Genomic DNA, 72,089 nt, shown 5'->3' with positions numbered 1-72,089 from the left:
TGAATCCGAGAAATTCGTGACCAATTCATGAAACCGGGGGTACCTAAGGGCGCGGGAGGTCACGACAAATCTCTGGGTGGCGTCGGCGTCGAGCTCCGAGGCGCGGGCGAGGGAGAGCTACGGCGGCGGCTGCTAAAAACCGAGAGCAGAGGATGGGAGAGGGTGAAGGGTTGGCACGGGGCTTTATAGGCCGGTCGGTGAGCGCTAGAAGGAAAGAGAGCGGGAGGATTTGGGCGGGATTGGCCACCTGCCATATGTGGGCGACGGCGGTGAGATTCCATGTTGGGCAGCGCCATCGGCGGCTAGAGAAAGGAAAGTGCCAGGGGAAGAAAGGAAAGGGTCGGGCAGAGAAGAAAGGAAAGGAAGAGAAGGGCGCTGACATGCGGGGCCGGAGGCGCAGTGAGTGAAGGGAGAAAGAGAGCGGGCGAGCGAGCGCATGCGGGCCGCGGTGCCCAGCTAGGCCGCGCGCTAGCGTGCGGTGCGCTATAGAGGAAGGCGCGAGGCAGGCCAAGCAGTGGGCCGCGCGGGCGAGGCAGAAGGCCGGGTGCTGAAGAAAAGAAGAAAAGGGAGGAAGGGCGCGGCTGGGCTGCCAGCGTGCCAGTGCGGGAAGGGGGAGAAAAAATGACTGGGCCAGAACCTGGGGTTGGGCTAGAATGGAAGAAAGGTAATTTTTTTCAAAAACAAAACTTTTTTCAAATCTATTTTCAATTCTAAGCCAAATTCAAATAGAATTTGAATTCAACTTTAAATCATCTCGCCCTACACTCAACCAAAAACCATATGCTTCGGCATGAATGCAACAACCATTGTTTCTAATCCTTATAGTATATTTTATTTATCCAACATTTATTATTTAGCCTAAGTTAAAAATTCCTAGAAAATTTAATAAATGTTAAGAATTAATTGCTAATTTGTAGTAAGAATTTTGGGTGTTACAATGATGCTCATCTCTACAAATAGTTGCAACCAAAATAATTTATTAAAGTTTTATGAACTCGGATGAAGACAAATTTCATATCAAAATTAATGTCGTCGACTTGATCTACAACTTTGTAGTTGAAAAGTTTTTTATATAAAATTGTTTAGAGTCCTAAAACTATTGTTTTAAGTTCACAGATTTTGAAATTTAAAATTTAAAATTTTCAAACAACCTTGGATGTTGACATGGTCTATACCAAAGTTATAATTCTCAATACAATCTACAACTTTGTAGTTAAAAAGTTTTTATTTGAAGTCGTTAGAGTCCCAAAAATGTGTTCTAAATTCATAGATTTTAAAATTCAAAATTTAGAATTTCTAATGACCTTGAATGTTCACACGTTAATACCAATGTTGATCTACATTTTTTCTGTTGGTAAGTTTTTGAATTAAAGTTGTTTCGTGTCTCAAATATTTATTTAAACTCACGTATTTTGATATTCAAATTTTTTATTTTTCAAACAATCTCGGATAGAATTTCTCAAAATTTTTGAATTGAAGTTTTTGAATTTCTCAAAGTTGTTGTCCTTAACAATATTTAAAATTTTGTAGTTGAAACTTTTTTCATTTGAGTTTATTTAGTAGTCAAAATATTTAATACAAGATTACGAAATATCAATAAAAAATATAGAATCCTATGTATACTCACAAGTGATTATGTGGTATAGTGGTAAGGAGTTGTTAGTGTTAAGTTGTAGATCAGGGGTACAAGTAGCAATTAACATTAACCTTTGGTTAGAGGCGGACAATCTGTCCACCTCTAAAAATATTTTCCGTACTAGTGCCTCTTCACTAAGGGCATGTTTGATATGAGAATCTTCTTGATAGTGAATGTAGAGTTTGGATTCTGGATAAAAAATGAGAGGTGCTTAGATTTCATTCTCATAGAGCCCTAGTGATTATTGTCTTTGCATACTAATAATCTCTAAATAGCAGGTTTGTGGTAGATAGCTGAGTGACTCTGGAATCCAATTGTTTGGATCCCATTTTTGTTTCTTATCTCATTTTCATTTTTTTTTGAGAGATCCAAACATGATCTAAATAAGGCTAACTATTGGTTAGGGCCTGTTTGAAACACCGAACTAAAGTTTAGTCCGTCGTTGAATAATAGGCTAGACGTGAACTAATTAATTTTTTCTAATGAGTTCTATTCATCAATGCGAAAGGGCATCTAGCCTAATGGTTAGAGCTCCTAAGTAGCATCCAGCAAGCCTGGGTTCGACTCCCATGGGAGCGAATTAAAAGGTCTAAAATAAAAAATATAAAAAAATAGGAAGCTGGTTGGATCAAACTCACCTTAACAACGAAGGATTCCAATAAACGATGAGCCACCTTTTTAAATAATGGTGGCATTCATTCGTCTCCCTTTTGTAACAGGATCGGAAGCAGTTGTATATGCATGCAATGCAAAGTTCTCACATAGAGCTACCGTTTATAATGTCTCTCTCCATCTTTGGGACACTCAACCCGTTAATTAGCTCGCTAGTGCATGGAGTCATGGACATCGTCGAAGCTCCCCTCTCCTTGCTAAAAGAAAAAAGCTCTCTCTTTAATTTGTCGCCATCGTCGTCGCATCAACATCCATCTACCGATGTATGTTCAACACGGTGAGCAAAACTGCAGTTTGCAGCTGCCAGCTGGCAGCGCCGCGGAGGCTTATCGAGGGATTGCTAGCTTGCATTGACAGGTCACTATTCGGCTTAGCACACTCTATAAATAGTCGCGCATTATTGAGTGAGAACAGAACATGCATACTACATACTTTGACTCTTTAATTTGAGTGGATACATATACAATGTGACCTTGCTCGATCTATCGGTTAGGTTACATGTTAGCTTACATTTGTTATGCCAAAAGGCAGGTGTCCGTACATTCCCAGTGGGGGAAGCGATAAAAAGCGTTAGGCATGCGCACATAATCACATCAACAATCTTCCCCTGGTGTGCATGCAATCCTTTCCGCTCATAGAATCATAGATCATCATCAAATCAGTGCACAGCTAGCTGGCACGGAGGTTTTTCCTGACAGCTAGAAACGGTCAGGAAATCTTGGAAAACCATCAGGAATCATGTTCCTGTTGGGCAACCGTCAGGAAACTGCCGACAAGAACAGGTCGATAGGAAAGGTGGGTTACTCCTGACGGCCAGCCAACAGGAATGTTTTCCTGACGGCTAACTTTTGCGTCTAGGCTCATTACTGACGGCTAACGTGCGTCTGCGTCCAGGCTCATTCCTGCATGCACAAGAGTCTACGTGCTAGTCAACAACATGGATGTCTAGTCCCTCGTACACACATTATATTTGGACTTGCATGTCTACGTGTAGAAGCACATCGATCTGTCGCCTGTGCACACATACATGTATATATACGGCTAAAATTTCTCTAGAGGGACCGACTTTGGAGCATATTGGACCTTTATAGGATTTATTTAGGAGATTCATGTAAAATTCACAAGGTTAGGCAAATGGCTCTATCCTGAGACACACACACACACACACACACTATTGTAACCTACAAATCAGGTGCCAAAACTGTCCACCACTGCAAAAAGCTGTAAAGCTTATATACTCGCTTCACATAAAAGCTCTAATTTTTGGCCCAGTATGTCACAGTAGAAGACTTCAGAAGAAGAGAGTTTTTACGGCACTAGCTAGAAATGTACCGTACCCATATATGCTTAATTAGTATCAAAGGTAGCATATTTGGTACCAAAACCTCTACTTGAAATCGTGTGCCTATTGCTTGCTACCTACCTTTCCAAGGATATATACCAACAACTTTTTTTTTGTAAATTTATTCATATATTTACAACCCCCACAGCTCACACATGATCATGCACATATACATGATCATGCACATATATCAGCTAGCTGCCTCTAAACTTATTTGGGGGTCTCATAAAAATTGAAGCTTTTTATTATTCAACGATCTAGGTGGCCTAGGTGTATAGCTAATCCATATATAGAAACAAAAAGTACAAAACAATTCAACTACATCTCCTTCATTTTGTACTTTTTTACTCGTACGGAAGTTAGGTCATCAGAATCTCGTACATTAACGATGATCAGCACACATAGAGTAGAGAGTACTAATAATAATATATAGCTATATTTGCTAAGTCAGTGCCACTTCCACACATTCATCATTTTTTTAGCTGAGAGATCGATCGCACCCATGTTATATCATGCCACTCGTCGGATTATAAAATCCCAGCTGTTCAGTTAGGAGGAAAGGCCGGCATTGTCTAATCTCGCAATAAAGCATCAAGAGACTGCTAGTCTATTCATTAATTTCTTATATAAAAAGCAATAGTACACCAGAATGAATTACTACGCTTAATGCCTTGTGAATTTCACCATGGCAGTAAATATGTTTGTTTTTCACAATAACAGTTAACTGTCACTCAATTTGTAACTTAAATTGGAGTCATTTTGACCCCTGAAACAATTGTATTTTAGAAGCTTTACAACTTTAGTTCTCAAATGCTTGAGTTGTTATCGCTGATGGAAATGAATTGGAGGTCATGCATTAGTATGCTTGCATCGATTGTGAGAGCACCTAGTGATAATAATACATGGTCTAAGAGCAAATATGAAAGGATGTAAATCTCAGCAACACAAGTGTAGAAAAGAAAGTCTGGAGAAAAATATGTTTATTATCAAGAGAACCAAAGAGGTAGAAGGTAGAGAGGAGAGAAATGCAAGGAGCAAACAAAGATGCAAGTTTTGGGTTTATGATATTTAGAAAATGAACTGTGTATTTGTGTGATGTACAAAAGAAAAGTTTTTTCGTTCTGGTTAAATCAACTTGTGCTAATGTGATCTTTGTTAAACTTTTATGGATTTTTATTACTTATATTTGGCATCATAACCAGGTTATATCGCTTTCGATTCACCATAATAATTGTATTGCTTCTAGCATCTGTTTTTTGAAAAGAATTGCTTCTAGCATCTTGTACATGTCGTGTAAGGATTTATGCAACATCAAAGTTTATTATCCATTGTAACACCCTAAAATTTGCATGATTTTAAAATAGGAGAAAATGATTTAATTATACATTTTGTGAGCAATTAAATTTAGGAAAATAATAATTTTGTTAAAAATAAAATCACATATAGGTCTACATACATGTGTGTGCATCCATGCTGCTGCATATTTATTTTGTGATGCTTTCGTTTGATTGGAATTTGCAAAAGAATTTGAATTTGAGTTTAAATTGGATTTAAAATTGTATTAAGAAAATAGAAAAGGAGTTTTATTTTTCTTCTCTCCCTCCCTTGATTTTGGCCCGAGCAGCCCAGCTCCAGCCCGGCCCCCGCTCCCGCCACAGCCTAGCTTGGCTGGCTTCCCCGCATGGCCCAGTTTTCCCGCCACGCCTCGCTCTTCTCCCGTTTCGGCCCATTCAGTAGGCCGGCCTAGCAGCAGCCGCGGGCGCCGCTCTCTCTCTCTCTCCCCTGTGACGCTGACGGCCCGGCCCTAGCTGTCATACGCCTTCCCTCACCTCCAGCTCGAGTCTAGGCCAGACTCTTCGCCGCCGCCTAGTCGGAGTCCGCGCCACCCACGCCTCCTTCCTTGCCTTGCGCCCCACATTGCTTTCCGGCCATAAATACCGGATGCCCGCATCATGCCGCTCCCATCTCGAGCTTCGGAGCCGTAGCCGCCTCGTCAAGACATCGAGCCCTAGCGCCGCCGCCATCACCATCGCTGCCGTCGCCGAGCGTTGCTTTCTGTGTTGTCACCGACCATGTGAACTACTTGGGTGAGTTCGCCTTGCTCTCCTCTACCTCCCGGTGTTTTCGGTTCGTCCAGCCGTGGTCCATAGGTCATATCCCATGTGCGCCGCCCGCTTCGGCCATGGCGCCGCCATCGGGGCTCGCCGCCGACCTCGCCGGCATTTCTTTTCCCCTCCCATCTAATCTGAGCCATCCAGATTCAATCGTACCCCTTTGCCTGTCGTTTTGCAAAAAGACCCTTATAATTATTTGGATCTCAACCCGCAGTCCAATGTGCAAATCCAGAATACGCATTCTTCTTTTAAAAGTATAGTTTCTTTTGGTTTAGATCCAAAATATGTTTTCATCTATTTACAGTTTTGCCACTAATCTTGTTTTAGTCATAAAATTTTTATTTTAACTCTGATTTGATCCGTTCAAGTTGCATTAGGTTCGTAATTGAGTAATCTACATGTTCATACTACAGTTAAGTATGTTTTCAACTTTTAAAATTCTAGTTTAGATTTAATATATTATTTTAATAAAAGAAGTCTTGTTTAATACATAACTTCTTCGTTTTAGCTCCGATTTTCGTGATCTTTGTGTCTGTGTGTTCGTAGTGAGACGTAGATTCGTTTTACAAACTTTTCATCTTGACTTTATGTTGATTGGTGTATTGTTCTAATCTATAGCTTTTGTTTGCTATGCATGATTGCTTATGGATGCTTGTATGTTGCTGTGATTATCGAGTATAGATGGTAAGCAATTCGTGGGTGATCAAGAGTACTACTTTGACGAGTAGGATCAACAGAAGCACTTTGTTCAAGGCAAGTATAGCATAGGATCATCCTTGTTTCCTATCAACTTTAATACATTTAATTCATATTGCATGTGTCACCTTGATAGGGATTCCCTAGAATTGAACTTATACCTTGTCTCCTATGGGATATGCATTGGGTAGCTTCGCTAGTGCTTAACTAAACCATGATCTTGTAACTTGTCTAATGGTATATGCAATAAACCTTAAAACATGACTTTTAGCAACTTGGAAACAGAGGCTGGAGTGTTTAGCTACTTTCTAAATGCTTTAGATTCCTCTCCCTAAGCACTTATCTGTAAGTGATCATCCGGGACTTACAGTACAGCTATGAGGGCTTCATGGCTCTGGCTTTAGCTCAGTATGAGGACCTTTTCTAGCTTGTTAGTGGTTACCTTTATTAGCGTAAGAATGGCTTGACGAATCAGGTATAGGAAAGCCTCTACTCTTATGTGTATAGCCGTGATGGAATTGTGCCATTCGCCAGGGGGTTTCTATATCTGTTTACTGAGTGAATTTAATGGCCCTAATTTGTTAGATGAACCTTTGAAAGTCTTCATAGTGACTCCTATCTGCTCACCTTGGATGTGTTTTGGGAGTAATTAACCCGGGCATATGGGAATCACGACTCACAGTGAAAGTGTACAACCTCTGTAGAGTGTAAAACTGGTATATCAGTCGTGCTCACGGTCATGAGCGGCCTTGGAATATTTACGGAATAGATGATCACTAAGAATTATCCGTTTATGCTATTCATTATTCATGTTTACATTGATCATGTGTTTTACTTTGGGAATTGAAACAACTTGTTGCTACTCTTATGCTAAAATTATGACAACTAAAAGCTGAATGCTGTTAAACATGTGTCAAGCCTTTTGAGCCTCATGAACCCCATGTTACACTTATTGAGTACGACACGTACTTACACTTGTTTATTTTTATTATTTGGATTACTAGATGGGTAACAGATGGCTATGGTAATGATGACTTTCCCAAGGATTACTAGACTTATGGTCAACCAGTTGACATCCCTATGATATAGAGCTGCCGCGAGAGATTTTTCTTTATACTTCCGCTATATTTATGTGAAGACTATGTCTTATTATTCGTGATATAATAAACACATGTGATGATACTATTTATAATTTATCGGCTTACGTGTGTGACTGATCTCTGGGCTCACATAAGATTATGCATCCTATTTTATCTTTCAAATCGGGTGTGAAGATTGGTATCAGAGCCGTGTTGACTGTAGGACGCAAGCCTAGTTAGCAATTGTCATTTTAGCTTCTTTTGCTTCACTCATTTCATGCTTCCCATCTTACCCTTGTTATTTGCTAAATTTTATGCTTCTTTTGCCTCACTCTGTTATGAAAATTATTGCTTCTAATCTGACTAGATCTAATTCTGTAGATGCCTCATGCCAATAAGACCGCTCGCATCAGCACCGGAGGCTACTACCCGCCTCATGGCTTGTATGAGTCCATGGAGCCACGTGAGGAGTAGGAACCCTAGGAGCAAGAAGTTGACTCATCAGCACCTGCACCTACGCCTAAGCCATTCCAGGAAGAGCCTAAAGAAGAAGAATCAGAAGAAGTGGAGGTCATTGTATTGTCTGATGAGGAGGAGGACGACGTCGTTCAAGAAGATTAGCCTACCCTTGCCATGGGATGGACTACAAAGATCTGGTACAAGCTGGGGTGTGAATCCTCCGTCTCGCACCACCGACTTATGGGGATTCTTCAGACCTACTACGCTGATTGGGACGCAGCTGTTGAGTACGTCTACAACATGCATACGCACCCTCTGGAGGACACTTATTGGAAGACCAGGGTGTGCATCTCCATCCGGGATGGAGAGAAGAAAGCATACCAGCTGGACTCAAACTATGCGCACATAAGATTATGCATCCTATTTTATCCTTAAAACCAGGTGTGACATCCATGTTGCATAGATGGTATACATGGGCAATGCATGTGCTTATTTATGTATTTGTGCTATCAAAGTTTCTCTCACAAATTTTTGCACGATGTTTTGATGTATCGTTTCTCTCACAAGTTTTTCTCTCAGAGAATCACTTCTCATAGAGAAGTCAGAGGGAGGAGCTATACCAAACTGGCCATGCATTAATAGTATATATTTCCATTGTGCCACTCTGTTTCCTTAATGTATCATCGACATTAATACTTATCCCATAAGATTCTAGCTTGTGTAAAAGGAGAGACGGAAGGGGGGGGGCAAGCACCCCTAAATGTTAGGATTCGAATAGAGTATCTCTTCTAATCATTACGCTAATCAAAGGTGGTCTAAATCAGTTTAGATACCCTCTTGTGTATATTATAGTAATTCACACTACTACAAAATCGATTTTTAGGGGTGGCTCGTAACCATTTGTAGGGGCGGTTTGGCCAGCCGCCCCTACCTAACCGTCTCTACAAATCATGCATTTATAGGGGTGGTTCCCAGTTGTAGGGCAGCTCGTATTACCAGCCGCCCCTACAAATTGATTTATAGGGGTGGCTCGTATTACTAGCCACCCCTACAAATCAATTTGTAGGGGCGACTGTAGTACCAGCCGCCCCTACAAACAAGTATTTGTAGAGGCGGTTCAATCTAGAACCGCCCCTACAGTACGTTTTCTCGCCAAAAAAATTCAAATTTATAATTCAAAATCATGTTGCCGAACGTCCCACGACCAACGTTCCGAACCGCGTTTGCGTTGCCGAACGCCCCACGACCAACGTTCCGAACCGCCTTTGCGTTGCCGAACGCCCCATGACCAACGTTCCGAACCGCGTTCACGTTGCTGAACGCCCCACGATCAACGTTCTGAACCGTGTTTGCGTTGCCGAACGCCCCGCGACCGCGACTACAAGCACAAGAGTATTCTATAAACTACAATTATAAGTCCAATTCACAAGAATATATACAATCCATCATTAAATATACAAATTCCATACACATTCTTATCATCATCCTAGAGCTAGCCTTTCAGTCTCACGAAGGTGTTGGTACTGAGGATTTGTACCTAACTCAGACTCCCGGTCATGGTAGGCGCCTCTGACATGTACAATCTGGTCTAATATGAAGTTGCAAAGGTCGCTGACGAGCTCTAAGAGTTGGTCATCCTTGTATGGGTCTCTTTTCATTCCTTTCTCTTCTCTCCACTACAAGAGAATAAGTTTCGGTTTAGTATTTCATACCATGTACGAAGTTTTTATACTATAGGTGAAGAGGTTCAAACTTACCCTTAAGAGGTGTCTCCTGTAGGAACTGGTGTTACTCATCATAGAACATATATAGTATCCACAATGTACACTCCCAGGCCTCTGTTTGGGGCACTATGTGTTTTGCATATGAAAATGTTAAGTAATGCTTTTGACAGCCATGTAACGGAGTACTGAAGAAGTGAGTTACACTTACCGCACATAGTGTTTTATAGCCAGCTTTTCCTTCCTTGCTGGATCATGCCTTCCATGATGATTAGTGACAGAGAACCTAAATGCCTTGTTTGAATTATTTTAGCAAATACAACTTGTTAGTATCCAAAAGTGAATGTTACAAGTATGTATACAAACATATAAGCTAACGAGGATTGTCGATATGTATACATCTTGAGAATCGATATGAAGTCTTTGTATGTCACCGTGTCCCTATCTAATGAATCAAAGACCCATGCCATGCTCCTCCCAACATCGACGGCTATACAAATCCAGTGGTTGCTGCATGGATTTAATCATAGAACTAGATAAGCTCTTTTGCATTGAATAAAATATATCGAACAAAGCTTTAAGTATAGAGTTGAACTTACTCAAAGTTGTATGGTAGCCATATAGTAGAGTGTTGTTGGAGATTTTTGAAAGCCAGGGCAATGTATGCCGCAACCTTAAGGGACTCTTCCCTTAGTTTCACCGAATGGATGCGCTCTTTCTCCCGAAGAGTCTTTGCAGCAGCTAGCTCTTTGGCATCCAGTGTCCACCGTTTAGGGTAATTAAAATTTGTTTGGCCTATAGGTTGAGGGTCTACATACCCGGCTTTCACACTTGGCATTTGTTTGACAATGTGCACTTGCATTCTACAAATCACGACATGGGTTAGTTACAACAAAATTCAAAGATTACATTCATATCATATCGGGAGAACAAGGACTTACAGGCACCACGTGCGAATTAGATTCATCTCCATTTCTCCTAGGTGAAAGCATGTGTGCATGTCATTGAAGTCAAAGACAATTTTCTCAGCTGGGCTTCCAAATGTGCCAGTGGGGAAGCATGCTTGTATGATATCTATGCTCGTTGGGAGAACACGCAAGTACCAATCATGGAACCTTCTCATTCCAAGTGGTAGGCGCTGGATGTCCTGGTTTGGTAGGAAGGGCTTACCTATTTCATATGTTTTTGGGTAATCCTTTGACCATTTGATGGCATCAACATTTGGATACCGCTTTGCAATTTGGTGGAGTTTGCTAGTGATGGCCTCCTCAAAACCCCGTGATGGGATTTTTTAACTTGGTTCTCAGGCTTGAACTGGTCATGGGAATACCACTTGGACACCGACGAGATGTCTTTGATTGGAACATAAACTGGCCTTATGTTGATTGGAATCTTCCTTTGAAGTTCCCATTCAGGCACGTCCTCATCTTCTTGTGCATCACCTTCTTCAGGAGGCACTCATTGTTCATGTATCGGTTGTGCTTGTTGAGAAGACTGTGGCATCTCATCATGCACTTGCTCGATATGAGCTGAAGAAGGTTGTGGCATCTCATCAGGCACATGCTCGCTAAAAGGCGGGGAAGATTGTGGCATCTTAGGAATGTGGGGGTCATGAGACAGTGAAAATATCTCCCTAACCTCAACAACTCGCTCCAAATTTGGGAGAGGGGGAGGCAACGAAGAAGCAGTCAATATAATGTCCCATTTGTGCCAAATGATGAACTGCCCCATAACGTCTTCGAGTAACACCAGCCCCTCGGGAGTTGTGTAGTCTATCCTCCACTGCATGAACTCGGGCTTCACTATATGCACCTTGACCCTAGTGTAGTCTGATGGTATCTTATTATTGTGGTGTAAGCCACCAGGAGGATGTGCCACACCCGTTACCACCTCCATCACAGTGTTCTGTCGGCCGCTGAGAAACACCAAGGTGCAACTAGTTGGTTCCCATATGCGATCGACTAGGGTTGTGGCTGTAGTGGAACCTTGGCTGCTAGAAACTTTCAGAGGGCTGCCAACTAATGCCAGTTCTCCCGACGACATCACTAATATCCATGGCTCCGTAGACAGTCCTTGCTCCTCCAGCGCCTTCGTAACTAGAGCCTTCACTTGGAGCTCAAGACTAGTCTCCTAGTCTCGGCCATGTTTCTTGTACATGTGCATGTCCTCTTCGAATCTATGCTTCTAGGTCATCCTTTTCCTTAGCCTCTTGGTGCGGCCTATGTGCTCCTTGTTTCCCAAGCCAAGGCTAAGCTTGTCCCTCTCTCTGGAAGGATTGAATGAGCCCTTCTCCTTGTCTTCACCATATTTTAGTATCCTTGATACCACCTCTTGGGTCTCCGACTTATCAAACTTAAGATTACTGCCGAATGATTCTATACTCCTTGCATATATCTAGTTCCTTGAGCGTACCTTCAAATTCATCACATCGATATTCTCAGCAGCTGCGGCCTCTTCGTCCATCTTCCTAAACTATTCTTCCTTGGCATAGTAGCCACCGGGGTCTAGATGATGGTGGTGTTTGTTCCTCTTCGCTAGCTCGGTGTTACGGGCACTGAGCTCCAATGCCTCCGGTGAAGCCTTCTGAGCCACGAGCTCCTCCCATTGACTAGGAGTTATTTTGCCGAACTCGTTGAAGGGAGTTAACCCCTTTTGGATATACTTCGTGTTGAGCTCCGACCTCCAATGTCGAAATGACTCCCATTATCCTGATAGCATTTTTTTACCAATTCGTGCTTACCCTTTGGAAATCTAAAATTGACCTTCAGCTGCCTATCCCATAGTGCATTTTTTGTGTTCTCCGGTACCACTTTCCAGTTAGGGATTTCTAGGTTCAATTTATCTCTTACTAGGGCCCCGATCGCATTACGGAATCGTCCTCTTAATCCCTTTGGCTCAAGGATCTCCCCTGCTGGCCCGACCTCCGTTATCACATAGCAAGCCCTATCTGGATATAGATTTCCTTTTCTATCCCCTCGTTTCCTCTTAGGCTTGGTAGTCATGGTTGTGTCTTGAGGTTGTGGAGCAGAGGCATCGTGATCCGTCTCTGTGGCTATTGCCTCTGTTCTCCTTTCCTCTACTCCGTCTTATCCAGCGAGATGTCGCGGACGTCGATGTCGTCTTTTCTGAGTTTCAGGAGGGACCTGTATATACGATAGGTTAAAGTGTTTGCAGAGGTAACACAGCCAAAGCTTTAGCAAAATTTATAAGCTAAGGCTTTTTCCCTACCTCCTCATTCGGGTCAAAATCCTTGTCCAAATCTTCTTTCGTTGGCCTCCTTCTGGCTTCACGTGGGAAAGGATCCTCGAGACTTTCATATCCCTCTTCTGAGTCATCATCATCATCATCCTCTTCTTCTTCGCCTTCAGCAGCCTCTCCTACTCCCCCTTCCTCCTCGTCACACTGCTCCTGAGTAAGCATCACTTCTAGATCCTTTTCTACCTTGTTATCGAACTGTTCCTGAGTAAGCTGGTCCTCTAGTGCTTGCTCCTCATAGGTTGGCTGCTCATTATGCTCGGGGCATCAGGCTGCACTATCTGGTGTCCGCGACATTATTTTGCGCTTTGTTCTAATAGATGGAAGAAAGTGTGCTTTAGGTACGCGAGAAGGTATAAGAAATAAAAAAGATCTATAAACCAAAGTAGTCCTATAAAACAACAATATATCAAAAAAATGAGTAGTAGCAGTAGTAGAGGCCTCAGAAACATATCAATCATCATTTGATCATGAACTTGGAGCATCAAGGCATTATAACAGAGAAGAGAGGAGAAGGTAATGTAGGGGTGGCTGCTAATGATGCCAAGTTCCTCACAAGTTCTTGATCATCAGCTCATATTTCATATAATGTATGGACTTGGATAATTTCATCATCGGCAAAACAAAGGAGAGGAGAGGAGAGGGGAGATTTGGCAAAAAAAAGTAGGTGCTGCTTCTAAAACATAGAGGATAGGAAATGTGACAACAAATAGAGGAGAGGGGAGATTTGGCAAAAAAAACAGGTGTTGCTTCCTAGAAAAAGCAACAGCTGCCATACTGACTTTGCTCGATCACACATGAACATCATATGCTTAATATCTTCCGAACCTGATAAGCAGATCGGACAATCAAAGTAGTAGACAGTAGTAGTAGAGAAGTAGTAGAAGTAGCAAAAAAAGCAACGGCTGCTTAGGAGAGGAGAGGAGTAGAGTGGAGTAGAGGAGAGTAGTAGTAGAAGAGGAGTACAGAGAAGACAGCAAGTACAGAGAAGATTAGTAGCCACCAGCCACAATAGTGTATTTTTAATTTTTACTAAAACTTGAGGATCATCATAATACTGACAAATGACAATGTAAGAAGAATATATATCATCAACTGTATGATATTATTTGCCAAAATAATAATATAAATGCAAGGATTATTTTTACTCAGCAGATATTTATTTCCAAAAAATAAAACTGGATGAATCGAAGTCCCACTAATTAAACAAACAAGTGCAAGGCTGCAAGCATACAATGAAAGAAGAGCATAAGAGTGTAAACTGACCGATAAAAATGAACTATAATGGATTAACATATCTATAATCATTATTGCCACTTATTTTTCAAACATTTCAGTATGTAAGAGCATTGCCCAACACCAAAAAAAAGTCACTGAACATGGTCATAGTGTAATCATCAACTGTACAAGCCACACTAAAACCCAAAAGGACAAATCATGACAAAAGGCGATATTGTTAGAACAGGCACTCACATTCAAAACCACATTCTGCTGAATACCAGTGACATAAGTTTTTTTTAGGAAAGAATGCATAGTACCAACATAATAGGAACCCCAAACATTGCATTGACTCTCACAGAAATTTCAGAGGAAGCTTGGCTATTGGGCATGGCTGCGGCTAAGGCACTAGAGGAGTCTAGGGCATCTATTTAGGCAGCTTTGGGTCTTTTTTCTCTTCTAAATGTAACAGAGAACCAACCAGGGTCGGCTTATATTGGGAGCTAAATTCTTTTTCTTAATAAGAAGATGTGTGGCTCCTGCATATTTGTGGAAAAAAAGCATAACAGGGAACAAATAGATTGTAGTGATTTAGCCATTTAAAGGACGCCTAATATGCAGTTCATGATTTCTAAATGCATCGTAGCTCTTCGCAAACTGGTGATCACTACATTCGAGATAATAATCAGCTATTAAGGCAAACCGAACCTAGAAGAGACCATTGAAATTTGGGAGCCTAAAAAATATTAAAAAATCATTTTTTACGTAGTATCATACGTTGCACTGCTCTTGGAGGTTGATCATTTTTACATGTATTTTATCTTTATATCACAAAACTTATGTTTGTGTAATGGTTGTATTTTATCTTTATATCACAAATGACAATGGCAGCCTCCCCAGTATCAAATCCTTGCTCCCCCGTATGTGTAGAAGAACGAGTTAATGGGCTGGACTTTTCAAATATGATTGATCACCCTTGTGGTCTTGTCTTGTCTTATCACTTACCTTTATTGAATCTTATTTATCAGTTTGCACTTCCTTTAATTTTCTCCAAAAACGGACTAAGAACAGCCGTATTAGGGGGTGTTTGGTTCGAGCTACTAAACTTTAGTAGCTACTAAACAGTTTAGTCACTTTTAGTAACTCCAGAGTCACTAGAGAGAACTAAAGCCCTTTTAGTAGCTTTTAGTCATAGCGTTTGGCTAAAAAGTTACTAAAATAACTAAAAGCTACTAAATTTAGTAGCTATTAGGCGAACCAAACAGACCCTTGGTCCATGCGGGAATGGCGCCCTATGCTGTCGGCAACCGAGTGGTATGCAAAAAGAAGATTCCTCGTCACATCAAATTTGTGGTATATGCATGGAGTACTAAATGTTGACGAAATCAAAACATAATTGCACAGTTTGGTTGTACTTTACGAGACAAACGTTTTGAGTCTAATTAGTCAATGTTTGGACAATTATTACCAAATAAAAACGAAAAGCTACTGTAACTACAGTACCTCCATGAAATCCGGCGGCGCCGAATTGGGGACCAACTAAACGTGGCCAAGGTTGGCAACCAATATTCTATCATCCTCCAATCCTCCATCATGTTTAATTACACAGTGTGCTACAGTGCGAGACACTAGCCCTGCGCGTGCGAAGATCTTGCGCGGTATCTTTGCCATTACATACAAGAAACACGAGTTGCGCGCGACGCCCTTTTGGTGCCATCTGTCCCACCCAGAACTGATGATCCACACTTTCTATATATACTACTAGTAACAGTGGTGTGGTGTTCGCACGCACCGAGTGAGCCCTAGTGCACATCGATGATGCAAAAGTGCAGACATAGCCAGATACATATCTATTTATTATTTTCCCGTTAATAATGGAACTCGTGAATGGTTATTACTGTTAGAAACCAGCTTCGCGTATATATACTTTCACCTGCAGAAAGCTACCGTAGTAGTACTATAAGCTGATGTAGCTAGTGCTCTCTAGCCTGACAATTAGCTTTGCAGTAGTTTTTGAAACATCTTAGGCCGCGTTTAGAAGCCAAAAATTTTTGGTTTTGGGTACTGTAGCCCGTTTGTTTGTATTTTGCAATTAGTGTCTAATTATGGACTAATTAGGTTTAAAAGTTTCGTCTCGCGATTTCTCACCCAACTGTGTAATTAGTTTTTTTTCGTCTATATTTAGTACTCTATGCATGTACCGCAAGATTCGATGTGACGGGTACTATTCAAAAAATTTTGGGAACTAAACAGGGCCTTAGCTTTGCAGTAGTAGAAGTAGAGATGGATGCATATGCTTTGAGCAGCCTGCACGGCTGACCGAGCCACCGGATAGGCTATCCATCTCTTGTACCCTAGTGATCGATCTACTGACATCTGGATATGGGCAAAGATAGGAGATTGATGCCAAGCTAGGAGTAAATTAATGAAGCTACGGCCTTACTTCATTCCATTCCTCCACATGGTGATGACGCTACTTTAGTTGCTTACGACGAGATAACACGTGTTATTAATTTGACCAGCCAATGCCCGGAGCTTCTCATGCATGCTAAAGTGTCCGAGGTCACTATACGGCCCGGCAACCTTAGCTATTGATCATGCTCACAAATATCTGATATACTACTATACATATATAAGCTACTTTTAGTTTAGTATTCAAAGACGAGGTTTTGATTGTCTCAATAAATGTCACAAATAAATTTCTTTCTTTCACACAACCGCGGAGAGCCACTATCGAGCCATGCATATGGTATATATATTGTAACATACTTCATCAGATCGACAATATTCAATCCTCTATATCTAGTTAAAGCGAATTAAGAAAGCCCAACTCTGACGTCTAGCTAGAGAATTGTACTGCAGAAGATTGAGAAAGCCTCGTCTCCTTAAAAAAAACGAACTCTAAGATATACTACATCCGTCTTGAAATATAGTGCATTGCGACTAACAAAATTTGTACTGAAACAAAGTGCATTCTATATATACGTAATAACTATACCTAAATTTGACAAAGTTTGTTAAGATGGAAACCATATTTTAAGGAATAAACTCCTTAATTGGATATAATCTATAGGTACATGCATCATTTGAGTGTTCCCTTGAGTTGTCTTAAAAATTTTAGAATGCACGCACTATGGGCCTGTTTGGTTGGAGGTCTAGATGATTTGCGGCAAAAAGTGTTGCCTGAGAGCTGCCTGGAAATTTGATAGAATCTGCCTGGTGAGGCAAATAGATGATAGTTTGTTTGGTTGGAAGCGTGTGCTTGAACACTGATGTAGATAAAAATAAAACATTATTCTGTTTACTATTGTCGTGTATGATTAGCTAAACACTAACTATTTATATATTTCTTTCTCATCTTATAAGATTTTTCAAAAAAATATTTATATATTGAAAAATAAATATTTATAATGATTATTATTATTATTATACAAGTGTACTTAAATTATACTAATGAGAGAAATAAAATAGAAACATGTTTAACCTTCTAATTATGAGTAGTCATTTCCTTATTTGACGTGAATAGAGAAACTTTAGGCCCGGTTTAGTTCCATCAAATTCCCAACTTTAACACTATGTGAAAAGAAGATTCCCCGTCACATCAAACTTGCGGTACATGCATGGAATACTAAATGTTGACGAAATCAAAAACTAATTGCACAGTTTGGTTGTACTTTGCGAGACGAACGTTTTGAGCCTAATTAGTCAACGATTGGACAATTATTATCAAATAAAAACAAAAACGATACTGTAGCTGCTACAGTGATTCGGGCGGCGCTGATTCGGCCGAACAAAACGTGGCCTTAGAAAGACTTGCAACGGCTATACATATATTACTTAGCGTTTCATGATGGCCTAGCCTAGGCAAGCAGCGCACTGGAGCCAGGCATCGCCTGGGTGGGTCGCTCTTGCAGGTTGAGACACTTTCCAGGGCAGTAAGGCCTTGTTTAGATTGAAGATTTTTTCAACCCGATGAATAGTAGCACTTTCGTCTTATTTGGTAAATATTGTCCAATCGTGGACCAACTAAGCTCAAAAGATTCATCTCGTGATTTCCAACTAAACTGTGTAATTAGTTATTTTTTTTATCTATATTTAATACTCCATGCAAGCGTCCAAAAATTGATGTGATGGAGAGAGAGTGAAAAAACTTGGAATTTTGATGTAAACTAAACAAGGCCTAAGCAAACATCATGCAGGCAAAGCTCCAGGCAACTGTGTAGCCAGGCAAGTTCAGCCCAGGGCTATAACCCCAAAATAGACCCTATATTACAGGACGGAGGGAGTACGACCTAAGTACACTGTAGCGTATATGGTGTAGCGATTGCAATTACTGCGATGGCGGGTGTACAAGAAGGAAAGGGGATTGAGAAGGCCCCCTTTCTTTATGGAAATTGAGGGAAAGAACACATTTTTGGCTATTCAATCCCCTATGTATCACTCTTTTTGGGCCGCAAAAGGAATTGATATAGTTAATCTAATAGAGTTGCACTTATCAAAGAAAACGCATGACACACATGGGAGATAACCAAACACTATGGAGATTCTCAAATTTTGCCTACCTCCCATGGTGTGATGTGCAGCTCCGATCCTAATTTCGCCATTTGGAAACTAAATAGCTTATTTCTTATGCCAAACAGTACCTATACATGTTGTATTCTGAAATTAGGGCTGCTTGTGATAATCTCGAGCTCCAGGGGGTATTCTGAAAATTGTCATTATAAAGCTTCTTCCCCAACTCGTGAATACAGAGAATGTCCTGTTCTTCTCTTTAGGAGAGAGCTTGGGTTAGGGAGTAGCGAGGAGAGGCCTTGATCTGCCAGATCCACCACTAAAAGAGATATTTGAGAGGGATTTGGAGCCTCCCCACATTTGTTGGCTCCCACCTCTTATATTTGCTTCATCTCATAGTGGAATTGTCTCACCGGCACCCTTGGTTTTTTCCCGCAAAGGATTTTCGCGTAAATCTTGGTGTCCTCTCTTGATTCGGTATTTTCCTTATCATATGTGTTAATTAACTCACCATCTTGCTTGCTATTGGTTCATATATACACTACAACACAACACCAAATTGTTGTCTGACGTTGGCCACTAAAGTCAATAATAATTACCATTAACGGCCGGTCGCTAAAGATTTGCTTCAAACCTTCGGTCGCTAATTCTATGTATTTCGATAGCTTGTCCGTCGCTATATCTATTTCAATTCACCGTTGGATAGTCCGTCGCTATATGCTAGTAGTTGGGTCGAATCGTCCGTCGGTGAACAAGGGTCTGCGCTTATAGCTGTTGGTCGGTATAAGTAGCACCGCAAACCATCGGTCACTAAAGATCATGTCCGTCGCTATTTACTTATAGCGACACCTTTTGTAGCAACAACAAGGGTCTGTCGCTATAACGATTTAGCAACTGACTGTCCGTCGCTGAACAAACCTTTTGGCAACTCCAAAGCAAACGATGTTTTAAGGTTGTGGTGTAGTGATATGTGAAGTAATTGTTTGTATGGATGAGTTGACATGAAAGGGATTTGTGTGTTCTTTGATATAAGTACGAGATGTTGGGGGCTGATGCATTAGTAAGCTAATTGATGCTAGTATATTGTAGCTAGAAGATGGAATAACTTGCGGTTTGTTGGATTCAAGTTTAGGTGTTGTTTTGAATCATAGTGACTGGATATCTTAACGGAACCGTTCATAGAAATGTTAGATGTTCGACGCTATAATCGGTTTATCTTTACAATCAATGGTGTCACTTTTTTGAACCGGCCAGTGAAAATCATTTTTAGCCATTAGTAAAAATCATTCATGTACTAGTGCATGGCAACAAATTGTCGTTAGGCCCTGGACAGCCAGCTCGCCGGGCACGCACGCACGTCTACGGCGGGGATCTCGCCTCAATCATACTATAGGCTGCGCAAGTGGACGGTCCTGATCGCGTCGCGGCCTAACGACGTGTGTGTGTAGCTTTTAACCTACTCATCCGTCGGTGCTGTGCTAGCTGCTCTCCCTTGCTTATCGCGCTAGACGTACTTTTTGACGCGCCCGGCCGAGACCGCGTAGCAAGTGCATGCAGCGTGGTCGTACGTCGCGGTGGTCCAAAGTAATAACCGTGCCACTAAGGGTACACGGTAGTTGCTGGTAAGGATTTTTCACAGCACCTACCTTTATTTTTCTCTATAGATTTTTCACAGCAGTTACTTTAATTTGGTAAAAAAAAAAGTTGATGTATTAGTATTTTACTTGCATGATTGCAACTTTGCCCGGTTATGCTGCATGCCCCCAAAGGCCCAAACAACTATTATTTGCCTAGGACTTATGCCCCGGCCGCTTTCTAAACGGATTACACTACTGGAGGCCGCGGCTTTGTCGAGTGTTTTTACACTCGGCAAAGAGCCCTTTGCACTTGGCAAAGGCTTTGCCAAGTGTAGCACTCGGCAAAGTCCGCTCGCCAAAATTTTTCTCGGCAAAGAGTTTTTGCCGAGTGCTTTTTATTCGGGCACTCGGCAAAATAAAAAAAATTTGCCGAGTGCTTGGGCGGCACTCGGCAAAATATTTTTGGCCGTTGTGGCGTCGGCCGTTAACGGTTACTTTGCCGAGTGCCCCAGCCCAGGCACTCGGCAAAGTTTTTTTTATTTTTTAAAAAAAGTACTTTACCGAGTGCCCCTGCCCAGGCACTCGGCAAAGTATTTTTTTATTTTTAAAAAAAATACTTTGCCGAGTGCCCCTGCCTAGGCACTCGGCAAAGTTTTTTTTTTTTTAAATAATTTCTTTGTCGAGTGCCCCTGTTTAGGCACTCGGCAAAGAATTTCTGAATTTTTTTTAATAAAATACTTTGCCGAGTGCCGCGGCAAGGCACCGAGTGCCCCAGCCCAGGCACTCGGCAAAGTTTTTTTTATTTTTTAAAAAAAGTACTTTGCCGAGTGCCCCTGTCCAGGCACTCGGCAAAGTTTTTTTTATTTTTTAAAAAAAATACTTTGCCGAGTGCCCCTGCCTAGGCACTCGGCGGCAAAGTTTTTTTTTATTTTTTAAAAAAAATACTTTGCCGAGTGCCCCTGCCTAGGCACTCGGCAAAGTTTTTTTTTATTTTTTTTAAATAATTTCTTTGTCGAGTGCCCCTGTTTAGGCACTCGACAAAGAATTTCTGAATTTTTTTTAATAAAATACTTTGCCGAGTGCCGCGGCAAGGCACTCGGCAAAAAAATTATATATATATATATATATATATATATATATATATATATATATATATATATATATATTGAAAAATCTTTGCCGAGTGCCTTGCCCATGGCACTCGGCAAAGACCCCGAGAATTGCAAAAAAAATCTACATTCCATTGTAACAGACAATATATATATATATATATATATATATATATATATATATACACACACACACATCAATCATCACATCTATATCACCAACATGCATTATATATCACAAGCACACGCATATTTAATAAATCCATCGAAAATCCATCACAAATGCACCAAAGTTCAACATCACAAGTTTATTATTACAAGTTCAACATCACAAAGTTCAACATCCCTACTGCGGCGACGGAGACTGCAGGTGTGGCCCCCCGGACTGCGGTGAAGGACCGAACTGCGGCGAAGGGTTAACGCGATCAGCCGCCGATGACACGGTAGCGGGATTGTTTGAACCCGCCGACGGAGGCTGCACAAAAGAGAAGAGATTGCATGTTTTAGACTCAAAATTGAAAATTTCGGCAGCACCTCCCCTGCACGGGGAGGTTTCCAACCTGCAAGAAACAACGGCACGAAGGCCGACAATCACAACGGCACGAAGGCCGAAAATCACAACGGCACGAAGGCCGACAATCCCAACGGCACGAACGCATTAAACTTTCATACTCACAGGAGTGAAGTGTCAAACCAGAGCTGGAGCTAGCAACTACACTTGGACACCCGATGCTTGCCCGATGGTTTGCATGATCTAATACATGTCCGCCATCTGCTTCTTCGTGGCCTCCAGCTCTACGGTCAGGTGCGCTTGCGTCTCCCTTGTCTCTGCTAGCTCAGCCTACAGTGTTTCAATCACATGTTTCAGTATTGCAAATCTGATCAATGTGTGTAACGTTCAATGTACGACGAGTGAAACCAGAATTACCTGAAGTTCGTCGACCCGCGACAGTGTTGGAGTAGGCCGTGCACGTATGGGAAGGCTTCTGGCCGTGCTCCATGCCCTCACGTCGGAGAGAGAGGGTGCAGAGCTCGAGGAGTCGGCACCGTCTGCAATCCACAACCGCCCGTGCTTCCTGCCTTACCCTAGCCTCACGATCACCTCTGTCTCAAGGGGCTCAGTGCTCAGATTGTGATCTAAGCCACGGAGCGCCCTAACCGCCTCCGCATAGTCTCTGACCTTAGCGTGGACGCTCGGGTCAGAGTAAGCCTGGGCAGTGGCATCCGGGTTGAAGACGACACCGGATTTCATCGGGCCCATGTGGGACACAGCCCATGCCCCAAACTCCGACATCGGCACGACCGGGTGTGCCACCTCCTGTGAGAAAGACGGCAAGATGATTACAAATCAGGCAAAATTGAGCGTTAGAATAGATAAATGACATCTCGTACAAGTGCCCGCTTGAATGCGGGGAGGTTGCGGCTGCCTTGGTGGTGAGTTGGACCGGTCCTCAGTGCCCGCTTCCGCTTGCCTTGCTCGTGCTTTGCGATGTACGCCGGGTCAAGGTACCTGTCCACGATCCTCGACCATGCTGATCTATGCGACATGCACCATGAGGCCGGCACCTACACATCATCAAGTGTTTGACATATAAGAAGATCAATTCTGGACCTACTAAATCTCAAAATGAATCAATATTATTTACCTACCTAAAGGTACTACTCCTTGGTCAGCGCCACCTTTCTTGCGCCAGTTTTGTTGAGGGGCTCTTTCTTGATGGACCTGTAGTAGTCGACGTGGGCCTGGAGTCACGCCTCATGAATCATGTCGTCGACGTACTTCTTACAGGCTCTGTGTGCCGTCTGATCCGCCAGGGTCTCTCGACCTTCTTCGGCCTTGAAGCACCTCTGCATACAAACACGATGTATTCATTCATTATTTCAATAAAAGACTTAACCAATGGAGGAGATGTATTGAGCTATGTTGTGAGACACTTACCCAAAAGTCCACCAAAACCTGCTCCTGCTTGTTGTCCTGCTCGTCATCTGAGCTGAGCTTGTACCTGTCCCACGACTAGGCCGGCTCCCACCTCCCCTCTTTTAAGTCCACAAGGCTGGGGAAGTGTTTCCTGCATAGACATCCTAGGACGGTAGTGGGGTGCGTGGGGGGTCAAGAGCACCCGCCAGAACTAGCCAGCCCCTGCATAAGTGATTAAGAACGGAAGGTGTCGTAGGACTCTCATGGGGATCTTAAGCTGCCTCTTCTGGCCATCGCCTGAGTCTACCTCCACGTACTTGGAGGATTTACACTTCGGGCAGTACTTTGCATCCGCATGTTCTTTCCTAAATAGGACGCACCCCTTCGGACACACATGTATCTTGTCATGCGGCATCTTAAGTGCAAGAAGGAGCTTCTCTGACTCATACAAGTTCTTCGGCATAATGTGTGTCTTCGGTAGCATATCGCTCCACATGACCACCATCTTATCGAAGCCTTCTCGACTTAGGTTTAACTCGGCCTTCAACTCCATTACGCGACCAATGGCATCCAGCTGAGAAACATTAGTATGATTGTGAAGGGGTCTCTATGCTGAGTCCAACATCAGGTAGAAGGCATCTGCGACAGCCTCCATCTCCTCCTTGTCACGTCCTTCAATGAACTAAGCTTGGTGCGTGTCATCCAGCATGTCTGCTACCCCGGCATCATCATTGAAAGCCTCGAGCCGTGGTCTCACCACCTCCTCCCTGATACAATCGACTTCACCATGGTGGATCCACCGGTGGTAGCCCGGAGTAAATCCAAACTTCACAATATGTTTACCCATGGTTAACCTATCTTTCCTTCTACTGTTGTCACAACCGCTGCACGGACAAACCACTAGAGAATGGCCTCCAGCACTCTCGCCAAATGCATGCTGTAAGAATTCTTCGACCTTGACTATAAACAGCAAGTCGTAATCGTGCTCGTCTCTCCGGAGCGTGTACATCCACTCATAGTCCTCCATCCTTTAATAGCCGTATCAACACATATGAGTCACCATCAATTGCATCTACACGGTGTTCCTACTCTCTAATAGGTGAGGATAGGTCCTAATCCCACCCGTGGATCCGTAGATGAGGTTAGTTTCCATGCTCTGCTCCTATCCGAGATGGAATTTCGGCAGCACCTCCCTGTTGTTCTCCCAATACACGTCCTGCAAGGGAGAGTGTGTATCCAGAGAACAACAGGAGGGTGATGCCGAAACATCGTCTTGGACCAGAGCGGACCATGGAAACTAACCCATCTACGCATCCACAGGCTGTCCAAAAAACGTGGGCAATCCGAAACAGAAACGCTCGCAGATATGCAAAGACTTGTATAACTCCGACCGTATCTCTTTTCGGATGGGAGACGCCTAACTAGGATCAGCGACCTAAGACCATGATACGGATAGAGGGGTTATACCTAGGGTGCCGGTGAGGTCAGGCTAGCGGGGCTATGGTGAGTCGGTGTAATGGCGCCGCGACGCGGTGCAGGCAGACCCGCAACGCTGATGAAGACAATCAGGGTCACCGAGGTCCCTCCGCCGGGGCCTCCTCCTGCATAAAAAGGCAATACATTAGTGACAATTGAAAATTTTGGCAGAACCTCCCCTACACGGGGAGGTTTCAAAAACCTGCAAAAAAGATCGGCACGAAGGCCAACATCCACAAACAACAGCGCGATGGCCGAAAACCACATACAACAGCTATTACTACTAACAAGGGCTCGATGGCCGACATCCATTGCACGATTTGAATAGAAAGGGAAGGGCGAACCTAGTGTGCTCGTCGACGGTGGGCGGAGTTGGGAGCGGGGCGCCGAGGGCACGGCACCGCCGCTAACGAGGCGTGGACAGCGGCTGGGGCTCCTCCTCCCTTCTTCCTCCTCCCTTCTCCTCTCCACCTCCCTTCTCCTTCGTCCTCCTCCCTTCTCCTCTCCTCCCTCACTTCTTCCTTCTTCCTTCTTCCTCCTCCCTTCTCCATTCTTCCTCCTCTTCTCCTCTTCCCTTCTCTCCCTCCTCCCCTGCTCCTCCTACCTCCCCTGCTCCTACGGGCGGCGCGACCAGGGAAGGGACGCCCGGGACACGGCCGCCGCTGCCGAAAATGGCCTGCCGGCACCAACCAGCCACCTCTGGGCGGCCGAGGCGAGGGGGGCCGGGCCGTGGGGAGCTGCCGGGGCGGGGCGCGGCCGGTGGCTGGGGGCGGGGCACAGCCGGCGACGGGGGTGGGCGCGGCGGGCGCTGCCGGTGTCGGGCGCGGTCGCGGGCGAGGCCAGTGGAGGGCGCGGGCGCACGCGGGCGCGAGGGCAGGGCCCGGCGGCGGCGGCGATTCGCCGGCGAGGGGCGCGGCAGCGGCGGGGGTGGGCGCGGCGGCGGCTGGGGTGGGCGCGGGGGAGCGGGCGGGTGGCTGGGGGGTTGGGCCACACGGGGGTTGGGCCGGTGGGCTTTTTGGGCAATTTTTTTTTTGAAAATCAACTTTGCCGAGTGCCCCCCATGGCACTCGGCAAAATATTTTTTTTATTTTGGGCCCAAATTTTTTTCTGGGGCCTTGTGACAGTATTTCAAACTCTATTTTAAAATTTGGGGTAATTTTGAATTTTTTTATATATTTCATTAGTTTATTTCGTTTCGTCGAATTTTTTGGGATATTTCAAATTTGAACTGCAGGTACATGGAATAATGGACTTTGGTCATCCAAAAATTGATACTCATGATATTTAGGGTATGTTTAGGCCGTATCCAGGAACTCACATGAAATCTCGAGCATCTTGTTGACGTAACATGTTGAGGTACTTGCCGGAAATGTGATTTTAAATTATATAAAATGCAAATGAAGTCCAAAAGTCATGAAACTTGTCGAGGCATCATGTTATCGCATGTGGAGGCTGTGGTAAAAAATTGAGAAGGTTTCGAGCAAGTTGTGACATCGGATGCCAAAAACCCAGACATCTCCATCACATGTGGAGATGTCTGGGTTTTTGGCATCCGACGTCACAACTTGCTCGAAACCTTCTCAATTTTTTATCACAGCCTTCACATGCGATAACACAATGCCTCAACAAGTTTCATGATTTTTGGACTTCGTTTGTATTTTATATAATTTAAAATCACATTTCCAGCAAGTACCTCGACATGTTACGTCAACGAGATGCTCGAGATTTCATGTGAGTTCCTGGATACGACCTAAATATACCCTAAATATCATGAGTATCAATTTTTGGATGACCAAAGTCCATTATTCCATGTACCTGCGGTTTAAATTTGAAATATCCCAAAAAATTCGACGAAACAAAATAAACTAATGAAATATATCAAAAAAAGTCAAAATTGCCCCAAATTTTAAAATAGAGTTTGAAATACTATCACAAGGCCCCAGGAAAAAATTTAGGCCCAAAATAAAAAAAATATTTTGCCGAGTGCCATGGGGGGCACTCGGCAAAGTTGATTTTCAAAAAAAAATTGCCGAGTGCCTGGCGCTGGCACTCGGCAAAATAAGTTTTAAAAAATTAAAAAAAAATGCCGAGTGCCCAAGGCTTACACTCGGTAAAATATATTTTTAAAAAATAAAAAAAATTGCCGAGTGCCTGGGGCTAGCACTCGGCAAAATAAGTTTTTAAAAATAAAAAAAATTGCCGAGTGCCAGGCGTTAGGCACTCACCAAAATCTGACGGCAGGTGGCCGCCATCACGGGCCGGCCACCTTTTGCCGAGTGGGATCTTTGCCGAGTGCCGCGCAAAGCCCAGTTTTGCCGAGAGCCAGGCTTTACCAAGTGCCTGGCACTCGGCAAAGCCACCTTTGCCGAGTGCTTTATTTTGTCGAGTGCGACACTCGGCAAAATATTGCTTTGCCGAGTGCCCCGATAAAAAGCACTCGGTAAAGTCTTAGGCACTCGGCAAAGTCCAGTTTTCCAGTAGTGTTAATCGCCAGGAATGAGAACTCAAAGTCCAGATATGCATGTGGGAATCATCTCTGCCTGCCTGCCAAGCATGCACTACATAGCGTTGATGGTTAAAATCCAATAATAAAAGGCTACGTTGGCGACCAAGATATACATGTAGTGTTTGCATCATCTGCGACAAATAGAACGATGGAGAAATGGAATTCCAGCTCGCTCATAAAAGTACGTGCTCAGTGTGCCCCTTTTTATCCTTTTCTATATATAAAAGAAGTTTATTAAACACTTTTGGTGAGCTGGTAGAGTAGCTCTCAATTCGTCAATTAAGTTCTTTGTGTGGTCGAAACTGCCAACTAGCCCAAGTTGAAGTGCTACAGCCTACATGTATTCAGAAAAAAAATGCACTACTCATTCAATTCATGAAGCTATATTAATTAGTAGCTAGATCACATGTAATTAGAAAAAACTGATCATATCGTTGATCAACAACAAGAAGCTATATTAATTAGTAGCTAGATCGATGAACACAACACATGTGCGCTCGTGTTATCCTGAAGAACAAACGAGGGAGATCGATACATGTACACGGCATGAAGCCAAGTAAATATACATGTGTCAATTGAGACGCCTCCTTAGTGCGACATGTCGCGGCAGATTACTGACACATAAGCCAGGCGAGGATGTGATTAGGATCGGGGTGTCAAGTGCGCCCGCCCACACGTATGCACACCACCGGAGGACCGGAACGAAGAAGGGCAATAAAGCTCTCTCTCAACTCATCATCCATAATTCAGCAAACCAGCAGAGACCCTCTCCTCATCAGATTACTTAGTTATCGAGTTCTTTTTTTAAGTGACAGCGCGAGCGGCTCCTCTCCATTGGGCCCTCTATAAATACCATGGGGTGGCCAGGAAGGGAGCTCGCATTGTGTCAGGCATGCAGTAGAGACCAACAGAAGCAAGACAAGCTATCACCCAGGAGGCAAGACAGCAGGGTTCTCCCTGTTGCTAGCTCTCGATCTTATTAGCTAGGCAGCTATAGAGAGAGCTGAGAGACTACTGCCGAAGTGCTGAGCATATATACATACCCTTCAAGATGATTACTGTTGGGCACCCGGTGGTCTTTGCTGTGGGGATCCTAGGTATACATATGCATGCATGCTCACAGGTTTCTTTTGTGGAAGATGTGCATTATTAATTCTCACAAAGTAACACAGTAGTTGTCTCTAGCTACTTTTGCTAACCTCCCCCCTTGACAAACAGTTAAACAGTAGTAAACAGTTATTTTGTCGCTGAATTGAAATATATAAAAACTGTCCTAGCTTTTTCTATGGCTAAGCTCTGGCGAGTGGTCGACAAGCCAATATATCAGTTCAGAGTTGCTATACATATAAATGAGCTAATTTTCCCTTGGTCTGTTTTTGCAGGCAACATCCTATCATTCCTGGTCATCCTTGCACCAGTGTGAGTATCTATCTATCTATCTATCAGAGTAATATAACATACTGTTCAGAATCAGAACTTAGCTTGTCTCTCATGGACGCTACAGCTCTAGCTAGCTAGCTCCTAATAATCATCATCGATCACCTCTATGATATTGATATATATGATGTAAACATAAACAATATATATACAGGCCGACGTTCTACCGTGTTTACAAGAAGAAGTCGACGGAGTCGTTCCAGTCGGTGCCGTACGTGGTGGCGCTGCTGAGCGCAATGCTGTGGCTCTACTACGCGCTGCTCAGCATCGACGTCCTCCTCCTCTCCATCAACACCATCGCCTGCGTCGTCGAGTCCGTCTACCTCGCCATCTACCTCACCTACGCGCCCAAGCCCGCCATGGCTTTCACCGTCAAGCTGCTGTGCACCATGAACATGGGACTCTTCGGGGCCATGGTCGCCTTCCTGCAGTTCTACGTCGACGGGCAGCGCCGCGTCTCCATCGCCGGCGGCGTTGGCGCCGCCTTCGCCCTCGCCGTCTTCGTCGCTCCTCTCACCATCATCGTAAGCTAATTAAGCTAGCTGCTGTGTCCACCAGAGTGTCCAGTAATATAGGAGTATTACTAATTACTTTGGCAATAATAATAATTAGTGATTAATAAACGGCCGGGCTGTTAATTAAATATTTTTTCTCGATATATAACGGCGCAGCGGCAAGTGATCAGGACCAAGAGCGTGGAGTTCATGCCCTTCTGGCTCTCCTTCTTCCTCACCATCAGCGCCGTCGTCTGGTTCTTCTACGGCCTCCTCATGAAAGATTTCTTCGTCGCGGTAAGCACACACACCAGCGCATTTATTTTTTCTTGAATACGCAAAAGATTTGCTTATCATTCCATTACGATCGAGAACAGAGCGAAGTTACAACGAACGTGCCAATTCAGTGGCCCACCAGGGATGGTGAAAGGTTTTACACATTGAGCGCTGCCCTCCCTAGCCGAACGTTGAGCGTACGCAAGCGCATTCTTGTTGCATGCCGGCCATCTACTGTATTCCTTTTCGCGCGCTTTTTTATCATCTCGTGCTAGCTTTTCCCACTTTTTTGAAGCAGGCTTGCAATTTGCAAAGGTAGATATATACATACAGCCTTAGCTAGCTAGTTAAGGTGCTGTTAATTGGTTTAATACACGTACTTTTATTATGTAATCACGCATAGTGAAAGTACAGGTGTTTGCGTTTGTGTCACCACCCACGACCCAGCTGTTTTTCTGTCTACAGAACCTAACAAAAAGATCTGATCATAGCTAGTATCATACTCTGTAGTGCATATATATGTATATGTTTACTGGTGGTGACATGCACTACAAGCAGGGATGAAAACGGTACGGATATTTTCCGATCGTATTCGAAACCGAATCCGTTTAGAGGGGTTGAGATATGTCCGTATTCAAGTCCGGATATCCAACATTCGATACCGTATCCGTATCTAAATACTCAAATCGCATATTTATGATGTCGATATCCAATCGTATCCTATCCGACATAGTTGACACTATCCGTATTCGAATCCGAATCCAGACAGAACTATGAAAACAAATGTAATATCGGTGATATCCGTCCGTATCCGATCCGTTTTCATCCCTAACTACAAGTATGTCTTTGCAAAAGCATGCAGAGTAATTAATGCATACTTGCAAGCGTAAAAGGCCAGATGATAAAGTGGTGTTGTATAATCAGATGCTTATATAGGTCAAACTCCCGTGTTCTTGAAAAGCCTGCAAACACACCTACGACTAATTAGCCGCCAGTTGATCTCAGGAAAAAATATATTTAGCTATTCATCTTTTTAGGGCAAAAATATTATATGTAGTTAATTCTTAATCATTGGTTCACTCATGCATGAGTGCCCTGCTGCTCCGTGTGTATGTGCAGATGCCGAACGTGCTGGGCCTGCTGTTCGGCCTGGCCCAGATGGCCCTCTACTTCGTGTACCGGAACGGGAACCCCAAGAAGAACGGCGCCGTGTCGGAGATGCAGCAGCAGGCGGCTGTGCAGGCCGACGCCGACGCCGAGAAGGAGCAGCAGCTGCGGCAGGCCCACGCCGACGCCGACGGGGAGGCAGTGGCCGTGAGAACCGACGACGACGAGGGGCCCAAGAACGTCGTCGTGTACATCATGCCGCCGCCGCCGCCACTGCTGCCAGCGGAGAGGGCGCCGCCGCTGCCGCCTCCGGCGATGGCGATGATGACCGCCCATCAGACGGCCGTGGAGGTGGTCTGATCCATGCATAGACACATGTTCCGGAGCTAGCTACATGCACGACTGACCTAACTATTGCTGCTCGCCTTCGATTATTCATTTTACTTTGTGTATATAGTAATATATGCATGCGTGTACGACGACCTATATATGTATCGCGCGCGGCACCACGGTACAAGTAGACGCCTAGCAATATATATACAAGCACACTGTAGGTACGAATGAATGTCTCCTGTGGTGCCCATATATGTGCGTATGCGTATAATAAGGTCGCGTTATCTTCGATCTACTCCGTACCAATATATATATGTTGTCTGTATCGTATGCCTGTTGCATACGCCTCTATCATCAATCAGCTAGCTAGCTTATGATTATGATCAATAGCCGGATCAGATGGATGTCCGTACGGTGTCATTAGTTTATTACGTAATCTCTCCGATGGTCCGATCAATAAAGCTAGCTAGCCCATGTATTACTTTAATTATTTCGTCTCCATCTTGCTTCATCTGTCGATCAGAGAGAAATGCTTGTTGCATTCTGCTTTTGTTGGAGATGAGATTGCGCACTGATTCCACTACGATTAGTAAATAAATTATTATATTAATACGAGTGATTGGTTGGATATATATCGTTGTCGATATCGTCCATCATCCTCTCTTCATGCTCTTTCCTTTTGGTACGTACGGTAGGGGCGTTGCCGCAATGCCCTGTGCGTGCGTGATCACCGCACCCACTACAAAGAGATAGACGCATCCGGAAGCGTTCATGGCTCGCTCTCAGTCCCAGAGAAATTAAAGGCAAGGTATACATTATATATATATACTAGTAAGATCCACTACTGGTACTACATAATATCATCCCATGATAAAGGCCACTTAGCACTCCTAACTAAACTAAAGCCTCAAAAGATTGAGTACTATCAACACGGTGTCATGAGAAGCACGCAGATTCCATCATTCACGTATTACTTTGTGTGTGTGTGTGCGCGCGCGCCTACTTTCTGAGCTCTAGCTAGCAAACCATATACGTACGTACGAAACGGCCTTTTTTGCTGGCAAAAACTCCAGGATTTGAACTTTGTAAAACAAAATAAGGTGGCTTAAATGTATGTATTTAGTCTCAAATAATAAAAAGAAAATTCTCAGACAGATAGCTTCAGTATGACCACAGCTAGGAATGACCGGTCAAAATTGGAGCTGTCACTGGTAGAGAAACGACCTTTGATCCAGCTCGAAATTTGGCTTTAGTCCCGGTTTGTAGGTCCAACCGGGACTAAAGGTCCCTGCCCAACGGCTACTGCGGCAGACTTTTGCTGCAGTACCTTTAGTTCCGGTTGGAGCTACCAACCGGGACTAAAGGTTAACTTTTACTCCCGGTTGGTCCCTCCAACTGGAAGTAAAAGTCTACTCCCGGCTGGAGGCTCCGTCCGGGACTAGAAAGAGACATTTAGTCCCGGTTGCTGTCTCCAACCGGGACTAAAGCTTGAAACTGTAACAGACAGTCTTTTGAGCCGACACTGACAGGGTGCTGTCCCCTGCTTGCATTTGTTGGCGTGCTTTACTTGTACTAGGAAGTAGCAATAAGACACGAAGAGTGACTACGCATGCATGATGGCGATGGAGACGTACTTGTGTGCTTGGCCGTCGAGGGAGGAAACTTCAGAGATATGCCGGAATCAATTAGTCCCGGTTCAATCTGCAGACACATGCAAATCAATTAGTCCCGGTTCCATCTGCAGACACATGCAAGATGCTTGGCTCTATCCGCAGACACATGCAACATGCATGGATCCGATGCAACTGAACACGACCAAATCAATTAGTCCTAGCTGGTATTATGAGCCCGGACTAAAGGTATATCTTTAGTCCCGGCTGGTATTATCAGTCGGGACTAAAGGTCTTTTAGTCCCGGGCGTTTACAGGAGCCTCGATGGGCCGGCTCGACATACCAGAATAGAGCGACCCAGTACGCAATATGCTGGAATTGCTGGTCAGTCCCACCTATTAGCACCACCTCGCTTGCTCAAAAGAGTGAAAGCTAACTTAAAAGCTCAGCTCTGGAGCCATGCACCACGATCTTACTTGAACAGGATCTGTTCTATAAGATCGTACCGCTGCATCCTTGACTAAAAGCCCTTCGTACATTATAAACGTGTAGAATACGTATATTCTAGCAGTGTAGAATGCGTATTCGAAAGCCAAAACGAATCATCAATTGAAAATAGAAACAAAAAAAAGAAAAAAAATTGTGCGAACGAAAATTGGAAGTCCCGCTAGCAGCGTAGAATGCGAACGAATCATCAATTGAAAATAGAAAAAAAAAGAAAAAGAAAATAGAAACCAAAGAAAAAGAAAAATAAAAGAAAACCTTTAGTCTCGGTTGGTTATGCCAACCGGGACTAAAGGGCCGGCCCACGTGGCCAGGCCGGGAGGCCTCTTTAAGCCCCGGTTGGTATTATCAACCGGGACTAAAGGTGGATCTTTAGTCCCGGACGAGAAACCGGGACTAAAGGAGAGGCCCTTTAGTCCCGGATTCGTGCTCCCGGTTGAGAAACCGGGACTGAAGGGGGTTGAGAACCGAGGCCCTTTAGTCCCGGATTCGTGCTCCCGGTTGAGAAACCGGGACTGAAGGGGGTTGAGAACCGAGAGTACAACTCATTTCTCTACTAGTGTGTGCTATAGACAGGCCCAATAATAGCATGAACAGTGGGAACAAACTCTGATGTACATCTCTGCGAGTTGCAACCAGCTCCTGGTGATCAGGCTAAACTACTACTCCCTCCGTCCCACATAAATCTTCATCTCACATTTCGATGAGTCAACTAATCTTAACTTTCACTATAGGTTTAAAGAAAATAGTATCAACATGTGCATCTTCAAATAGGTTTATTTACTATGAAAATATATGACATGATTAATCTAATGATGCTTATTTGATATCACAAATATTAGTATTTTTTGGGTACATATTTAGTCAAAGTTAAGATTGTTTAACTCTTTGAAATACGAGATGGAGACTTATTTTGGGACCGGAGTATATAACAATGCAAACAGAAGGAGGACAGCGTGACTATAAAGCTAGAGGCGCAATGCTAATTTCAAATAACCCAATTTGCTTAGCTCACTACCAACTGAAGTAGCAAGATCGCCACGTAGTAATGCTTCTTGTGTACTTACGGTGAGGCGATCGTTAGGGCTTATTTGGCTACATTTCAATCCACTCAAATCTCTATACGGATTATGATGGATTAGACCGCAGCAAAACGTATAAGATTTATTTTTCTTCAACGCCCTACGTATGGGGATTATATTGTTCATTCGAATATCATAGTTCCCGCTCCCAAGCAAATATTTATAGTGGAATTCTGAAGTAAAGTAAAATGAAAGAACTGTATCTTGCTTCTAGTGAAACATGATATTCTCATGAATAATGGCTTGTGCATGTAACCCAATATACAAATTTCTTTATTATAATAATAGAATCGAAACAAATTACTGTTGGTATGATATCTACAATAGCAAATGATCAGGATTTTTCCATCAAAGCAAGCTATAAACAACTTCAGGAGCTATCCGAGGTACCAAATAGGCCCTTGCCTCATGCTCATGGGCCGGTGCGGCCGCGCATTGGGCTATTCACGGGCCGCGCATTGGTCCTCGCGACGGCGCCACGCGATCGGCATGACTCGTACAAAGAGCACCCAAATATTCGGCCGGTTCCATCCGCCGCAGCCCGCAGGCCGCATCACCCAAAGCAAAACAGCAGCGGGATCAGTGGAGCCGTGGAAGAGCGCGAGAAGCCGGAGAGGAAGAAAACAGCGGCTGCGGCGAGAAGACGCAACCCGAAACAAACAGGCCGCCGTGCCCACCTTCACCATCCCGACACGGCCGGCCAACCTACCAACGTGACACGGCCACTGCACTGCGCGCAAGCAAAGTTGGTTGTCGAAACCTAGGGCGAGGACCTCGATCGAGACGTCGACGGGACGAAGCCTCTCCGTGCGGTGAGAGGACCTTCGCCGGGTCAGCTCGGCCCCGCGCTGGGCCTGAAGGAGCCTGCTGATGCAGCTTGTGGGCCGCGGGATGCAGTCGCTGCGAGGAGCGTGGCGGGAGAGCGCGGGGTCCCGGAGCGGCAGGGTGGCGGGCGAGACCGAGGAGCTGGAGGAGGGGGAGGCCTGCTCCGACACCGACGGCGAGGCCTTCGTCGACCCCGACGTCGCGCTCTCCTACATTGTGAGTACCCCCGCCTCCCAGGCCTGGCTGCCCTCCTCCCTCACGTTCTCGGGCTACAGTTGATTCAGCGGTGGTTTGTTTGTGCTGCTGAATTCGGTGCGGGAGGGGCCCAATTCACTTCGGTAAGCAGAGCTGCTCCAACAGCCAAATTCTTCGCCAGAGTGGTTTTGGGAGCTTTGTATGGTTTGGCTTGGCGCTTCAACACTTCATCAGTTGGCCTGCTTTGGTTCAGTGAGCGCTCTGAGATCTACACATTCAGCGTCCTAGTACAGTAGGCCTTGTTTGGATGCTCATTAATCCACTTCAATCCATGTGTGTTGGGGTGGATGGGTGTGGAATTCAAACTACCACACCAACCCACCTCAACACACATGGATCAAGGTGGAAACATGGGCATCCAAACAAGCCCTTAAGTGGTGCGAGGGAGTGCATTCCTCTGTTTCACTGTTTGATTCCGGGAAATGAATAGTGGTACATGTCTATGTGGTGGTACCTCAATTGTCAAATTTGGCCGAGCGTTTTCATGGCTTCATCTCTACAAGGAAATTGAATGGCAGATGTTTCATGATCTCGTGATATGCACTAATTGATTTTTGTTCTGTGTTAAAAGACCAGCTAACCAGGGTGATTAAAAAGTAGTGTTGGCTATTTTTAACTGTGTTAGCTCACCATACTCGTGAGCCGGTGCCCTAGCAGGCCCAGATCCACCGAAGCCCATAACCAACCAAAGGATTGGATCTAAATCAACCCAAAAAAGACTAGCCTAATGGGTGAGAGTTGTGGCTGCTTGCTTGCCCCACCTTATGAGTTGTGATCTCTGATCTCTCACCATCAATTTCCATATGGGACTAGACATAACAAATTGAAGATGTACAATTTTTTAGCAAGGGTTAAAGGGTTTACTTATACTTCTATATTTAGGACTGTTAACTGTATGAACTTTTTCCTATTTCTGCATTCTGAGTATCATTTAGTATTTGGGGTTGCAACATGTCTCTTCTCAGTATTGTGCAATAGATTAGTAGTGTAACATTTGTTGTTATTTGTGCGCTCAGTAGGTGTTAGTTTGCATGGACAATAAGATATTCTTTAATTTGCTTAGGATTACACTGTCTTGTTTAGTACGTGATTATGTTCCTCGCCAATCAATGCTTCAGGACCACATACCAGAAACAAATTTGAATAGTGCTTCTTATCTACACCTTTGACTAAATTCTTTTGTTTTCAACTATTTCGCTGCATTCTTGTCTAAGAAGTGCTGCATTTGGTTCCAGGATGAAAAACTTCAGCATGTTCTAGGACATTTTCAGAAGGAATTCGAAGGAGAAGTTTCTGTAGAGAACCTTGGTAAAGAGCTAATTGTTGTTGTTGGTTAATTTCGTTTGATGCATTTGGCAGGGATGTTAAGCAGCGCATAATCTTTGACAGGATCGAAATTTGGTGGATATGGTTCATTTTTACCCACATATCAGCGTTCTCCCCTGGTTCCTCAATCCGAAAGCCCACACATTGCAGCAAACATTAGCACGTCAGGATCACCTTACCAAACATCTGCTGAGGTTTTTATTGATATTCATTGCGCTGTTAAGAAGTATATGCTCTGATGAATGTGCACTCATGTGTATTGGTAATGCCATGATTTACTGATGCAGAGAATGGATCAAAACCCCTCTACTGTAGCAGTGGAGCCCATTTCCCGAAATAACGGTTCTGGAGCACCTTCAGCTAGTGATTTACTCAAGAATAAAAAATACCCGAGTACAAACGATGAGGAATCTGTTGCAGGTTCTGATTCTTTGGACAGTTCATTTAGTGGTAGTGACTCAAAGTCGCTCAAATTTCAGACTAAAGTTTGTCTCAACAATGATCTGCCGAGAGAAAATGCAGTTATCTATAGTGGCCTGGGCCTTGATATTTCTTCACCTTCGTCCATGGAGGAGAGTCCTGATGGGCTTGTTCCATATGAATCACCTCGGACTATCCTACAGGTGAATTATTGTTTATTGGCCAAGTTATATTTGTTTAGCTCATCAAGCAAAGCCATAACTAGAATTGCTTGTTTTTCTTCTGCATCATATTTCAGGTCATGACATGCTTTCCAGTTCCTGGAGGCTTCTTGTTGTCACCTCTACAAGGCAATTTGCTGCAATTAAGAAATAATGTTGCTCCAGTGCTAAAGGATTGGGAAACACATTTAGACATGGAAAATGTATCTAGAGCATTTGAAGGACGTTCACAGTCTTTTCATCCACCTGGACCTATCAGAGGCAATGTGGCTAAGCAGATGAAGCCTTGCAGTAAGAAAAAGGTGTCAATGGATACAAAGGCTAGAACATATAAAGGTGATGCTAGTGCAATCATGAACAAGGAAGTTAACATCCAAGTGCCTGCCAGCCAAAACGAGAAGATGATGAACACAAATAACGAGAATGGGTTTGAAGTTGGTTCTGCAAGGAAGGAGATCCCAGCCAGTGTAAAGCACGGACAGTTGTATATGCAGCCGACCAGCAGTGTAGCAACTATGAATGCAGATCCTGTTCCTGCACCAGTTGTGATCAAGGACCACTGGGTACGCTGTGACACATGCCAGAAATTGCGTCTTCTACCCTATGGAACGAACCTTTCTATGCTTCCAAAAAAGTGGAAATGTACCATGCTTCACTGGCTGTAAGTTCAAATCTGTGCTTAGGCTTGAAATACTTGATTTTTTGTGGTCCACGTATATCCATTTTTCTATCCTTCTTTATAGTGCAGCAATGTTTGCATATGATAAATGAACATCTTACATTCTGTGAGTTGTCAGTTACCTGGTTAGCGTATACTCAAAGCAATTATCATTTTGAAGAAAAAGAGAAAATCAACTAAACGTATACCTCAATGCCATTTCTTATAACATAGCTAAATTTTTTTATACTTATTAGTTTTGGAATTATCTTGCATTCTAATTCTCCACCTATTTTGCTAAGTGCCCCGTGAGCTGTGTAAGTACAATGAGGTGTGCAAATGCAACAGCTATGTAGTATCTTTTCAGAATGGGGTTCATATGATCCTTGGATCAAAGTATAATAAGAGCACAAATTTTCCAAAATAATTCAAATTATTTGCAGGCCTGGGATGAATAGATGTGACATCAGTGAGGATGAAACAACAGAGGCTCTGAATGCATTGTTTGCCATTCCAGCGACTGCCACAACTTTTTCCTCAGGTAGTCCTCATACTGCAGGTACAGGTACAGGAACATCCAGCGCCTATAATATAAGTGGACAGTTTGAACGGAGTAGGAAAAGGAAAAATGCTCCAAGCAATGGAAAAGATCTGGCTGAGAGTTCTTACCACACACCATCGTTGACTCCTTCCATGAGCAACCAACAGGACCCTATCAGAGATGAAAGAACTACTGATGACACGTGCTACAGTTCCGAGAGAGATTCTGTGAGCAAACATGGTCCCAGGCCAGTGAGTAAATCAGCTGATCTCATTTCTGAAAAGCTGAAGCCTAAGCACAAGAATCACAGTAGCTACTCAGATGAAGGTTCTTTCCTTTTTCTTTTTTCTTTATGTATGATCTGTCTGATACGCATTACCTTCTAATAAGTTTTCATTCTGTGTTGTCTTTCGTTATCCAAATTTCTTGCTGACACATAATTTCATTGTTTATGCCCAGGAGGTATTATGGAAAGGACCAAGGCTCATCCAAAGGTAAAGACTAAAATAGGGATTGATCAAGATGAACAGAAAACATATAAGAAAAGTAAAATTGAGGATTGGCATCAAATTGACAGAGGCCAGGACCACAAGTGTGATTCAGATGGTGTGGAAGTTCCTGATGAACCCAAAGTTTTGCTTGCAAAGGCAAAAACAATGAAGGGTTCACATGAAACTAGTGACATGTCTTTACGCAAGGAAAATATTGCTTCAGGGTATGATTCATTGGAAAATGTCAATAATATTAATGCTTTGGATGTACCCTTTGACAGTGAGAAGAAAGAACATCCTTCTGGTGATAAAAAGGACTTTAATATGGAGGGCCGTTCACTGCTACCTGATCAGCATTCTTTTGACAGAATGGCTACAGCTTTGAACACTGAGTCTGGTCCCATTCAACATGAAAGTACGAACATTGAAGTTCGCCAAGGTAGTGGAACTGCTCAGCGGCTGGGCATGTCATTTAAAAAAGAAAAACTTCACCTTAGAATCGATAATCAAGATATTCAGAACCCTGTTAATCAAGTTGTCAATTTTCCTTTGAAAGAAGGTAAACAAAAGGTCTGCCCTACTTCAGTAAAATCTGATTCATTGAAAATGAAAGCAAAGTTAGTGAGGTTCAATGTGGAAACTGGAGTGCAACATGGCACTGTTAAGCAAGCGACTTCAAGTACTTTGGACACAAGTCCAACGAGGAAGGATGGTAGTGTGATTACATTTGCTCTCAAGGAAGCTAGAGATCTAAAGCATAAGGCCAATGATTTGAAGGTTGTTCACCCTCATTGCATCAAATTTTATATCATTATGATCTACCAATGTCCCATGATATGAATTTTTCCTTACAATTTCTCTGGGAAAAAATCTCCCTGCAGAATAAAGGACAAGAACTCGAAAGTACAGGTCTGTACTTTGAGGCGGCTTTGAAATTTCTGCATGTTGCGTTTCTTCTAGAAACTCCTAGTTTTGACATTTCAAGGCCAGGTGATGGAGCTCGGTCAATGAAGATGTACTCTGAAACTGCAAAATTATGCAAGTAAGCTATACACACACTTTGTCTTTATGATATTCAGTTGCTATTACCTGGTCGACTCATTTCATTGCGGTTGTGAAATGAAGAACATAGAGTAGAACTATATAAAGGTAAAACTCAATATCTAAAAAGTATTAAGGTAAAACTACGAATTTAGATTAGCTTTCTACTTGACACCATCCAACAGTTAATTTGGATATGCTAAACTAATTTAATTGTGGCTTTTATATGAATTTAGGCACATAGTGATTACTCGTCGCTCCAATCTATATTGAATTGAATTAAGTTTTTAATGCATAAGGAGTTGTTGAGATGCTGCTGCTGCTTTAGTCACGTTGCTGCTATGGATACTATGGATACTTTCATGATTCCACAGAAATTGTTTCTAAGTTTGCTGCTATGGATACTTTCATAGTCATGTTGTTCTAAGTGTGTTACATGCTAAATGAGGTTCTGTCACTTGCCAGTTTTTGTGCTTATGAATATGAACGGTGCAAAAAAATGGCTGCTGCTGCTTTAGCGTATAAGTGTGTAGAAGTTGCTTACCTCAAGGCTGCATACTACAAACACCGTAGTGCAAGCAAAGATCGACAGGAACTGCAGGCAGCTGTACAGATAGCCCGAGGTACTTGATGCACAAACAACTTTTGACCCTTATTTGTACAATAGAATTTCAAATTTTAAATAATTCAATCTTCTGGAAACCTAATTTATTTCTTTGAACGCTTTGTATTCAATGTCCTTTGTACTGGTTATCATGGTGTAACTGAAGAAAATCCTCATATCATTAATCTTCTTATAAGTCCCCTAAACTTGGGTAGAATCATGAAAGTTCAACACAAAATCCAGCTATTGTGGCCAGGCACATTCCAGAAATAGTCACCCTCTGTCCCAAAAAGAATGCAACTCTAGCTTAGGACTAGTATGTGGGGCCCTCAACTATAGGTATGATATCCTAAAAGTACTGTTATATAGGAGCATGATGGCAATATAGTATAGAGTTTGCGGATACAATTATTTACCTTGGTCTAACCAACACATGGGGGGAATACAAAGCATAGGGCTACATGTGTCATTTTAATTGTTCACTAATTTGTGAGACATTCTTTGTGAGACAGAAGTAGTAGTTTATACAAGACCCTGGTGTTACACTTCAGGTATTTTGGTTATACCTGATGCTGACACAGGCCTTCCACTCAAACTAACGATATTTTGAAATCTGGAAGGTTTTTATTTGCACTGCATGTATTTATTATAACACATCTTTTTTTAATTGCTTCATTGCTCTTCTCTTGCAAGTTCTATGGTACATGTTATCAAACTTTGTTTTAATAATTTCATGACAATTTTGTGCCTCTGTGAACTTTTCTATATTTGCATTTAATGTGTTGCTGTTATGTAGGTGAATCACCATCATCTTCTGCCCCAGATATTGATAATTTAAATAGCCATGGATTATCAAAGGCCTCATTGAAGGGTGGCAATTCACCCCATGTGCCAGGCCATCATTTGCCTCTAGATGTTCACAACCAAGCTCACTTGTTGAGATTACTTGCCTATGTAAGTACCTTTTTAAATGTCCCAACAGGCTGTTAACAAGAACAAATTGATTTCACTTTCAGCTTGGTAGAATTTTCTGTCTCTGGATGAGAAGCATTTTATAAATTGAATTTCAATTCGTTGTTGCCATCTTGTTTGTAACTTCCTAAGTGTGAAATGTCAGGGCCTATTTCTAGCAGGCAGAATTGATCGCAATGTAATAATAAATAAGGAATTTGGTACTGCAGCATCTATCAGTATTACTAATAACGATATAAGTTAGTTAAGGTTGGGCCAGTCAGTTCTCCAGTCAGTATTACTAATAACGCATCATTTCAGTAATGGAAGAAGAAAAGTTTTGTTAGGTTACAAGAACAGGCCCTCGTTAGGTAGCTGCCCTGGCTGTTGTTAGCATTTTGGTGGGTAATAAAACCATGCGGATCACAAAGGATATGATCACTGGCAATACACTTAATGGCACCCATTTTCATTATAATGGCTGTGTGCATGTGTTTGAGCATAGCAATAGCAATGACGGATGACGATATGAGTTAGAACTTACTGTAGAAGCCTCTAAATTAAATGAAGTTGAGAATTTTGGAGTAGCTGCACATAATTCAAGTTTGACTGAAGAAGAATAAGCTTCCCCCGCCCCCTGTTCTCATGCTGTCATATTGCCATACCATTTGAGGTACGTGAGTAACCTGAAATTAAGTAGATTACGATTGTGTTTTTTAACCATCAGCACTAACTGTATATTACTGTAAGGCTGATTTGCATATATCAAACCAAGCTAGCATAATGCCAATTCAGTGCATCACCATTCGGTAATAGTGTCTGTATATATTGATTTTTTCTCTCTCTTGATTGTTTTAGACAAATGATGTGAACTTGGCATTCGATGCAACTCGAAAAGCAGAGTTTGTGATTGCATCTGCTGCTGGGAGTCAGGAAAGAGGTGGTGCTGATGATGGCCTTGCTTCGGTAAAAACAATCTTGGATCTTAACTTCAACAATGTGAATGAACTACTAAGACTTGTTCGGGTTTCAATGGAATCAATAAGCAGCTGATGATGTGTTCAAAAATCGGAATTGCACAGAATGTCACACAGTGAACAGCTGATATTGGATTAACATTGCAATCTGTGCTCCATGATGCTGGTTGCAGCTATCTCAGTATATTTTTCCAGTGGAAAACAAATGAATTTACTCAGACTGATGTAAGATGAGATCTGTGCTCCACATTTACCTTTTGCCATTCGCTGTTTGCATACAGTTTGCAGCATCCACTTTTGGTTACTGGCATTCAGTTCCTTATTGGAGGCAGCACAGGTAACATGAGTTATGCTTTCTGCTTGTGTGTGTGTTGGGGTGGGGGGTGAGGTATGGTGGTGATTCTTTTATAGATTGCAGCTGTAGAGAGGGGGCATGATGTTGTGTTCGGAACATATGAACTTGATATCAAGCATTCTCTTAATCCCTTTCCTAAATTGGAAATTATGTGAACCAAGGCTCTGGAATTTGGGAGCACTATTGCTGCCTCTTGCGGTAGTGTAAGCATGCATTGATGTGTCTGTTTCAATGGGCATGTTTCATCTTAACAGAAGAAACTCTAAATATTAATTTTTTATCCATTTCGTTTTCTTTGCATGACGCTTTGTGTAATCGTGAACAGGTCAGAGGAGATTGCTTGCGATTAGCTGGTGCTACCGAATATCAGTTTCACCTCATGTAGTATCAGTATGTAGACTGGAGTTGAAGCAGGTATTTTTCACCAACATTTTTTGGATCGTTATTCATTTGAGAAAATTGTGCATATAATGTTATCTCAGGTCCCAGTCCCTGCTTGAACTGTTTTGTTGTCCCTGTGGCTTAACATGAACCAAAAGTAACACCATCTTAGCTATCAAGTCATTGAAGAAATTAGACAACTCGGTTTAAATTTGAAACCAGGAAGCAAAATTCTTATAGGAAGAATTAAAGTGATGAGGTACAAGAACTAGGTAGAAGAATCCACACAAGCCGTGGATACTGTGAAAAGAGTGCAACCAAGAAGTGTAAATGTTGGATTAGGTAGTGTGTTGAACTTTGTTATCTGTGCCCAAATTAAGCCGAATGCCTTTATGCTTTTTATGTGTTGCATGTACTCACTTCATTGCGTAAAATACACTTGGATTTTATGAGCTACAGATTTCTGTAGAATAGCGATGTATATGCATTCTCGTGTGAGAGGATGAAAATGGTTTCTTAAATCCATTCTGCACCCAGTTCTGGAGAGCCTCCAGTGCCGGTTATTGCCTGATTTTGTTAAATGTGTAGCCTGATTTTGTTAAATGTGTGTAACGCCCCAGCCCGAGAAGACGGCTAAGATCCATTCTACATGTTGAATGGACCGCGCCTGCTAATTAACTCTCTTGTACTTTCGTCCTTCTTAAGCTTTTAAGTTGGTTCAACCCTTCCTCTGGTTCCGAGGTGGTACTAAGCTGTCTGCTACAGTAGCTTCTTTGTCTACAGTACCAGCAACCCGAGCTGCAGTAGTTCGACGGCCCAGCCCACACCATCAGACCGGCTCAGCTTTGGCCTTATTTAGCGGGGTCTCACATACACTCACTCTTAAGGACTCGACGTCCTCGTCGAGGGCCGAACCAACCTATTCAAACGGGACAAATGTCCAGAATCGACTCACTTGGTCCACGTCTATATTCTCAGCTCTCTGGCCCAAGTGTCATGCTCTTATAGAGCCATGAGCAACCTGTCCAAGCTCTCGAGTCATATGCTTGTGAAACCGCGAGAGTTGGCTCTGATGCCATTTGTAACGTCCCAGCCTGAGAAGACGGCTAAGATCTACTCTACACGTTGAATGGACAACACCTGCTAATTAACTCTCTTGTGTTTTTGTTCTTGTTTCACGTAAAAGGTTTGAACCGGAGTTAACCGTCTCTGAGAACTTAAGCTTTTATGTTGGTTCAACCCTTCTCTGGTTCCGAGGTGTTACTAAGCTAACCGCGCAGATTTAGTTTAACACGGAGATCATGATGAAGGCCGACGCGACGGGGTGGCTGCAAGTACGACGTGAGGACAAAACAAGCCACCGTGCTCAAGCCCGACCTGCCGTACCCGAATGACGTCGCAATGAACTCTGCAGACTGAGTTGCAACCGTATTTAACAAAAGAAAGTGTTTGGTAAGGTTTTATAAGCAAGTACCCAAAAAAAAACTACAAAGTTTTACGGGCTGTTCGGCAGGACTAATTGTGGCTGCGGCTAATTTATTGTGAGAGAAAAACATTGTTCTATGACTGAAAAGTGAAACTGATTCTGGTTGATAATCAAGCGAACAGAGCCTTAGTTATTTGCATGAGCAAATACAACCTTTATGCCTGTGAGATTGATGCGTGGATGCCGCACTCCGTATATTGCATGAGCGGAGTCGAGCTTTGGTAGCATTACATGCTACCAAACATCCACAAGAGAAGCGTCTCCTTTCTAAAGGGTATGGAGAAATGTTATTTTTTCCACTCAACTAAGAGAAAAAATAAGAGAAAAAAAAATAGTATGATGGGAGCATGTTTGTACCCTTTCCGTCCTTTTTACCTAGCTTATAGTGAACGTTTTTTTTTCAAACTGAGGGCAGGATAACGCCAATAGTTTTCTAAACGATAATGTTTACAAGCGGGTGTTCATCCATTCGGACGCCGCCTGCCCCACTCTACCTCGCTGCTGCCGCCATCCCCTGACGCACGCCCATCCCGTGCCGCATAGCTCCCCCATCCCGCGCCGCGTTGCACTCCATCCCCGTAGTGCCCACTCCGCCTCGCTGCGCGTCGTGCCCCGTCCCTTGCCTTATCGAGGTGCTTCTGCTACCGCAGTTCCCCACCACAAAAGTTGTGCCCACCGCAACGCGCGACCTCAGCAAGGAGATGTTGCGATAAAAGCGTATGTTGCTAATGTATGTTTCAGATGTATATGTTGCAAGTGTTTTGTAGGGATGTTATAAAAATAGATCGGGATGTTACATATGTTACAAGTGTTTCAGAAGTATGTTGCAAACGTCTGTTCAAAATGTTTCATTTGTTCCAGACATATGTTGCAACTGTTTTATCTAGGTGTTGTATATGTTGCACTGACTATACACATGTTGCAAGCATATGTTACAAATGTTTCATCTATTTTAAGCAAAGTATTTCATGTTGCAAGTGTAGATCACCGGCGTTGGTATCGACAAGGGCGGCGGGGCCATGCCACGACCACCAACGCAAGAGGAGGCGCAGGGCGCCAGCGACCGGTGTGAGGCGGTACAGGCCGCGCGACGCCTGTGTGGAAGAGGCCCGCGCGATTTCTCAGCAGTGTCCGACGCGATGGAGGTGATCAGCGCCCGATGCGTCCGCACGGGGATTGAGCCGGGGGCGGGAGCAAGTCATCCGGGTAGTGTGTGGCAGTCCCATGTGCAAGCGCAAAATGGTGCCAGCACTGACGGCGCGTGTCCGAGCAGACGAGGCAGAGCAGGCGCAGTCCGTCCGAACGTCCTGGCCTAGCCTCTCCATTTTCCAAACGCAACTCTTTTTTTTATTAGTGTGGTACTTTGATCTTAGAAAATGACTCTCAGCGTGTTCGCTGGTTGGTGCTGGTTTAGACTGGCTGGTGCTGATTTTTTATGAGATAAAAATATTGTTGGCTTGTTGAATAAACCTGGCTAAAACCAACAAGCGAACAAAATATCCGGCTCCGGCTGTCTACATGGGCCTCTTAAAGGTACGAAACATAAAACATGCTTGTCAAAGGCTCCGCTTAAGCTTTCGGCCGATCCATTGGGCAGGGTTCCATCGCACCATATATATCCATATGACTCATGCTGAAACTCTTGGAAACTGAGATATGATGTCTCCCATTGGACAAAAAAGTGACTCGTAACTTGGAGAGGAAAGTATACGTGACTTTTAACAGTTTTATCAGATCGTTGACAATTCCCTTGATAATAGGATCAGTCATCAATATATCAACCCCAGTCCTCAGGTAAAATTAACATCAAACCAAGCATACTCGGATATTACTTCCAGAGCCAAAGTTACAAGACAAATTTTCCTTAAGAGACAGAAACAAGGGGAAGGGGAAAAACCCATAAGAAATCAAGGAGAAATCTTCATGCCTATCTGATTAGTTAAACAAGGTTAAAAGTTGTCTTCTGTATCATACAGGTCAAATACACTCCGTTCTAGAAAGGAAGTGGGTAGGGTGTCAAAAATTCAAGGATGAGACCCTTCATTGGTAAATCTGCACAAACCAGAGAAAGCAGCTTTTCGGATAAGTGGGTGAACATCCCCAACGAAGACCTCCTCATCCAACATTGCAATGTTTGACCAAATCTGTACCCGACATCATAAATGATAAATGATCAGTGTGAGGTCAGAAGCCAATGAAATGATGTGCTCAAGTAAAGCTTTTGTAAAGGCAAGAGCAATTTTTCAGTATACAATCTTAATATTTGGCTCTGATACACCTTATCATGTCCATTACCATTGCTGGACATGCAAGAGATCATTTGATATGAGATAAGGAATTGGCCCTTGCCAATTACACTAGGCAGCTTCCAACAAGATTTTCATATAAAAGTATTGAGATCCTCCAATAAGAGATAGCAATCTAACCTCACTTGCATATTGGCGGGAAAATGACTTGAGATAACCCAGTGTACAGAGACACCATTGCTCAAGCTCTCCAACATTGTATCCATTTTTTGTGTTTCGCCCATTCGGTTCACTGTAAAGATGGTGCACGAGTTAGCAATTCAGAACAAGAGAATGGCAAATATAGCTACTAAAATATCCAATCTGTATATAACTGGATGTTAACACCAACTCCTGGAATACCATTGCTTGTGATCAGTGACAGTCATATGACACTGTTTTGACACTCCGTACCTTACGAATTACTTTATCTAGGAAAATGCACATTTGGACTAGTTTCGAGAAGTTAAGATACTCTACTGAATATACGAAATTTGCCCTATCATCTGAAAGAACATAACTGCAAAATTGTTGTTTATGTGGAAGACAGCAAAACCTAACTCGTAATGAAACCCCATTAGTGTAACATTCCAATCCAAGATAGAAAATGCAGTTTATACTTCTATGAGTGGTGCAATCCTGAATATCAGACTGACCTATTGTTATCTGCCCCATTTTCATTGTCAATATCCATTGTTGCTGCTTCAGGATCTTGAGGTGCAAAATTTACACTTTGATCTCCAGTGCGCAGATTAGGAATTTCTCCATCAACAGAGACAGGCGGCAAACGTTCAGTGAGCACATCAACAAAGCTCTTAAATAGTAACTTAAGCAAGTCCTGTCAAACCAAATAGTCAGACCAATAAGTGGGTAAAAGGATAGAACTCCATGATAGTAAAGTATTCCACAAAATACTGAGATTAAGCAATATTAATATCAATATATCAATGCACATACAAATCAATAAAAAATCTAACAAAAACAAATAATGCACCTTGCTTTCTTCAAGAGCCCGAGCAAGGAAAGCTCCCTTCACTTCTAAAGATTCTTCAATAGTTATTTCCTCGTCCTCTGCATTTTTTACACGTAATTCGAGTCGCCTTATCCTACCTGGTCTTTCAACTGGTGCAGGTTGCCCCTCTACAATCTCAAGCACTGATTTGGCCTCCTCCAGCTCCTTTATGGATTTTGCACTAGCCTCTTTAGCAACTTGAAGACCTTTCTTGAGTGATTGAATTTCCTTTCGGAGGTCACTGATCCGATTGTATGTTTTACTGACAGCATTTCTAAGAATCTGATGGAGAAATTTCAATCAGATATATTCAAACCAAAGATGAGGAATTTAGTTATAATGGGCTACAGTGGCAAAAGAAGCATCAAGGGGATGCAAATCACCATAAATATGCATCCAAACAAAACGGAACTCCCATTTTATAAAAATCACTTTCACAATTATAATGAAAATTTGTTGACCTCTTTAAATATTGTTTTTATTCGGTTTATATATGTACTACTTTTTTACCATAAATGAATGCAAAATTGTAGGGACAACGGATGCACCTCCCATGGTCGATCAGAAATATGAAATTGCTCAACACTGGCAGGAGAAAAAACCCATTTGACTATAGCCAAATTGGATACCAGGCGATAACCCATCATTCTGTCAATAGCTATAGCAGTCATCTGGGTACTGTTCTTCCAATAAGCACTGACTCCATTCATTAAGAGTAGCTGCATTTCCTCATTTGGACATAGCTTAGAGATTATCTTATTATATCTCTCCAAAATAGTGATAAGATGGGTGAAACTTTTTGAACCCATGTCAAGAAGTGTCTGGCTAACAACATCGAGTGCAAATTCAGTACCATTTATTGGAATTATTTGTTCCTCCACCCATAAAATAATATCATGTGTAGTCTTCTTTCCTCTAATCAAGCCAACAAGTTCCTTGGATAACTTCTGGCCATTGGTGTTTTCATTGCTTTCATCGCTATGGAATTTGAAGCTAGGCCCAGCTTTTGGGGGTAGCAGTTCTTCTAACTCAGCAGCATCCTCAATACTCTGCAAAAAAAAAAAGGTGATGCAAGATACCTATTAATTCTGTTTTTTTTTTAAAAAGCATGCATATCAACATAGTGCAAAAGGAAACCCTCCTTGGTAAGTAATGGCTAATAGCACAAGATTAACCTGCTTGATTTTTTCAAAGTACGACAAGCGTACTTCCCTTTCCAACACTTCCTGGACAAAAACACGCTGTGGAGCCCATTTTGGGAGGTCCTTGACATAAGACCACTCCTGCCAAGGCCAAATGAATTGAAAATTTGACCTGTAGAAGCAGAGGAATATCATTACAATTCAGTAACAACCACCAACTATTTGAACGAAACAATATGTTCTGGATCCATTTGCGCGAGCTGTATTAACGATGCATATGATGTTTTATTAATTATTACAAGCTCCTGTGCTGATTATTGGGAGTCATATTTTGAACATGTAAGACGAATGTACCAATCAACAGACAACATGAAGCAAATGCAAATAGTCAAATAATGATTACACAAAGAAGAAATCCTAAATAACGATCAACTTACAAGTGGTGTGAAAACCATAGTATAAGTCTGGTGCGGCACTCCATGTCCATGTTACTAATTCTGTCAAAAAGAGCATGCACTGCTCCTACCACAACTGAAGGGAACGCACCTGGTAATGCCTGAAATAAACCTTAATGTGGTGAGGCTCAAATTGAATATATCCTTGGAAGCTAAAAAATCTATCACTAGGGATAAGAAAACATTGGTGGATAAAATTTTCTAACATGCCAGGTTCATTTTCATGTTTAGGTACTGGAGCAAAAAATTGCTACAAACATAAGGCATCTAATGAAAAATGTATGTAGATAAATTTAACTCTTCAGACGACCACCTCATCCCATGTTCACATTGATACTAGAACCATCCAATTGAGACATCTAGAGCACAATGGTTTTCACTTTTCACAAAAAAAAAGTGAAGTTTATTTACATAAAAATATAAACATGTCTCTTGAGATGTAAGCAATGCAATGGGAATCTGATATGTAGATAACATTAACAGAGGGGCATTGAGCGTTGATAGTGAAATTTATTGTGGTATTTTCATAACTATGCTTAGTTGTGACAATCGAAGAACATCTGTAGCATAATGTAGTGATGCAGCAAAAAAGTAAATAAATAATTGCATGGTCAAACTTAAACTCAAATACTCAACCCAAATTTCAAAAAGCTCGCGAAATGAGCATTGCAGGTTCAGCCGTACATTCTACTGTAACAGACAGACAGACAAACAGCATCTGTCAAGGAGATATATGAAAGGTCTACCTTGCAAAGATCAATGATAACCAATGTATAGTAAATTGGCTTGAATGGTGGATTCGGCAACAATAGTAGCTGCAAGAGAATATACGTTAGAAAACTATTTACCATAAGAACACCAAAACTATCCCAAGTACAGGGTAAAGAGAACCTCAAAATGCAACACAGCATGCACAAATTCTGTAGCATATCCTAGGCAAATAACTCCTAAGACAGAATGTACCAAATGCTTCTAAATCCATTAACTCCGTGGCAATTAAAGTATCCAGGTTGGAAAGTAGCCTAGGACCACCTATTTTCCACAGTAATGACTACGCTGCACAGAGCCACAAATTATTTCAAGACCAGCTGAAAATCAGTAGACTTATAATTCATTCAGGGTTTCCCCTCTTTTTTGGCCAGGGACTTGGGAAGCATTGTTTAAGTTTGGCAACAAATACCCTGCGGTTTAACTACTTTCTTACACTGATTGTCTGATAGCAAGAGGATAAAATATTCTTTCTGTACCAACTAGTCGCTCCAGTCTAAAGCAGATTTTTAGAGAATTGTGCTTGCAAGTGTAACTATACGTCAACCCAAGGCAGCGTTTTCTACGAAACACCCTATTAAATGCTTATTGGAAGCAGCATTATAAAGATAGGCATACAATCATTAAACCAGAACTTATTGGTTAACTCCATTATTGTTCTGGATGCATGCAGATAAAAACAACAAGTGGTTTAGACAAACGAGTAGAATGAAACAATACAGTTCACGTCGTATGAACGCAGGTATAAAAAAACAGGTATTAACTTTGAACCCAAATAAGTCAATATTAAAAATGACAAAATAATACCTGTGAAAATATGGTCTCTGCCATCAGGTATTCATAGCGAAATGACACAGGAAGGCTGACCAGATAAAATGCACATTCTTTCCGACTAACTTTCAAAGAAAAACATAGACAAGATGGAATCAGTAAGCAAGCTGCACTTAATTAATGGATCATAAACATAAAATTCAATGGATGTTCCTGAGATGTCATGCTAAATTAAGGATCAGATTCCTTTCACATTAAAGACTACAGAAAATTTAACAGCTTTAGCTATAGCCATAAAGAAAATTCAAGCATGAAAAAGTCACTCAGAAAATGAATAAATTAGCATTACCACACTAAAATATTAAAAAAAATCCACCATTCATGAAACATAGAATGCCATGGGATCTACCAGGTCAAACATCTAAACAATGAGTATTAGTATGCAAGTACATTTGTCTCGGTTTCAGAACATAATTCTTTTACTTATACATGATTAGAAAAGAAAACCAGTTATGGCCATCACTGAGCACAAAAGGAAACCACAGCCATGAATATTAGTATGCCAGTACATTTGTCTCAGTCTCAAAACATAATTCTTTTACTTATACATGATTAGAAAAAGAAAACCAGTTATAGCCATCACTGAGCACAAAAAGTAACCACAGCCAGCAATGGATCATGCAGGATCTCCTATACACCGTAAACATAAAACATGGATTATGATCCAAACACTAAGCACAAAAATAAACCACATAGCTGCTTAGCTAGCATTGCAGGCCCTCTCAATGTTTTTTTTGAGCGAGAATACAGCAGGGGAAGCCCCCACTGTAAGATTTTTTATAAAATAAAAATGAGGAAAAAGTACAAGCATGTACAACTATACAACAGACACCAAAACAGAAAGAGCAACAGGTCTAAGGATGACGGAAGAAGAAGAAACTAAGCTAGGGAGTCTATACAAAGAGAGAAAGCCAGTCGTTTAGCATCACTGAATCTCAAAGCTTGCAGTTTAGCTTCCTCCATAGGCCCTCTCAGTGTTAATCACCCAAATTGAAACCACTAATGCATATTTACACAGACAAGCAAAATCTAACAACTAATTGATATCAGACATATCTTCCATGGATACACTTGAGTACCAGATATGCAATATCCTCTGAAGCACGTATATTGGTATCAACATTCAACAAGAGTGTGATAATAAAATACATTCAACGTTTTTTTTTTAAAAAAATCAAAGGGTACAAACTGACCATCCATTGAAGAAAAGTAGCACATCCAAAATGCATTCTTCAACAACAAAACGATCTACAGGCTGCATGTTCTGTGAATCAACAGCAGCTGATTAGATGTGCAAAACACGAAGAACAATTGCCATATGATAAGGTATAGTTATAGTATCCAAAGTTCAAAAAGGCGACGCCTTAGGCGCGCCTAGGCGCGACTAGCCGCTAGTCAATGGGTTCCCGCCTGGCCTATGGGGGTAGGCGGACATCCAGGCGCAAGGAGGTAGGTCGCCGGTGGGGGAGGTCGCAGCGGGAGGTCGCCGGTGGGGGAGGAGGAGCTGAGAGCGGCGGCGGGCGCGGGCGCGTGCATGGGCGTGTGCGGGCGGCAGCAGGCGGGGGGGGGGGGTCCTACCTGGCCTAGGGGGTAGGCGGACCCTTAGGCGGCGCCAGCTCGTCGGCGGTGCCGGTGGGGGAGGAGGAGCTTCTGGCGGAGATCGCCGGTAGAGGAGGAGGAGCTGCGGGGCAGGGGCGGGCGCGTGTGCGGGCGGGGGCGGGCACGCACTAGAGGAGAGAGAGATGCCGGAGAGGGAGAGGAAGCGGAGGCAGCGGCTGATGCGGGCTACCGAACAGAGGAAGCGGCGTCGAGCAGAGGATGTGGGAGACCGAACAGAAGGATAAGGTTGGAGACCTGGAGTGGGAGATGGGCTGGACTGTTGCCATTTGGGCCTTTCTATCTCTCTAAGCCAGCCTTTCAATCTATCTAAACCCACTATTTCAGCTGTTTATTTTTTCTTTTAGAAGATAATATATGTATATTAGTATATATACAAAACGCCTAGAAAAACGCCTTAAAACGCCTAGGCTCGCTTAAGCTCGCCTAGGCTCTAGGCTATGGGTCATCGCCTAGAAGTCGCCTAGCGCCTAGCTGAACTTTGATAGTATCTTATATTCTTATTTGTAGTAGAATATAGCTACAACAAATGAGTAATACAGAAACTAGAATAAGATTGGATTTCACTGAAGTATAATTGAAGCCAATATGCATAGATTCATTTTTTGTTAAACACCCATCACATAGTCCCCTCTGAAGTCCAGGTGATAAAACCAGTATACACAAATGAAGGAACATTTATATATAATTGCAAAACATATATTTTCCACATTATTTGACTGAATTCCCCAGGATGAAGAAGCAGAGTTACTTTCACACAATATTATGTTTCAAGAGAGAACAACTTATCAGGCCAATAGGCCAATTGCTAAAGTCCATGTAATATTAAAGAATTCACAAGATAGTAGTTTCAGGTGCCAAAGGAGCAGATTAGGAAACATCCTATCAAATTATTTCATGTGTATCACTTAAATTTCTAGTTGAATATTGAATGTAGAGCAGCTAGTACCAGTATACCAGACTAGCTTGAACCCATAGCAAGAATTTGGCAAGAAATGGAAGAAGGATCTCAGCACAAAATATCAAGAAACATATCCTCTTTAGATCATACTCCCTTCGTTCCAAATTATGTCACTTTGACTATGTCCTAAGGCAAACTTCTTTAACTTTAGCCAAGCCTACAGAAAAATATGCCAACAGTTACAGCACTAAATTAGTTTTATTCCATCCACCATGCACTATGTCTTGAGAGTGCACTTATTTGGTGTTGTAGGTGCCAATATATATATCTATAAACTTGGTCAAAGTTAGAGAAGTTTGACTTAGGAGAAAGCCAAAGTGACTTATAATTTGGAACGGAGGTAGTACACAGAACTGAGCATTAAAATAAATAAATAAAACAGAAGCAGTTCAATATCAGGTCAGATTGCATTAAAAAATAAATGATCAATGATCGAAGTGTTTCTATCTAAATCATAAATTTACAAAGTACCTCAGCTTTATTCGTTGGAAAGATATGGAGTCTACGAAGTCTCTGAGGATACTTCATATCGGCTTCATGTTTCTCCTGACCTTTTAACATTTCAGAAGATGACTGCGAGGGAATGGGTGGAGGGCAACTTATAGGGGAAAGACGATGTGATTTTCCGGCCACCAGCTGAGCTTCAAATGACAGGTGGGGTTTTGGAACTGCCAGGAAAGTAATTGGATTCCAGTCCATAGCCATAATAAGAATGCAAACATAAAGTGAAGCGTGTAACTTGAGACTTGACAAAAAGATAAATACTTTAAAATTCAAAAAAAAAGTTTAAGAGTTCTATCCACAATGGAAATATTATGAAATAATGACCAAATATCAGTTTGCAGCTTGCATACAAACTGCCATTGAAACAGACGGTTAGAGTAAAAGGTTGTCTTTGCATACCACTTTTAACTTTCCATCCATTGCGGGAAAGAACTTGAATGCGCTCCCATAGATCTTCCATGAAATCCTGCAAAGGACTAGCCTTTAATACTGAACTAAGGGCGTGTTTAGTTTGAGACCTCGCCTAGGGAGCTCTGCCAGGAAGCCACATCCAACCCCAGGCCCAGGTGTGTTTCCCAACGTGGGAACCAAACACGCCCTCGATATCACATAAGATTTTAAGTGAATCAAGAAATAAACAAGCTTCTGGTCCGTTCATTCAGGAAGATTAGCATTACCTTTTTGTTAGGAGAGTGGCCTTCATCTGTCTCAAAGACTGAGAAAGCAATATCATCAAAATGCCTCCTGATACTTATGTAAGACTGTATACCAACTAAAACTCTCTCGAACTCATCCGGAACTTGCTGCATGGTACATAAGTACATGTCATCAACGAGCTACCATCTAATAAATCTTCTAGTAAATAATTTCACAGAAGTTCCATGATTCTCTTCTACGTGTCTCCCCTGTGTATATTGCTCTGCTGGGACATAGAACGGTTGCTCTACTGGGCCACATGCCAAAGAGAAGCAACTTAAGCAGCTAGCCACAGCAAGTCTTGAATAAACAAGATTAGTCAACAAGCTGCTCGATTTGCCAACAAGTAGAGTTGGCAAGCTCAAGCACAAACATGTCACAAACTCACAACTGGATATTGGATAACACTAATAGGCTACTTCATCTATTAGAAGTTTAGAACCATTCAAAAATTCCAAGTGCATGTCAAACTTCAAGACAGATCTCGCCGTGCCATCAAAATCTAGCACGTGTGCATACCATCTTGGGGGTGGGGTGGGGTGGGGGGGTATGGAACAGTGACACAAACACGATATTCTCCTTTTTGCGTGTGAGACGCAACACAGGACAACGGAGATTCATCTAAACAGCTAATGACAGGAGTAAATCGAAGTTACCTCAAACAATTCTGGACCACCCCATGGAAGTGAAGCCAAAATACAATAAACGTAGAAGTCAGCACGTGGTTGCCACGAAGGATTGCCAGTCTCCTCGTCTAATATTGTTGCAGCAGATGATAATAGGGTCTCAAATGTCTCGATGATTGAACTTGGAACTACAACTTTGCTGCACATCTACATATAAGTATTAACAAAAATAAGATTTACATTTCCGTTAATAGAGTAAAATAGTAAACAAGCAGCAAAAATATAATATGTTTATAACCACAATATATGCATAATAAGGGTCTCAATATAAGAAAAAATATCTGACATGCAATAAAAAGATCAGAATGAAATCCCTACATTCTTTGTGTGAGAGAGGTTTTGAAAGCATGTTTCCCATATTTGATTTGATTTAAACTCAAACAAGAGTATCAATAGGAGATGGCAAATTCAAAACCTAATATGATGGCAGCATTATCCTAAACAACCTGCTCACCCAATGCATAGTTTAGGGCCATAAATCAAACAATGACAAACTATACATAAGGTTATAAAGGCAAACAACGTTAATTAAAAGATACTAATATATCTAATATGTAATGAAAATAAGCACATCCTAGGAGCTGGAGCAGAAGGGCTTCCACTTCTATCTAAGATGTAGAAGCCAAAAATGAGTGAAATAATGGCTAGGGTATACAAGATGGCCAAGATATATAAAGCCATTTTATCTTTTGGCCAAAGAACACAATCTGATAGAAACAGGAGTGAACCTGGTCCTCAAAAAACAAAAACAAAAACTTAGGTTCAGGGAGCTATATGTAATACATAAAAATGAATGGCCAGCAAGCTAGTACACATTGAGTGCATTCTATACATGTAATATAAATTTTACAGGGGGAAGCCAGCTAATTGAGTCACTGAAACGACCACAGGAGTCACACCCTAAGCCCAGCTTCTCGGAGCTGCTATTGTGAAATATGGCTTCCTTAATATCAAAATGTCCACAAGGGCGCCTTCATAGAAAGGCAACCGGGCCTAGATGTTCGCCTTTTTATAGAATAGAAAGAGAAGGTAAAGGGGGGCTTTATTGGTAATGGCTGAGGTCCATGAAAGAATCGCTGGAGCACATCAAGCAGGCAGAAGAATGAGATGGCTGATACATAGATATGGTTTTTATTGGCCAAACAAAAATATTACAACAAGCATTTGGTATTCCTGATTTCTATTACAATTGATATTCCCTCCGGTTCAAAAAAATTGTTTTACCCTCCTTCGCAATCTTCAAAATACATATTGTTCTAGAATACCTAGGCAACTTCAGCTTGCTGTTCGCAGCCTTACCCCTCCTTAATTAGAACAATGAATAACCTCTTTTTGCATGCATTCACACTTTAGAGAATATTAATTGAGGGTAAGATGTCATTTACCTAACTCCTTAATTCTTATGCCCAACTATAAAGAAGTGTTGTGAACCATAGGTACTTATAACTTTGGTGAAAAAAAAAACTGCAGTAGTATGTCATTACTAAAAAAAATATAATGATATAAAAGTATGTTTCGATGCAATTCTGCTCTTGCTATCATTTATCAGTCAAAGTCCAAATATATTGATTGTGCATATTCTAAAACAAAGTTATCATCTGACTATCCATCATGGTTATTAAGGCGTCGCCTAGGCGTCCGAGCGGTTTTTCAACCGGAGCACCAGGCTCGCCACAGCTTTCCTGCATATGGTGTCGCCTCCAGCACCAAGTCATCGACAAGGCATCGGGCGACTCCAAGCAGACGCCGCATGCGCGAAGAGATGCGGAAGCGCAGGAGGAAAAGCGCCACATGCAGGAGGAAAAAGCGGCAGGCAGGAAACGCAAGGGAGTTGCACTCGCGGCAAACACGAGGGAATTGCACGCGTGCGGGAAGTCACGCGCCCTGTGCCTACACCTCCCAGGAGGAGGTGCCCCCATCCATTCACGCCAATTGAGAGAGGGTCAGAGGGAGAAGGAAAGAGAGGAGAGAAGGGAAGAGAAGAGGGAACCTAGAACTAGTAGAGCCGGATCCCCGTCGACCCACGTGCGGCCGAGTGGACAGCGCGACCCTGTGCCTCTCCGCCAATCTCCACGTGCCCGTGACTCTACTTCTCCCCTTCTCTCCGAAGTCAGCGCCCAGTGCCCAGGTCTTCCCTTCCCTCTGTTATGTTACCTGTGTTTCCTCTGCTCTGGTGCTTGTTTGTGTTTGGCTTGGCTTGGCTTGCTTAATCTTACAGCTTGATGGGTTGTGCATGCTGGTTTTTCTTGTGCACTACTTATTGTCTTATATTTTGTAATGTGGAGTGTGAAATTGTGAACTACTATTAATCACGTCAACTAGACTAAGCAGCACTAGTAATAAAGGTGTTATGTCATTAGAGACTAATTTGTTGCTATTGAGATATTTCAGATTTGCCATTTTGCTACTTTATGTTTTGCACTAGCACTCTAGTAGCATTACTTATTATTATGGTATTACATGCTAAGAATTGGCAATATTAATGTAAAATTTGCTTCTAAATTCTAGTGCATTATTTATATATCAAGGCGTTGTATGGCCTCGCCGTACGCCTTAAACGCCTAGGCATATGGAAGGGGGTGGCTCGCCACGCCCTCACCTTACCGCCTTAAGAAGCATGCTATTCATGAAGTTACACTGCGACTGAACAGAATTTCAGCTCATTCAATCCCCCAAGTTAGTTGAGCATCAAGAGGATTAGCAACAACTAACAGCCTTCCATGGCACAGTAGGAGTTTCCCCTCATAAACAGTACTCCCCCAATTCAGTTAGGCATAAAAGGTCAAACTTCATAAGACCAACAGTCAAATTATATGCATGCTTAGTGTCTAAAAGTTACACAAATAGATTCGTATTTCAAACAGACTGGTTTTGTAGCAACTGATGATATATTGTAAAGAGAAACTGGTAGTCACAGTATACCTCTAAAGACCTTTTCAAATTATAATATACCTATTACAAACGGACAATTATGCATGCAGATCATTGTCAGTTCAAAACAAAACAGCATGCCACACAGTGAAATTACAAGCGATGCAACTAAGGATATATAGGAAATGAGCAATTAAGGATATAAATAAAAAATCAAAGCAAACAAGCCATTTTACTTACCAGACCACTGAGAAATCGCAGCAATATCCTAATTCTATCACGATTTTCATTGTGCAAGGCATCCTGCAATCAAGGCATCAGTCACTATTAAAGCTATGGTAATCACAAATTTAACAGTGTGTTTATGTAATGTACAAATAATGGTACCTGTAGGTTAGCCTGTGTGGTATCTACAATAGCCTTGGTGAAGTCTTCGTTTTCTAAGTTTATCAAACCAATCTGAGATTTTTTAAAAAAAGTACAACCAAAAGAGTTAGCTTTATTAAACATGATCCATGAGGTTATAATCCTGTTCTTACAATAAATACCATATACCATGGATCCAGAAATAGACTCTGAAGTTAATTGTATATATAATACATCAATAACATTAGGACCAAAAGTGTTGTTAAATCACATCATCATGAACTATGGACTAGCTTGGTTAGGAAACAGAAAAACTTAGAAGCATTTGCTAATTTTCTTGCCCATAACTGTCTCATGATGTCCTCTGGTTGATAATATTGGTCTGTCTCATTACATGAGCATGACCGTGTTTACAGTGTGTTTTAATCTGTGTTGCATCTTGCATTTTTTTCTCTTTTGCATGTAAATATACACACCATTCAGAATATTTGCTAATTCCAGCATACATATGGAAAGGATGAGAAGAGAACATGTTTAGCCATTAGTTTCTCCAAAAAAAAATGTATACATTTGGCAGTGGCATTGCAACCTCCATAGAGGCTATGTGACAGTTAACGAACTCGGCCTGAAGGGGTTAAGACTGCCCCCATAGCATTCCAAATAAGAAGAAGACCTTCTCACCAGGCCGAGAAAACCCCCGCCCCACCCTTACACGGTGGCTTTCCGTCGTCCAAGTGAGAAATTGGGCCGGTGCCCCCCCCCCCCCCCCCCCCCCCAGTGCTTTGGATATGGGACGGACGAGGGGATTTTTTTAACCTCAGCCTGAAATTCGCTCCCACGGGGAGTCGAACCCAGGACCTGAGGAGTGCCGCCGGGGTACTCTGACCAACTGGACTAGAGGCCCTTTGGCTGTAACAGTTAACGAACAATCATACAGAAGCAGCAAACAACAATGAAAGCATATTCATAAATGAAAAAGACAGGTTATGACATTTTGTTTACGTGCAAGGTCAGTAAGGCCAATCTCAGAACTCAGAAGTCAGAAGTGTAGGAAATTATGAACTGAAACGTCAGTGAACATTGATGTCCTCTCTCAAGATCCATGAAAAAACCATGTAAACCACCATCCTAGAATCTCAACTTGATCATGCTGTATCACTATGCTAGTGACCTAAACAAAAAGTACAATAGAATAACTCCCTAACACTTACGAAGTATAAAGGGATGAAATGTGGCATCTGGAGTTTGCTTTGATAACGCTAGTATTTGTTGTCCTATCTTATGGACACATAAAGGGAATTATGAGTAGAGTTACAAGTGAACATTATATTCATAATTGCTCCATACATAATTTTAGCAAATAAAGAGAACATAAAAGCAATATGCTATAAGCTTTAGAGTAAAAATGTTTGCATACCAGAACTCCAAAGAAAGGAATCTTGTGAGGCAATTGTTCTGCGCACTGAAGGAGAAACTGCTCGGGCAAAGAAAAAGTTTCAGTTAGCACCTCAAGGTACTTCAGCTTTATACGAAGACATGCCTCCCAGGCACAGAAAAAGTAAAGCATGCAGCAACTGGAAAATATTTTTTTGCATACATTTTTCGTATCTATATTCACTGGCAGAAAAGAATAGTCTGCACTCGCTCACAATGTTGTCATGATCAAGATACAGATTGGTGTTACAATCCCACAAAGCTGACATGACATGGGGTCGGTTCTAAGACCGGACTGGATCTCATACTGTTATATTAATTTATAAGCGCTGTTTGTCTAATATGCTTTTTTTAGCTCATTTATGAACTATGAAATATTTTATAACCAAATATCATTTATTATGTTGAACAGTTAAATTGTTTCTTTCGTAAATTTAATTGAGTTTTATTGGAGACAAGTTGAAATAAAATAAGCTGGTGTGGTTAGTTAATTGAATTTATTTAAAGAATTACTTTCAAATTCCAGCAGTTAAGAATAAGTTGCACAATATACCATGGAAAATGGTATCATTTGCACAAAACACTAAGTGTAAGCAATGCATTGATTGCGTTCACATGTTTAGTTTTATTTCGCACGAATGTTAGGAACCAGTGTCACCATGCCGGTACAACAGACCAACCTACAGGTGGCATGCTGAGTTGCTAGCCTTAAGAACGACGGTGTGGCTTGCAAATGTGGCAAAAAGGCTTGGTATATAGTTATGGATGTGAAAACAAATTGAAGCTCACTGATATCATCGATGTGGCAAAAGGTGTCTGTTGCACATTCTTGATCCTATGATATGATCTGATCGTTTGGGAAAAGTTCCAGCTTTGTCGCGATCTGGACAACCCCAATCTTAGTTACTCTATGAAATTCAAAAATTGGCTTAGCTAATGGAGTACATCTGGAAGCAGCCCAGTAAGAATTACTCGTTATAAACTACTAGCAAAAAGGTCCAGATTAGAAAATAGGAACAATAATATATGAACAGGCTCGACTGCTGCATACTGACCTCAAATATTGCGTCGCTGGAGTGTTCAAATTCTCGGGATAGTACACCATAACAAGTTTCCTATGAAGCAAATGTTTGATAAGAACATGTTAGATAAATTACACAAATCATATCATTCATATCCATACATTGAAACAACTATATGATGGTGTAATTGTGTAAATACGCAACAAAATGGAACACTGTTCTAACTATGTGCTGTGCAGAAATTTGCTATGCACCTTTATTTTGTACCCTAGTTATATCATGTCAGTTCTTTGCTGGTGAAATCATTTAATCAAACTGCACTCTGTAAAAAAAAATGACATCACAAACTCTACTTGTTGCCCTTAAAAGTTAAGACCTCATGGGACATTCATTTTACCATAAAGTCATCGACTACAATCACTGATTCACTTACAAAAAATTCAACAGAAGCACAGCAATCCACGAAACCATAGTTCAGATACAACCTGTGAGAAATACAAAGTGCACATTTGTATATCTAGAATTTACAGACTATTCCATTTCCAATTTTTTGGTATGCACTGGCTGCACTAACAGATGTGCAAACTTTCAGCTGCGTAAGCAAAAAAACATAATACTTTGCATACAAATTTTACTTCCTGCCCAGAACCATTTCTCATTAAAATGTGATGCTTCGTCTACATGATAAAATCTACTAGTTAGATCAAACAGCAATATTACATATACCACGTCCAACAAAGGAGCCACAAGACTGAGGCTCTGATACTTAGAAGAAGAAATAAGCATAGCCCAAGGTAAGGTCCGGAAGTACCACTAACAATCAGGAAAATGGCTGTATTGCAATTCCAAAGCCCAGTTTCTGTCAGAATCTAAAGGTAAAGTGTTCTACCAGTATTTTTGTTCTGGCAGCATTTAGTACAAGCATACAAACATTTTTTTAACCAGCTCAAACTGCAGCAGTCCAATATAATACTAAAACCTAGGTCTCAGACTCTTGTGCGAGTAACTAGGGTTTTTAGCCCCCTACCCACTCTGACCAACAGCAATGGCAACCAAACACCAAGCGCTCCAAGCTAAACTAGCAAAATCCCAACTATAAATCGGCGCTTGGATAACCTAGGGTTCCGAGAGCAAGGAGAGCAGAAGGGGGAAACAGTGGGTGGGAAGAGGTAGGGGCTCTCACGATGTGCTCCTTGTGGTCGGCGGAGCCCCCATACTCGGGGCACCTGTCGCCGATGCGCAGCAGCAGCGTCCTCCAGCCCGTGCTCATTGCGTCCGCGGCGGCGAAGTGGGCGTAGCGAGAGGAGAGGGTGCGTGGGGCGGAGGCGGATCGAGGCTCGAGAGGGAGGGTAAATAGCATCGAAAGATCACCAAATTCGAACTGCCATCAAAATTTCGTTATTCTGTGAATCCCTCCGTTTTTTTCACGTGTCGAATTAGCTTGGTTCTAAAACAGATATTTCAATTTTGACCATCAATTTTTGAAAATTATTATAATTTCACAATATATATATATACCACATAGGTCCTGATTGGATCCATGGGTTAGAGCTAGTTTGAGCTAGTTGGAGCTCAACTAGCCCTAAAGTAGCCAAACAGGAGGGCTAAAGTGGGTTATTTACAACTAGCCCACACTAAAAAATTATCCCCCAAAGAGGTGATTATTTAGGTTAGTTGGGGCTATTTGAGGTGGGGTCCACTGTTTTCTCTCTACTTTCACCCGCACCAATGATTTGGAAAGCACATTTATTATCATTTTAACCCTTCTATCCAAACATCTCTTAGACTAGAGTTAGTTCAGGGCTAATCCTGAGCTAAAAACTAACTCTAACCTCTAGCTGTGCTAGAGTATCAAACAGGCCATAATACTGAAGAGGTAAAATTTCTTGCAATAAATTTTTTCATCCATCACCTAATCTCCACCGGATTCACGCTTAGATCGTACACATATAATTTCCGTGTCTAGGTCGTACCTCTGTCTATCTCTTTCTTAATAAAAAGGCAAAATTTATGCTACTATTTTATTTCGTCCGATCTATTCACTGTGACCCGCACCTGTTTTTTCCATGAAAGCCAGTCCGTGCCCTAAGCCAGACTGCCAGATTGTTTTTCCTTTTTCTTTTTTTGTTTCCGCCTGTCCACTAACACCCACGTCCGTTTTTTCGCGTGGGAAGTGTTGCCGTCCGCCCATTGTGTCCGGTTGTTTTTTCTTTTTTTCGTTTCCGCTCTCCCCACGTTTAGTTCGGTCATTTTTCTTCTTCTTTTAATCTCTTTTTCTATAGATAGAAAAAATAAATAACAAAAATAGTAGTACGTGTCTTTGATCTCTTTCTCGTTCCAAATTTAAATAGATATTTTCATCACCAATCGATCTAGATCAGCCGATGCTCCAACTAATCAACCTTAATAAATATAATAATTTGTTATCATGTCTAATATCTATATACATATACTTCTATACCTAATATTGTTAAAAAGGTCTATACCTAACACTAAAGACGTAAAAATTTTGTCAATAATAATTTTTTATCTAACCTTCTACGAGATCCGTCACCTGTGATATTTTTTCTTCCGTCTAGTTTTTTCCGTATCCGTTCGGGACTTTTTCTCTTTTTTAATTCACAACCGCGACAACCTCCTCTCCACCGTTGCCTCCCCCTCCAACAACCTTTCCCTTTTCTGTTCGGCATCTGTTTCTGTGTTCGTTTCATTCTCTCTTTTTTCATTTTTTACTTTTCTTATTTTTCTCTTCCTCTTTTCCATTGTTGCATTCTGTTTCTTCCGTGTCCCTTTCGTGATTTTTGAGCAGGCCTTTGCGGTAGCACCTTGTGGTTCCATTTTTTACTTTTCTTATTTTTCTTTTTGTCTTTCCCGTTGCTGAAGTTTGTTTCTTCCGTGTCCCTTCATGATTTTTTATCAGACCTAGGCGGCAGCGCCTTGTGGCGGCACAAACTTGCGCATGCATATGAGAGCAGGCACGAGCAGCGGCTCCATGCTATGCATGCTTGCACGCATGGGCAAGAGGAGGCACGGGCTCGCACGGGAGCAAGCACGGATAATGCATGGGAGCGGGCACAAAGCTCGCAGCAGTGGGGCCTTAGAAGCCCTACGCGAAGGAGAAAGAGATGATTTTGTCGTCGGTTCAAGCCACTTGGTCATAGTTGTTGTGGCAGTGCGCAGCTTTATCATCCACACTCACGTTGTCGATAGTATAAAAGATTATAGTCCCGTTGCAACGCACGAACATATTTGCTATGCTAGTAATAATAAAGAGGTAAAATTTTTGCCACTGTCAATTTTCGTCCAACTTAGAGCCTCTTTGGCAGGGCTCCTATAAGGGCTTCAGCTCTGGCTCCTATAGGAGCTGTGCCAAACGCCTGTTTTGGAAAGGGCTCCACATGGAGAGCCGGTCAAGAGCCGGAGCCATTTTTTGCCTGCGCAGGAGAAGCCTAAAAAACGAGCTTCGCGCGGCTCCTTGGTGTGGGTTCACATCGTCTAATGCGAAGGAGCCATTTTACCAAACGTTTTCTAAAATAGCATCAGCTCCTTCAAAAATCTAGAGCCAAAACTATTTTCAGAGGAGCCTGAGCCCTGCCAAACAAAACTGAAAGCGGTCGGCTTCGGCCATCGGCTTCGGAAAATTTCCCGCATCCGATTTTCTCCGTCAAATGAAACCGGCAGTTTTTCTGTAGAAGACGTTTCGTCTATGTTTCAGCCATCAGTTTGGAAGACATTTCGTTTTTTCCCTTCCCCGCGTTGACTTCTATACGTGACTTTGTTTTTTTTCTTTTTTATCACCCTTTTCCTTGTAAAAAAATAAATAACATATATAGTATAATGGGTCTTTTTTCTCTTTTTCTAATCTCCCTTTTTATCTGTGTGTCCTTCTTTAATCTAATAATTCGTCCAAACTAATCTATATCTATATTATGCCTATAGTTTCGTGATTTTTTTGTTTCTCCTTTTTTATCTCACGTTTTTACTTATATAATAAATAGAAAAAATAAATAGTGACTGAAATCTTAAATGACTTATCATTCAGTCTAATCTATATCTATATACCTACGGATCCATGGCGCCTTTTTTGTTTTTTTTGTCTCCCACTTTTCTTATAAATAGAAAATAAATAATAAATATAGTATTATAGATCGTTGAACTCTTTATTTTCTCTAATAAATAAACCAAAACCTTAAACAATCTATCATCCAATAAAATATATATTTTTATACCTATACCTACCTAATATTAAAGAGAGAGAATTTCTTTTTCTGTCGCTTCTACAAAACTCGCCTCGGAGCTCGAGTCTATCCTCCACATGTTAGTAAACTTAATCCAAATCCGACTTGACAACCCTACCTTGACCCTACATCTTGCACAAAGTGGTTTGAACACTTGGAGGATTTAAAGGCTTTGAAAATGAAGTTGCAGGTTGATTTTGTGTCCACTAGATTGGTCCGATGACCCCTAGGGTTGGACACTGGATTATAAGTTATGTGCAAAAGCCTGTGAGAAGAGGAGGCAAACCAAGTCTCTGGTGACCTGGCGGTTTGGCTGCTAGTCCCATCGGTCAGACTACCAAGGGAGTGGCACGCACGAGAGGCTTGCTGGATTTCAAACTTGTGTGGCGTATAGTCCGGTGCCATGTGGCGATAGGGCACCGGATCATGCGCTAGACCATTTTTCTCCAAGGCCACTTGCCAGTCACCTAGTACTTGAACCGCCACCAGGGGCGGTTGGACTGCCCGGTTGAGCTAAGCTCAAGAGCTTAATTGTGTGTTCAAAATGTATTAAAGTATAATCCAATACTTAGCACCAAACTAATCCGATGATGATTTTGTAGGTGTGGAACCTTACTGGATGATACCAGATTGATCCTGTGTTTAGGTCATCGGACTATTAGTGAAAACACCAGACTAATGACGAGGGTTTTCAAGTGACCGTTGGGGGGGTCCGATAGCTAGCCATTTGGGAGCTGGTGGTCGGACCGCCCCCGGGCAGTTTGTTGGTGGAAGGCCACAACAACCATAACTTGCCCCTCCTCTACAAATAGTTGTTTGCTCAGTTTTGAGGGCTCTCTTGGCCATTTGTTGGACCTTGTACATCCCTCGAGAGCAAAGAAAACCTCCCCACTCTCTCTATTGACTTGCAAACACATTTGTGAGAGATTGTATAGCCTACAGTGCATCGTTGAGGGGAGTTGGTGATTGTCTCCGCCTCTGATTGATTGTTTTGTGAGAGGTTTTTTATCCCACCTCATGGAGTGCAAAGGGATACTCTAGTGGATTGTTCATGGCTAGTTGGAGTGCTCTTAGGATTGATTCTTGCAGCACCTAAGTTGTGGGTCTAGCTTGCAACGCTAGTCGGCGTGCGAATCACTCACCTAGAGACTCGCCACGATGGGGATTAAGTTGTCAGCGAGCAACCAAACCTCGGGAGAAAAATCATTGTGTTAATCTCTCTTTCCCGGTTCGGTATAAGCTCAACACTTGTATTTACATTCATACTTTGCTTGTGTTGTGCTTATTGCTTGTGTAGCTTTCTAGTTGTAGCTCTCTAGAGTAGTCTTGTTCTTGTTAGTAGTAACTAGGTTAGTTGCTCTCTAGTTTAGTTCTCTATGTGGCTAGTTTAGCTTTCTAGTTGTTCTTGTTAGTAGCAACTAGGATAGAAATCAATAATGGTTACTAGAATTATGTAGGGGCTTGTTTGATTGAACTAGACCTAGCGCTAGTAGCGGATATTAGGATCATATTGTGTTCTAACCACTTACTCTAGTGTTTGTGATTTGTAGAGAAATTTTTATAGGCTATTCACTATCTCTCTAGCCATCTAGGTCCTTTCAAGTGGTATCAGAGCCAAGTCGCTGTCAACTTCGAGGTCTAACAACCTATGGTGTTGAAAGATGGCTACTAATCATGTCAGCAACCACCACATTTTGATGGAACAGTCATGACTATTGGAAGAAAAAATGTGTATGCATTTGAAGACTAGGAACCAGAAGATTTGGGGAGTTGTGGAAGAGCCATTCATTGTGTTGGAAGGATCCCACCCCAAGAGAGGAGGAGAACATGCAATTGAATGATTAAGCTCTCAATGTGATCTATGGGGCTCTTGATACTAAGGTCTTTGAGTCAATAAAAGACTTGGAGATGGCACATGGGGTTTGGAAGAGACTTGAAGATTCTCATGATGTTTATGATAAACAAGTTGGCATGACTAGGCTGTGATACCTTTTATGTGAAGCTAGGACAAAAGTGTAAGTGGGTTGGTGGTAGTGTATGGTTCACTCAACGTGTAGAGTGGATCTAAGTTGTTTATACTTTGGGGCATTACAAGTGTTATTAGAGTTGATCTTTGTGGACACGGTTGCGTGTGGGTTAGTGGTACTGGACACACAGTCGCATGAGCTAGGAGGGAACATTTCTTACCATCGTTGGCCCATTGTTGGTGTGTTTTGTCAACAAGGAATTCAGGTCCTTTAGGGGTGTGTATGTGATATCCGACCTAATTTAGATTTGTCCCATAATGGCCCATGTGTATATTTATGTGAGATCGCGGGAGTTTAGTCCCTCCTTGGTTGTTGAGGGTGGGTAAGAACAACAACATATAAGGCTTCTAGAGTCTATACCACTATCCTCGGGTTAACTCATTATGCAAAACAAGGACAAAAACATAAGTGGGTTGGTGGTAGTGTGTGGTTCACTTGGTGTTGAAAGCTCTAGTTTGGTTTTGGTGAATTGATGAAACCCTCAGTGCTAACCTAGTTTATCAAGTGGTCATGAGATAGGTAGCACACTCCAAGTGATGAAGCAAATGAAGATCATAGCATGATGATGATGATACCATGATGATGATCAAGTGCTTGGACTTGGAAAGAAGAAAGAGAAAAACAAAAAGCTCAAGGCAAAGGTATAAATCATAGGAGCTATTTTGTTTTGGTGATCAAGACACTTAGAGAGTGTGATCATATTTAGGATTGATAGCCATACTATTAAGAGGGGTGAAACTCGTATCGGAATGCGGTTATCAAAGTGCCACTAGATGCTCTAACTCATTGCATATGCATTTAGGATCTAGTGGAGTGCTAACACCTTTGAAAATGTTTGTGAAAAATATGCTAACACGTGTGCACAAGGTGATACACTTGGTGGTTGGCACATTTGATCAAGGGTGGTGAAGTTTGGGAGCAAGGGTAAGAAACTCCACCGGTGGAGTGTCTGCCCGTAGAGTGCGGATAGTCCGACGGTGCCACCGGCGCCCTAGACAGAAAAGATGGAGGTCACTGGGAGTGACCGGACGCTGGCCACGGTTGGAACGGCATGTCCGGTCAGATGTATCAGTGAAGACGCTGGCGTCAGTCAAATGACTGGACGCTGGGTCGCTCTACGACCGGACGCTGGCAAGGTGCGTCCGGTCAGTGCTAACGTACGCTGATGTGAGGCGCATAGAGGAGACGTCGTCTGACCGGACGCTGGCAGGGTCCGGTCAAGCATGACCGAACGAGTCCGGTCAGTGAAATTCGTGTTTGGAACCTTACTGGAAATGACCGGACGCTGAGGTCCAGCGTCCGGTCACTTTCTAACTGATGCGTCCGGTCAACTGATGACCGTTGAAATCTGACGAATAGTATTTGAAGTAGGGGACACGTGGCATGAATCACATGACCGGACGCTGAGGGCCAGCGTCCGGTCACCCCACGCTGTGCCCATTGAAAGGGTACAACAGCTCTATTTCGTGGGGGCTTCTATTTAAGCCCCATGGCTGGTTGAAGCTCATACCTTTGGCCATTTTTATTGACATAGCAACCTTGTGAGCTTAGCCAAAGCCCTCCCACTCATCTCCATCATTGATTCATCATCTTTGTGAGATTGGGAGAGAATCCAAGTGCATTGCTTGAGTGATTGCATCTAGAGGCACTTGGTGTTCGTGTTTCGCTGCGAGATTCGCTTGTTACTCTTGGTGGTTGCCACCACCTAGACGCCTTGGAGTAGCGAGGATCGTTGAGCGGAGGGTGGTGATTGTCTCCGGCTCCGATCGTGGTGATTGTGAGGGGTTCTTGACCTTTCCCCGGCGGAGAGCCAAAAGGTACTCTAGTGGATTGCTCATGGCTTGTGTGATCCTCATCTTGTGTTGGTTGTGTGGCACCCTATTGAGGGTTTGGCGTGTAAAGCCAATTAGCGCGTGAACCTCCAAGTGAGTGAATCGCCACAACGAGGACTAGCTTGCTAGCAAGCAAGTGAACCTCGGTAAAAATCATTGTGTTCATCATTGATTCCGAGGTGATTGGTCTTCATTGTTATTCATCCTTTTGATTAATTGATTTCTTCATCTACACGGCGGTATAACCTTCTTGATCACTCTCTTTATTTTACCACAAACTAGTTGACAAGCTCTTTAGTGTAGCTAGTTGTGAGAGCTTGCTTGCTTGATTGGTGTGGCTCTTTGGTTAGCCTTTGAGAGCACACTAACATAGGGTAGTGTCATAGCTATAGTGTGAATAGACACTATCTAAACTAGAATTGTGGTAGGTGGCTTGCATTTTGAGTAGGCTAGCGCAACACTTGCTTCGCCTCATAATTGTCTAACCATTTTGTTAAGTGTTGTTGTAGAAATTTTTATTAGGCTATTCACCCCCATCTAGCCATTAGGACCTTTCAAGTGGTATTAGAGCCGAGGTCACCATGATTTGAGGCTTAACAACCTTCGGTGTAAAAATGGCTCAAATCAACAACACCAAGAAGCCACCCTAATTTGATGGATCAAATTATCCATATTGGAAGTCAAAGATGACCACACATATCAAGTCAATCAATAGAAGAGTGTGGAAGGTGGTAGAAACCAAAATTGAGATTGAAGATCTGGAGAATCCCACCGCGGCCGAAGAAGTGCTTCTCCAAAGCAATGACATTGCTCTAAGTGCTATTCATGATGCAATTGATGAAAGAACATTTGAGCAAATCAAGAATATTGAGATGGCTCATGAAGCATGGAAGAAGTTGGAAGAATCATTTGAGGGCACTCAAGCCGTGAAGGGTGCAAAGGCATACATCCTCAAAGAGAAGTTTGCAAGCTTCAAGATAAAGGAGGATGAGAGTATGCCGGATATGTTCCATAGGCTTCAAGTGCTTGTCAATGATCTTAAAGCACTTGGTGAAGAGGTGAAGGACAAGGACTTGTCACATAAGTTCTTGAGATGTTTGCCTTTAAGATTTGGTACATTGGTCACCATTCTAGTGAGAAACGGTTTGGACACCATGACACCAAACCAAGTATTAGGGGATATAATGACCGATGATATATATAGAGATGATGATGAGAAGGAAGAAAAGAAGGAGAAGAAAGATGACAAGAAGAAGAGCATGGCATTCAAAGCCACATCATCCAAGGGCAAAGCTAAGCAAGAAACATCAAGTGAAGATGATGATTCATGGGATGATGATGATGATGAGAAGATGGCTCTCTTTGTCAAGAGATTTGGTAAGTTCATGGTGAAGAAGGGCTATCGTGCTAGGAGAAAAAAGTCTTCATCCAAGAACAAAGAAGAGTCAAGAAGGTGCTTCAAGTGTAGAAGCAAAGATCATCTTGTTGCTTAGTGTCCATACAATAGCGACAATGATGATGACAACAAGAAGAACAAGAAGAAGGACAAGAAGGAAAAGAAAGAGAAGAAGGACAAGATGGCCTTCAAGAAAAAGAAGGGTGGTTCATATGTAGTCACTTGGGATAGTGATGCGTCCTCAAGTGATGATGATGATGATAGTGATGTTGTCAAGACCACTAAGAAGAAAGTTCTTGCAAGCATTGCTATCAATGAGAAGCCTTCTCTCTTCGAATCTTCATCATGCTTCATGGCTAAGGCCACTAAGGTACAATCTTGTGATGATGAAAGTGATGAAGAGCATGATGATGAAAATGAACATGAAAATGAAAATGATAGTGATAGTGATGATGATGAGCCTACCAAAGATGAATTGTTTGACATGCTAGAAGATGCTAAAGAACATTTTGACATTAAGAGAAGAGAATGCAAGAGCTTGAATAAGGAGGTAAAAGCCCTTAAGCAAGCCCTTGATGAGCTCAAAGCAACTCATGAGAGGCTAGAGGAAGCCCATGAGAAACTAGGCAAGGCTCACAAGAAGCTTGAAAAAGCTCATTCTTCTTTACTTAATGAGCAAAATAAAAAGAAGCATGTTGAAACTTGCAATATAGGCTTAACTTGTGATATAATTGATGAATCATTATCTATACCTATCATTGTTGCTAACACTAACCCTTCTTGTAGTACTTCCACCTCCACCTCATCTAGTAGTGATGGTCTCACTTGTGATGCCTCACTAGTGGTTGAGAATGAGAACCTCAAGAAGGAGGTCACTAAGCTCACTCATACTTTGGCTAAGGCCTATGGTGGTAAGGACCGCTTGCTTATGTGCTTGGGTAGCCAAAGAGCTTCTCTCTACAAAGAGGGATTGGACTATACCCCCAAGAAAGGCAAGGCGGCCTTTGCTCCTCACAAGACTAGTTTTGTGAAGAACAATAGTCGGTTTTGCACTAGTTATAAGCAAGTTGGTCATAAAGAGCAAGAGTGCAAAAACAAGAGCAAAAATGCTAATGTATCCTCCCTTAAGCTTGATTCATGCTATATGCTTACTAAGGGTACAAATGGTGTGAAGGCTAAGTTCATTGGTAAACCATGGATGGGCTCAAAGAAGAAAGCCATTTGGGTACCAAAGAGCTTAGTGACTAACCTTCAAGGACCCAAGCAAGTTTGGGTACCTA

At 42.3% G+C, this 72,089-nt stretch overlaps 2 protein-coding genes and 1 pseudogene across 11 annotated transcripts; 2 read left to right on the top strand and 1 right to left on the bottom strand.

Annotated features, from left to right (window-relative positions):
- The first annotated feature begins 28,212 nt into the window (after nucleotides 1–28,212).
- LOC136539923 (bidirectional sugar transporter SWEET12-like) lies at nucleotides 28,213–31,288 on the top strand. The gene is made up of 5 exons (XM_066531904.1): nucleotides 28,213–28,387; nucleotides 28,673–28,709; nucleotides 28,882–29,251; nucleotides 29,399–29,518; nucleotides 30,617–31,288. Exons 1-5 carry the CDS (start codon nucleotides 28,342–28,344, stop codon nucleotides 30,962–30,964), a joined length of 921 nt encoding a protein of 306 aa, XP_066388001.1. The 5' UTR covers nucleotides 28,213–28,341; the 3' UTR covers nucleotides 30,965–31,288.
- A 3,399-nt stretch (nucleotides 31,289–34,687) lies between these two features.
- On the top strand, nucleotides 34,688–46,042 carry LOC136531461 (cysteine-tryptophan domain-containing zinc finger protein 3-like). 10 transcript variants are annotated; one of them, XR_010778047.1, is made up of 13 exons: nucleotides 34,688–35,175; nucleotides 36,450–36,522; nucleotides 36,604–36,734; nucleotides 36,828–37,163; nucleotides 37,259–37,842; nucleotides 38,283–38,707; nucleotides 38,840–39,648; nucleotides 39,753–39,913; nucleotides 40,378–40,535; nucleotides 41,313–41,470; nucleotides 42,326–42,669; nucleotides 43,125–43,213; nucleotides 45,650–46,042. XR_010778047.1 is itself a non-coding variant. In XM_066524124.1 (12 exons), the coding sequence occupies exons 2-12, from the start codon at nucleotides 35,005–35,007 to the stop codon at nucleotides 42,518–42,520; spliced, it is 3,201 nt and encodes a 1,066-aa protein (XP_066380221.1). In that variant the 5' UTR covers nucleotides 34,688–34,942; nucleotides 34,981–35,004; the 3' UTR covers nucleotides 42,521–44,427. The 10 variants fall into 10 exon arrangements, 1 of the variants encoding a protein (XP_066380221.1); XR_010778045.1 differs by lacking the exon at nucleotides 45,650–46,042 and adding an exon at nucleotides 43,282–44,429; XR_010778037.1 differs by lacking the exon at nucleotides 45,650–46,042 and adding an exon at nucleotides 43,282–44,428 and having other exon boundaries at nucleotides 42,326–43,034.
- A 524-nt stretch (nucleotides 46,043–46,566) lies between these two features.
- On the bottom strand, nucleotides 46,567–62,716 carry LOC136531452 (nuclear cap-binding protein subunit 1-like; annotated as a pseudogene).
- Nucleotides 62,717–72,089: the final 9,373 nt, after the last annotated feature.

Source organism: Miscanthus floridulus, chromosome 2, assembly GCF_019320115.1.
Source record: "Miscanthus floridulus cultivar M001 chromosome 2, ASM1932011v1, whole genome shotgun sequence".
Lineage (NCBI taxonomy): Eukaryota > Viridiplantae > Streptophyta > Magnoliopsida > Poales > Poaceae > Miscanthus > Miscanthus floridulus.
The sequence above is the reverse complement of the archived record's forward strand: the minus strand, read 5'-3'. Positions and strand labels throughout refer to the sequence as shown.

Bases quoted from the DNA above. Each gene is read 5' to 3' on its own strand.
- LOC136539923 (XM_066531904.1), top strand. From the start codon at position 28,342: ATGATTACTGTTGGGCACCCGGTGGTCTTTGCTGTGGGGATCCTAG. The intron at 28,388-28,672 runs GTATACATATGC...CTGTTTTTGCAG, and splicing joins CTTTGCTGTGGGGATCCTAG to GCAACATCCTATCATTCCTG. The intron at 28,710-28,881 runs GTGAGTATCTAT...ATATATATACAG, and splicing joins CTGGTCATCCTTGCACCAGT to GCCGACGTTCTACCGTGTTT.
- LOC136531461 (XM_066524124.1), top strand. From the start codon at position 35,005: ATGCAGCTTGTGGGCCGCGGGATGCAGTCGCTGCGAGGAGCGTGGCGG. The intron at 35,176-36,449 runs GTGAGTACCCCC...ATTTGGTTCCAG, and splicing joins ACGTCGCGCTCTCCTACATT to GATGAAAAACTTCAGCATGT. The intron at 36,735-36,827 runs GTTTTTATTGAT...TTACTGATGCAG, and splicing joins CTTACCAAACATCTGCTGAG to AGAATGGATCAAAACCCCTC.